This window comes from Amblyomma maculatum, chromosome 10 (genome assembly GCF_055883805.1).
Source record: "Amblyomma maculatum isolate TAMU_Amacu chromosome 10, ASM5588380v1, whole genome shotgun sequence".
NCBI classification, from domain to species: Eukaryota; Metazoa; Arthropoda; class Arachnida; order Ixodida; family Ixodidae; genus Amblyomma; species Amblyomma maculatum.
In genome coordinates, this window is record NC_139353.1 from 108,383,853 (window position 1) to 108,455,941 (window position 72,089).

Below are 72,089 nucleotides of genomic sequence, written 5' to 3' on the forward strand. Positions count from 1 at the left end.
CTCTTAATGTCACCCCTACCATGTTTCGTTCCATCGCCCTCTGGGTTGTCCTCAACTTAAGTAGAACTCTCTTGCTTAGCCTCCACGTTTCAGCCCCATAGGTGAGTACAGGTAAGATGCAACTGTGGTATACTTTCCTCTTGAGCGATAACGTAAGCTGCTTATAGTCATAATCTGCGAGTGCTTGCCAAATGCGCTCCATCCCAATCTTATTCTTCTTGCTATTCTTTTTATGCATGGTGTTAAACCACTGTACTTTACTGATGCCTCTCCAAGCCGTCTTTGTCAACTGTCAACATTTCTGAGTTTACGAAGAAAGGGTAAATTGGCTCTTTTAGTTTCCACAAAGAACGCGAGACTTCTCAGAACGCTGTCATGCGGTTGGAAAACAGGTCTTGCGAACACGCTTCCAAAGGAATATCCAAAGTTTCCCACGTGAGCCTCTTCTTTTGGTGCTTCGCCTAATATTGTGGCTTCCCATGACACAATGCTACTTAGTACATCCGTTTTGCATCAGCGAAAGTGTTTTTGTATTGACAAATAACCGCCAGGCGCAACGAGATTGCCGCGCATGCACAGGAAGCTAGCGGAGCGTCTGCTCCGGCGAAGCCCCATTGTTTCACATTTCGCCACCAAGCCAGGAATGCGGCGCTGCCGTCGCGCGGCGAAACTTGAGCTTGGGGTCCCTATTAGCGTGAGTGCTGCCACGCGAGAAGCAATGCTTTTGAACAGTCATCGACGCTTTGGCCTTATTTGCGCCCCAGTGTGTTTTGTGTTGCCGCGGTGAAGCCCTGACCCATGTTCCGTTTTATTCTACATTGTCGCGCGCTTCGACGGCATGTTTTCGGCGCAGTTTTGTCCAATGCTGTTTCTTTTTTGTTTGATACTTTTCTGTTGATCCGGAATAAACCAGTGTCTTTAAGAAAGACTTGGTTTTTCACTCGTCGGGCGAGACCATCGCTCGCGGACCCGTATTCTAGAAGGCGGAGCCTTCATTTGGCGCCCAACGTCAATTCTGCTCGAGCTTTGGCTTGCCCCGCGAATGTCGCAATTTAAGGTTCATGCAGTTTCGTGCGTAGCGATGTCGGACTTACCGGGTGCAAGCGCCCAGTTGACCGAAGCAGTTCGGCCTCCTACATTGGCGGGTTCCTGGCATGAGCAATCAGAAGGCAGGAACAGCGAACCGTCGGACTTACGTAGCGGAATTCTTGGCCTACTGTTCGAGCTACTTGAATCAAAGGCACATTTCAGAGAAATAGTAGGAAGCGAGGCAGTTTCATTAACGCCCACTTCCTTGCATCGCGATAATCAGCTGCAGCTAAATTTGGCCGTGCCAATGTTTGAAGGATACGCCGAAGCGAAATCTGTTTGCGATTTTCGTTATAAAATCGACGATTATCAGATGGCAATGGCAATTTCGGACAGCGCTCTGGTCACGAATGTGCTTCCTGTAGCTTTGGTAGGTTCCGCAGCAACCTGGAGGCATAGACAGCGGCCGTTCACAACAAAGCATGATTTTATAGACCGTTTTCGAGAAGAGTTTTCGCCGTCTGACTATGACATCCGTATGAAGGACAAGCTTTGCAACCGGGTGCAAGGCGAAAACGAGGGTTTTCTAGAGTTTTTGCGCAGTTTTCAAGAGCTGCATGAGAGGCAGATCCTGCAGTTCCGGAACCAGAGAAGGTGGCTCATGCCATACATCGGTGCAATCCAAGGTACCAGCCATATCTCCGGCGTCGTCAGTTCGCGGACTTCGATGACATGGCTAGAGAAGCATCGCGCATCGAGGCATCATTCCTGGCGGAGCTCCAGTACAAACCACCTCCCCCGGCGGAGACCCGCCGTGAGCCGTCCTGTGCGTGGCCTGGATCATCGTCAGCACGCAGCCTGGAGACGCCAGGATGCCGTACGGGGGCTGGCGACTTGCACAGGGTCACAAGCCCTTATGCGCCTCCTCAGGTAACGAGCCTATTGCATGGGGTGGCAGGTCAGACGGGGCCCCGTGTCTTCTTGCCATACGCAGGCGCTGGGACTTCTTGTGTGGCAGCAGTTGGGCCATCGAAAGTCAGAACGCGCGCAAATCACGGAAACCACATGCAGGAACTGCCGTCTACTATGCATCTTCGGGTGCAACGGTGTCACCTTCGGGTGCAGCGTGGGTCTCGCCACCCGGTGCGACGTGGGATTCCCCTTCGGGTGCTATAATGTCGCCTAGAGGTGCAATGGTGTCGCCTTCGGGTGCAGCGGTGTCGGCTTCGTGTGCAACGGTGTCGCCTTCGGGTGCAGTGGTGTCGCCATCAGGCGAGACGTGGGTGTCGCTCCCGGACACAACTTGTCCTCCGATTCACAGATTCAGGCCAACGCGGGGGAGGGTGTTTTGATCATTGCACCATCCAGCTGCCAGGCCGCACAGGCGTGGCCTAAGGACGGGAGAGCTGACCCAGTCGCCACCTTTCCTGCCTGAATCAACCCAGGTGCCATCGAAGCAGGTATTATCGTCACCACCTGCTGTGCATGAGGCAGACCCCGAGAAACCGTACAAACACTCGGTGAGTGCAGTCCCGTCAACTTCTTTTCAGGAACGCCAACCAGACAAGACCCCGCAAGTGTTAGTCAAAGTGACCGGACTGGAACTTCCAGCCCTTTTAGACACAGGGTCTACAGTGTGAGTCTTCGGTGATGAGGTAAAGAATTCCTGTGAGACAAAACATGTCCGGTTGCGGACTGTAAACACTAACCTTCGCATGGCGTCGACTCACATAGTACACGCAACCACAGCAGCCCGCCTAACAGTTTCTGTAAACGGTCGAAAGATTAGACAGCGTTTCGTACTCCTCCCCAGACTATTCTGGCCAGTGATACTAGGCCATAACTTCATAGTTAAGGCAGGAATCGTGATGGATCTCAGTAAGGGCACCTACCGGTACGGCACTGGTACTGAAGCATTTCAGTTGAAGACCAAGGCCGCTGAGCCACAGGCACAGTTGCTTGCTACGAACGGCCATTCGGCCAATATCACACGAAGTGGTATTCTAAGTGTTTTGAATTCCTTCACGGGGTCAACAGCGGAAAAATGCAGAATCGAGACAGTGCTCAGGTATTTTGCAGCAATGTTCACGGAGGCTCCGGGGAAGGCCAATGTACTAACTCACAGGATCGACACCGGCGGTGCTCGTCCTATCCGATTCAATTCAAGGCCCTTGAGTGTCTACAAGCGAGCGCTGCTGGATGGGGCCCTCGACAAAATTGCGGCTACCGGTGCGGTGATACCCTCAAAAAGCCCCTGGGCATTCCCTGTTGTTCTCGCGCCTAAGAAAGATGGCACAGCACGTTTGTATGTCGATTATCGACGTCTGAACGCTGTGACAGTGCGAGTCTCTTACCCTTTCCCGTCAGTTGACTGTCGTGTACTCACTTGGGTCAGCGAAATTTTTTACAACTCTTGACTGCAGTAGGAGTTTCCTCAAAATCCCGATTGACCGATTTAACATTGAGAAAACGGCGGGTACTGTTCGAATTTGTGCGATTGCCTTTCGGTTTGTTCAATTCACCTGCTACTTTTCAACGTGTAATGAATATTGCGCTCGGAGACGCTAAAATTACCTACGCTATGGCCCACATGGATGACGTAGTAGTGTTCTCAGAAAGCTTACAAGCGCATCTTCTTCATCTAACCAATGTCATTCAACGAAAGCAGAATGCGGGCATCACCATTAAACCCGGCAAGGTTCAGTTGGTGACAAGCACGATCAACCTTCTTGTTTTCATCGTGGAACTAGGCACAGTTCACCCGGATGAAGAGAAGCTTCAGGCCATTCTGCAGCTGCCACCACCAACCAACATAGAGTCTCCAGCGTTTCTTCGGCATGGTGGGATTCTATCGCCACTCCATACCGAACTGCGCTGACCCTGCGCGACCCCTCCATCAGCTCCTCCGGAAGGGTACCCGCTGGTCATGCACAGAAGCAGAGCAGGGATCATTCCGTTTACTGTCTGCAGCCATCGCCGATACTGAACGCCTGCGGCTTCCAGACCTTAACCGGCCATTCACAGTACAAACGAGTGCAAGTGAGTACGGAATTGGCGCGGCATTGCTTCAAAAACATCAAGGAAAGCTTTACCCATTCACGTTTGCTAGTCATACTCTTACGGGACCGGAAAGGAACTATACTGTGACAGAGAAAGAGTGTCTCGCGATTGTGTTTGAACTAAAGAAATTTGACATGTATTTGGATGGCACAGAATTCACTATTCAGACCGACCACCAGGCCCTATTGTGGCTATCAAGGTTGCAAAACCCAGCTGGTCGTCTTTCCCGCTCCGTCACTCTCTCTCAAAAAATATAATTACAGGGTAGAATACAGAAGAGGCACTTTCAACAAAGTGGCAAGTGCCTTGTCCCGAGCTCCACTTCCTGACGAAGGCGAGCGAGCACCCGCGGTCCATGCTGTGACAGCTTCTGCAGGCACCTGGGGCACACTGGTGTCCCGTCAACAGCTGCTCGACGCTCAGCTCTCAGACGACCAGTGCAACCAGATACGTCAAAGCCTGAACAGCGCCAACCCTGCAGGGAGCCGGGCGCCTAACGGAAGCTACCACAGCTACGTGGAAGCAGAAGATGGCATGCTTCTGCGCTATATACCTGCTGTGGACACCGAGAGTGGCGAGTCCGCATTTCGTGTGGTCGTTCCTAAGGGCATCCGTGGGCATTTGATAGAGTACTTCCAGGATACGCGCATCGCAGGCCACAGCGATGGCAAGAAAACATATGACAAATTGTGGCGCGTCGCAACATGGCCCCGCATGAGAAGGGATGTCCTGACATACGTTCACACCTGTCATACCTGCCAAACCGCGAAGCGGAGGGGAGGGAAACCACCGGGACTCATGCAACTTGTAGAGAGCCAATACCCATGAGAAATCGTAGCCTGCGACATAATGGGTCCCTATCCCAGATCAGTTAAAGGGAATGGCTACTTGTTAGTAATCATTGATCGTTTCCCGAAATGAGTAGAATTTTATCCCCTGAGTAGGCTAGGCTCGAAGATAATTTGGGATAAGAATTTTATCCCCTGAGTAGGCTAGGCTCGAAGATAATTTGGGATAAGCTACTAGAAACATTCACCCGCTTTGGTTTCCCAGCTCAGCTTATCACTGATAATGCCACGTATTTCACCGTTAGGGTATTCAGTGACACCTGCTAAGTTCTTCGCGTGCAGCACATAAAGACTACGCCTTACCACCCTCAAGCAAACATTACAGAGCGAGTGAATCGAAATCTCAAGACTATGATGGTGGCATTCACGGAGCGGCATAAGGACTGGGACGCTCGTATCCAGGAGATGGCCTTCGCCACAAGAACCACGGTAAACCGGTCAACAGGTTTTACGCCAGCGGCCATTCTCCTTGGTCGTGAGCTCAGGTTCCCTATTGGGCATGCTCTGAATGGCTCTGATTTACCGGGTCTTAACCATTATAAATTCCCGCTTGATGTTTCCAGCCGCTTGGCCGAGACTCTGAAGGAGGCAAATGAGAACTTGGACCTTGCCCGCCTGGAACACTGTAACTAGTACCACAAGGGAAGGCGACCTTTGGAGTTCACAGTCGGCGATAAAGTCCTTCGCCGCACACAAACACTAAGTGATGCAGCAAAAGCTTTCGCTGCTTCTCTCGCTCCACGATGGACTGGCCCTTACACAATAGCAAAGCGCGTGTCTCGGCTTTCTAACTTTATTCGCCATGTGCAGGGTGGTCGAAAAACTGGACCAGTCAACGTGGCCGATCTCCGAGCTTACCACGGCCGTCTATTAGGCACACAGAACCACTTGACTTACCAGGCACTACGGCTACCCACGCTCGGCGGATATCTCCAAGCATGCGCCCCACCAGCAGCAGTACCAATTCAGTCCTTATGGCACGTTATTTTTGTTTTACGCCTCGGGAGGTGTCCCGTCTTGAGAAGCGGGGGAGGATTGTGGATCCCACAGCCCCTTTTAGTGTTTAAAACCTCGCGCGCTTTTTCCTGTTTGTGTTGGTGCCCGCCCGGGCAGCAAGAGTACGCACGAGCGAGCTGCCTAGAGCGGGGGCGGCATGCTATCGGCGGGAGACCGAGGGTAGATAAGCGCGTCGGAAGCATGGCTCGGGGCTTTTTCGCTGGGCGGCCGGCCAGCGAAGGGCGGTCAGGCAGCGTCCCAGGCCGGCGGGATGTACACGGACAGCGGAGCGAGGTCCTGCCAGACGAAGACGGAAGCGGCGCCTACAAGAATGCTTTAGGAGTATTAGCGTGAGTGCTGCCGCGCGAGAAGCAATGCCTTGGTACCGTCGTCAACGCTTTGGCCCTATTACGCGCCCTATCCGTGCCGAAGTGTGTTTTGTGTTGCGGCGCTGAATGCCTGTCCCATGTTCCGTTTTATACTGCATAGTCCATTGTCGCGCCCTTCGACGTCATGTTTCAGCGCAGTTTTGACCAATGCTGTTTCTTTTTTATTTCATACTTTTCTGTTGATCCGGAATAAATCGGTGTGTTTAAGAAAGACTTCGTTTTTCACTCGTCTGGCGAGACCATCGCTCGCGAACCCTTATTCTAGAAGTCGGAGCCTTCAAGCTTGAAACACTCTTAGTGTGCGAGCATAAGCACCTGGGGCCGCAGACTGCGGCCTTAGAATTTAGAACTCGCCCAAAAATACAGCGCGAACAAACGGGGACGACAGGAAGATACCACAGGAACAAGCGCTGTTAGAACTCGTGTTTTATGCCGCAATAGAGGGTTTACAAAAGTAAGTCTGGCAACCATGAGCGGCCCGCTGATCCGGCGCTGGCAGTAATATTTTGTTCGCTCCATCCGTTCGCTTTGGTTCGCTTCGTGTCTGTCCGTCAGCGCCCGCCGTTCTGTCCGCGCTTTTCATGTTGTAACCCAGTGTGCTGTGCTTGGACCTCTCGTTTGTCCCTGGCGGTGTCTGTTAGCGAAGCCAAGAAGCGTATTTTGACAGTCAGACAAGGCGTAGCGGTTACAAACTGCTCTACGAGTCGTGCATGGGCCCCTCGTCGATCCGCGTAGCGTCATCCGTATCCAGGTACAATATCTAGAGTTTTTTAATGTGCAGATTATTTTTGGTCTGTGTGCGTTTGCTATTTATTTTAACGACTATGAGAGATGATCGCGAGTTTGCTTTGTTTGCGCATCACCGTAGCTCATCCCACTGCTACCAGTGGGATACTTGTTGGTGAAATGAGCGAGGATGCAATTTGTTTTGAGATGAAAGAATCATGCGTAATTTGACGTAAGTCGGAATGGCGCTTAGCACTTTCCTGCCTATGCCGTCGACGCAGTTATTGGCACGGGTCTCGGAAAATGAAAAAAAGAAAAATGAGTCATGGTAATTTCTGCTTTATATTGATTGGTTTGTTATAGTCGATGATGACATAAAAGATATATGTAATTAATTGACCAATTGATGAAATAAACCAACAAAAAATGAAAATTGATGGTTTAAAGGTGACAAAATGCTCAGAAAGAAAAACCAGTACTTGGTGATGCTAATGAAGGAAATTTAGAATGTGTAAGTGATTAATTCAAATAATTGAATGTGTTCAAAGGTGTCAAATTGCTCAGATTGGAAAATTGATGGTTGCTGACCCTGAGTATTGGTGCATAAACATATAAAACATTAAATAAAATAATAAAAAAAAACAAATATTCGAAATATGTAATTAATAAAAGATAAAAATTCAAAAAGGAAAGAAAGAAAACGTGTGTGTGTGTGTGAGAGAGAGACGCTATCTCGAAATACCCTTAACGGCGGAGCTTAAGTGTCCCCCTATGTTAATTTATAACAGTATAATACAATATAAATCTGCATTACGAACACAGCCAGTTGCACCAGGCACTGAAACTTCGCAGTAATGCGAGTTGACTTTTCAAATTTCTTTTCGTTTCAGCCGAGTTTCTTTTCCTTCGAGTTCCTCGAAGCTTCCCATGACAGGAGTTTCATATATGGTTAAGGCTACAAATGTCTGCTATTTGGCAGAGGGAATAAAGAAGAAATCGGCATATTTACAAAATCAACTGAACTTCAGGTGGCTGTCAATTAGCGAACCATCGGCCGACTCGATAAAACAAAATTGAAAAGCAAACTTCGTTATTTTATCGACCGTACTGCCAGGTATGATGGCACAGAATGCAAGCCTGAGCTGCGCGCTCTGGACGCGGACCGGAGTTCGCATAATTTATCACGTGATAACATCTTTCGAAACGGGCTTGACGTGAGCATGTTACAACACACTAGTAGGATGTCATCTCCTGCTTTACTAGACGCCGCGGGTTTCGCAGCCGCTTTTGCAGCGGGAAACACGCACCTCGGGCGCACTAGACAGCCGTATTACTCTCTGCACCAAGCACTAAAATTTTGTACGACTGTGAAAAGTAGTTTTGGTAATCATGCCCTTGTCTTAAATCAAATACACAATGGTAAATGCAACCTACGTACAAAAGGTTTCAGAGAACGTATTTGAACATTAGCGTTCGGTATACATGCATTGCTCCTTCTCCCGTGTCCTCCATCGAAGCATAAGCTTATCCTTCAAGTTAACAAGGCTCCATAGCACCCAGAACAACCTTGCTGTTTTAGGAGATAGCACGTTCTGTGAGCTAGCTCCCAGTCAGAAGGACGTGCAGTAATGCTTTACATGATGCAAGTGACACTTGTAAAGCCAATTAGGATTGCACACAAGCGGTCGCATACACGCGTATACCTTGATTCCGTGCGCCTCTACGACGGTGCGCTTGCTGCAGAAGGGTACGCAGCAACATGCTGACATCATTCCGAATAGAGCTTGGTGCTAGCAGCGACTGCTGTGATGTTTAAAAATGAAAACAAAATTGCTTGTGATCATTCCAATGCACCGTGCGGTGCAATCACGGGTTCCGCGAAGGCGCAAGTTGACAGCGTACTCGATGGGAGGCGTGGGCAGACTGAACAAAACAAGGCCGCCGCGCACAGTTTCTGTCTCTTTCACTAGACGGCGCTAACTTTTTGTAAACCCTCTATTCATGTTCTATACCGTATGGTTCTGCAGTGAAGCCAATAGTGCGCTTTGTTTAGTTTTGTCCGCCGCTGCTCCTAGTGTAGCAGCGCGGTTTAAATGAACGAAACATAAAAACGGAGGAATTTGAAAACAACGAATTTCTAGTGCGTATGTTTTATTTCCAGAAAAAACTTCGAACAATTTTCAGGCTCAACTTTGTCTTAAATATGAGCATGCTCCACGGTAATTTTAAGGTACCAGCTGTTAAAAAGAAGGCTTCTAGCATACCGTCCATTCTGCGAGATCTGTGTGTCTCTTTCAGCTCAAATTTGCTGATTTTACTTTTCTACAAATAAGGAACCAGGGCTATAATCTTTACTGAAAAACTTGACTAGGCCCTGACATTTAACGAATGATAATGCAACAAGAATGAAGGCCACAGCAGCCATTACAAAACGTCACATCATAACACTCTATGCAATCCAGTGAACAAAATGCAACACTTCGGCCCATGAACATAAACGTAACATGATTTTTATGTAAAATCAACTTTGGTTCCAAGAAAAAATTTCGTAACATGAATGCTTAACTGTCAATTATAGTGTGCCCGGTGTGTAGAAGTGTACCATTTTTGTATATCAAACCTGTTGATATTTCACAGACAATAGGGCTAGACGTGCCTAAATGGCAGGACGAAGCTGTACCAGGAGCCAGAGTTCCGCACAAAGCGCGCGGGCGCACTTCAGCGTCTCTTCTTGCAGGCGCCACCTAAAAATCTCTATAACAGCAGGTGACATTACTCCCCCTCCTAAAAAACGAAAGCAGACTCTGAGCGCGAGCGATGGGCGATGCAAGCAAAGCAAAAGGATCAGCAAAGAAACCAAATAGAAAACGGAAGCTGAGTAAGGTGCCCAACACGACAACGAAAGAAGCGCATAGTACACTGCACATTACTGCGTGAAATATGGCTTCATACGGACAACGTGCACCATTTGGGAGCTTGGTTGCCGACGTGAGGGCTGCACAGCACCCGCTGGAAGAACTTCGTATGTCAATTTCCTGACACGGCGGAGAATATCGTAATGTTCAAAGTAACGTTAAATAAATTTTTCAGACAAGCGGGGCCGGCGCACAGGTGTCCACACCCAAACGTGTTCTCTAGATTGGTATGTGGCGTGCCGATGACGGAGATTGTAGCGACGCGTACTCTTGCCCTGCTGTTGCTGAATGTGAATGCGGACAAGTTGACGTGCTTCCTCGACGCACTGAGCAAACTGTTCGCCTCCTGGCGTGACAAGGTGATCATCAGTGCAGCATGGAAGCATGGCATCCAACATCGTATGTACATCAGGTCCGTAGAGCAGGCGAAATGGCGTAAAGCGCGTTGTCCCTTGGATGAAAGTGTTGTAGGCATATGTGACGTATGAGAGAATCTCGTCCCAGGTCTTGTGCTAGGAGTCTATGTACTTTTAAATCATGTCGGCGATCGTTTTATTGAGTCTCTCCGTGAGGCCATTCGACTGTGGATGAAAGACAGTTGTTTTGAGATGGCTCGTGTGACTGAGCTCAAATACGTCGTGCATAAGTTGTGCCGTAAACGCCGTGCTTCGGTCGCTGATGACATGAGACGGTACGCCATGGCACAAACGATTTGCTGCATAAAAAACTGGGCGTTCTCAGATGACGCACCGCGCTTCAGCGGCTTGGTTTTCCGCATACCATGTGAGATAGTCGGTCGCGACAAAATCCATTTGATATCGACCAATGCCAGTGGAAATGGGTCCAGAAGGTCGATGCCGATTTGATCGAACGGCATCCGAGGAGGCGCAATAAATGGGAGCAAACCCGCTGATTTGAGAGGCGGCGCCTTTCGACGTTGGCACTGACGACAGCCTCTGACGTAGCGATGAACGGCGTCAGCAAGTTTTTTCCAATAATAGGCTTGACGAACTAGGGCGAGTGTGCGTGCAAACCCTAAGTGGCCAGAGGTCGGGCTCATCATGGCAAACAAAAAAGATATCGGCACGGAGGTCTGCCGGCACTACGAGGAGGTACGCTCGGTCAAGAGTGCTGGAGTTTGGCTCGAGTAGAATGCAATTCTGGGGACAGAAAGCAGACATGTTCCGAACAATTTGGCGAGGGATATCAGTAGCAGGACCCTGGAGGTAATCAATGACAGGTCGAAGGTCCGGGTGAGCTCGCTGTCGGATCATTACGTCTGAAACACTGACCAGTCCAAGAAACTGCTTTCGTCGTCCTTGCTCTCATCGACCTAACCGACGGGTGTGCGCGACAGTGCGTCAGCATCTTCGTGCTTCTGGCCGAATATATACAGAATGGTGTATTCAAACTCTTAAACTCTTGAAGGTGAAGGCTCCATCGTGCTAGGCGCCCTGATGGGTCGCAGACGTTAGCCAGCTAGCACAAATAATGATGGTCGGTGAGGTAAGGCCTGAATTTCATGGCTGCCCACACAACCGCAAGGCATTTCTTTTTCGTAGTCTAATAGTTTGTCTTTGCGCGGGAGAGCGTGCGGCTGGCATACGAGATGACCTTATCGACGCCTGCTTGGTGTTGAACGAGCAGAGCGCCGAGGCCGATATTGATGGCGTTGGTGTGTCATCAATCTGCGCAGCTCCGCAAAAGCCTCTTCTTGTCGGCGCCCCACACGAGCTGTGTATCATCGCGCGTGAGGCGAGTCAGAGGGCGGCAACGTTGGAAAAATCGGCGATGGAGCGGCGGTAGCACGCGCAGAGACCCAGGAAGGGTTTCAAACTTCTCTTGGTTGCAGGAACGGGAAATTTGGCGACAGCAGAAGACTTTTCGGGATCTGACCTCACGCCAGTGACACTCACGCGATGACCGAGAGACATCAACTCTTTGTAGCTACAGTGACATTTCTCTGGTTTGAGTGTTCTCTGAACGTATCTGGACGCCTTTAAAATTATTCCTCCAGAAGTACCTGCAACCTTACTATCCAGAACATTCAGGAAAATATTGATACCAACAGGTGCTACCCTCGACACCATGCATTAGTAAGCCTTCTCAACAAAGAATTACCCGTTCCATTAGATCACCGTGGATTTTAGGTGAAAACACAAAATTTGTCAACGGACGTGACACAAATGTTTATAAAGCCGACCGGATAGGTGCCGTCTGTTATGCACGCTTTAACACTTTGTTTAGGTTAATTGTGCGGCAACGAGTAGAATAAGTCCTAAATGTCATTGCTGAACATGCTTCACATCCCAGCGTTGCCATGCATCAGCACAGCGACCAATACCACGGAGTTTGAAAGGGGTCTGGCGCTCTTAAGGAACTCAGATGAGACAGCAAATACCCAATGTATTGCCAAGTGTCCTTCTCGATAAGGATGCAACGCAACGGATTATCGTCCTTGTGCGTTTTGGCCGGGAAAAAAAGCCTTGCATTACATGGCTTTTTCTTTTTTGACCGAGGTTTGACCGAAGTTCCAAGTTCTGTGTTAGTGGTTCGACATTTGGCATGGAAGCCATGAATTGGTCATTGCATCAGAAGCGTCATCTATTTGGAGGTACGATATTGATGTGCACTGTTAGCTTTTTTTTTCCTTTTGAATTTTTACCAACTGGCCCAAACTTCTGCTTTGCTTCATAATGGGCTCTGCCAGTTACTGGAAATAGCAGTGTTTGCTTGTTGGGCGGACCCGTTGCAGCTTGTACTTTGTAAAACAAACTGCTGCTCTCGTTCACTTCCGACATTTATAAGCATAATAATCGTATTCAGGGGAAAAAAACATACAACTCAGCGCAGAAATTATTGTTTTAAGTGTTTCCGCCTTTTAACGCTTTCCGATGGTTGCTTTCCTATTATTTACAAGTTAAAATGCCTTGAAATATTAATATTTAAACTAATAATATTACAATAATTCTTAAATAATTCACTCTTACCCGAAGAAACATATGGCTCAGAACTAAATTTCATTTTTGCTCAATGACGGGTTCGTTAGCCTTTGTCAGAAAGAATGCAGTGTCATCTGAGCAATTGTCAGGCAATATCTGGCAAAAGTTCCAATAAGCAATGCTCACAACCTGCTCTGTTACGTGAAGAGAAGGATGATCTACGAGACTACCTGTGCCCGTGAGCAACAGTTGGACATCCCACAAACACATAACAAAAAGCCTTGTGGCGAAGTGCATTCTTGCCTGATTTGACGATCACTAATTTTCTCGGGCGAACACTCTTTGGCGATAAGGCATGACTGCGATAAACGTGGTAACCGAACGAGCTGAGAAGAATACTGACAAAGAAAATTATGCGCGAGACTCACGCCTCTGAGCCCCGAAGCTTCCATACACTTTACGAACAGGTCGGAGTGTTGGCCAAGTATTCCCTGCCGTGCTTCCAGGCAAAGAAGGCCCGGGGCTACTCGAGAGCTGCCAGAAGCGCGGTATACTTGATGCAATGAGGTGGTGTACGGGCTCTAAAGCAACTGCTTAGACCGTAGAGGTAGCGTTACCGACACAGTCATGCACTCTTTCCGCCCTCACGTGTATGGGCTTGTGTGTGTCTGGAACTGAAGTGATATTCATACGCCTGAGGGATAGAGGACTTTGCATAAAGGTAGTGGCAATACCACTGCACACAGTATTTGCGCTTGTGTTCTCATTCTGGCGTCGCCCTTATTGATTTCTTGGTGGACCAATGATGAAAAAGGAAAGACAAGCCAGCCGTTGTAATTTGCGGGATGCATCTGCATTGCAAGTTCTCGATCGCGAGCACGTTCTCAGACGGTTTCCGTCCTTCATTGCAGCAAACTGTTCCTCTTTAGACGATATAGAACGTTGGCAGGAACCACTTAGGTTTATTCGTCTTCTGAGCGCAAACGAAGTGGAGAACTTTTTTTAACTGGCGAAAGATTAGTAGATGTGTGTTCGCAGATATCTCGAAATATAGCACATTAGCCTAAAGTGGGGTACGGTGTGCAGGCTATAATTTGCTTCAACATTACAGCAATTGCTACATGTCATCCTATCTTAAGTTCTAATCATGGCGTCAGATATTTTTCTCATATTTGGCGTAAGTGGTAATATATAATTCCCGCATTAGGCTCACTATTAAAGCGAATGCAAACCAAGAAGGCCGCACAGTGGGTGGTTTATTGAGGTGAATTTTCAATGGGCATATTCCAGTTATGCCTTACTATTTCAGAAACGCGAATTTGTAATAGGTAGGTTTTCATAACAGTAGGAACATTTTTAGTGATAAACAGTTTTTTCCTTCATTTTGGAAGCTTTATTTATTTTTTTTATTTATACTGAGTAACATTCGTGCCCTCAATGGGGCATCAGGAACGAACACCAGTCAAATGGGGTACTTGCTTGGCTCTTAGACATGATGTCAACAGTCGTAAGTGCCTACAAAATCTGGACAAGAGCATTGTCCTTTCTCCGGATGCAAAAAAAGCGTAATCACGTACAACACAAATTTCCCAAACAGTCTCAACGCGCATGAAGCGCATGCCTTCCGCACACACCACTTATCACTTCACACATACCGGCACGTGTGCAGAGAGGAACTCTTCATTTTAGCACTCATGCACAAATTCAAAAACGCGCGCACCACTGGAAAAGAACAAAATTAAACTACACATCACCTGTTTAACAAGAACTCGTATGTGTATGACAACTGGTGTCTATGGATGGACGTTTACAGCATGTTTCTTAATAGCAGCGTCGCCAAGGGCGTGCGAGGTCTCCTGAATAATTTGCACCACCGCAAACAATTTTATTCGTGACGTCATCACTCTCCCTTCGCTTACTAATTCACCTTTACTGCCCTTCCCTAACTTCCCCAGTATGGAGTAACCGAGCGCAGTCTTTAATGGTGGCCTACCTCTTTACCATTCTTTTCATTTTATCACTCTCTCTTCCTCTATACAATTCGGAAACTAATGACGCAAGAACCGCACGGTGGAAGAGCATGGCTAATGTGCTCCTTTCCAGGCGCAGAAAGTTTTAGAAGGCATACGGACGGCGCCACCTAATAACGAGGGAACCGGCAGCGCTGACGTTTCCGCCAAACGTTTACATAGCAGACCTCCAACACGCTAGGCGTAAGTCGGTCTTGATGTGAAAAGAAAATTACGTTACTTATTTCGCTCTCTACCGTAATGTGCGATATGACTGAAACAGGATAATTCCAGGAGTGTCTTTGCATATCATTATCTGTCTAAAGGAAGTATGTGGGCGGTATGCCAGCACGAAGCATGAATTCGAAAAAGCTAACATTCGCATTCCATGAAAAACATGCCGATTCCTTCGTCTGCAACGAACATCTCTGGAAGCTTCTAACTCCTGTGAAGAAAATGCCTAATTTGTCGACTGTGATCATGTCACGCAACGAACAACACACACTGTCGACCAGTCAGCTTTCGAAATGGTCACGTGACATTCTGATGTTACGAAAGGCTAAAATGCGCATTGCGGGCTACACGGAACTGTTTCGCGAAAAAAAATATGCTTTGGCCGGCAGCTTGTTGAAGCGTGCAAGATTTTCGTTACGGAACCTCGGAAGTGGCAGACGTCTGATAATGGCTAAACTGACGAAGGGCGGTGAATGCAACGTTCAACATTGTGCAGCCACCTCAGTAATTCTTCCTAGAGCAGCGAGACGGTTGGCGCGAAGCGAACAATGCACAGCTGCTATGTGAATCAGTCTAGTGCACCAGTCAAGCAGGCACCACAACCGCCGATATGCGCCGACACAGGCGGTTTAGGCGTTTTGTTCGCTATAAATCCTAGCCTCTCGCTTTCACCTCTTCAAGTAATGTCCAGGCGTTGAGAGCATACCGGCGAGACGCGGACGAGCCGCGAAGCAATTATGCTCGTCGCCTTTTGCCGGGTCTCGGTTGCGAGGCCGGCTGTCGAACAGCGATTGCGCAGAGCGTGGCTGAATAATAGGTACCGCATGGTTCCTGGACGACTGCAGGGATAAAAGTATGAGGGTTCACTGTTTCCTTTTCTCATTTTAGGCAGGTGAAACGGTAAACAATATTTTGAACCTTACTTCAAACGGTGGTGCTATTTTATGTCTTTATTTATAGCGGTATTTTGTTGAAAACACTATAATCAGCCAGGAGCTGTGGGATGTGTTATCTTGGACAGCTTAGCGGGAATAAACTCTAAGGCCAATAGTGATCGTCTTGGAGTTATATCCATCATGCAAAGATTCACTGCTGTTTCGTTTGTGAACTTAAAGGGATCATGCCATGAGTTAAGTTGTTGTATGCTACAGGTGAGATTAGATGACCATGGATCATGCCATGGTCATCCAGCTGTTATCTGACTGATAATCCTGAACCTGATTTTATTGCCGAAATTTGAGAGCCCCAGACGCGTTTTTTATCACAACGAAGCTTCTGCAACCGCAGCGACTGCCGTTGTTGAAATGATTGGTTACGTGACATACTGACTTCGCGTCATCTGCTGTTGAGCCAGCGACGATACGCTGCCGATACACTACTGCGTTCGCGATTGCTCAAATACCAGCATGGCTCCCAGTGAGTGTACTCGGCATTTTTGTGAAAACAGAACACAGAGTGTAGTCAAGTGCTATTTAGTTACTTGCCCAGGCATCCACCTTCGGCATGACCGTCGCCATCGTCATTGGCAGCACAGCCCACACCGCCGTAAACACCACGGCGCCGACCGTGCCCTTCGAGCCTTCCACAAGCCATTCGCGTCAGCGATACGGGAGATTCCTTGCTCCTGTGTCGCAAAATCATGCTAAAATTTGCTTTTCTCGCGATAATTTTAGGCCTCGGGAAAGACAATTTAAGAAATAAATGCTTTTTGCGAAATGTTTTTGCCTACAGCATTCCGCCTGTGCGGCGCCCGTGTTCTTGGACGCTAGCTCCACTGCTATGGCGTCGTCGAAGATAATAATTTCGTTCACTACAAAATAATGGCGTTGAGCGGAAGTTTCATGACATAGTTGTCCTTTTACAAAAACGCCTGGCTAGTCACTTGCAAAATGCTGTCTGCTGTGGCTTTGATGCTAAGCAATGTAGGCCTACAGACGAGTGGGAGAAGCAGACGGCCACAGCGCCGTCGTCCGCCGCGCTCACGGGCGGCACCATTGCTGTAAGCTCACGGCATCCTCAACTGTGATCCTCATGAGCTAATCCTCTACTTTTAAAATGCGGCTAGGGCCAGAGGTGCGCCTGTCAACGAGCAGCGTAAGCGATGCTGCTATGACAGGATAGGACATTGGGTACTTGTAGCGCGCCTCACATTACACACTACGCCGCTGCGCTATAGGCAGGTACTCGAAGATTGTACAAAAGCGTCGTCGGATGGCACTCTGTGCGCATTTCATGTGTTGCTTTCGAGACGTGTTGCAGTGTTCAGTGTGTACGTTGCTCGAGCGGGTCAGCTCAGACAGCTTTCGTACTCGGGCGCTGATGGGCTGCTTATTCCTGTCCACAGGCGCCGCTATTGCCTAGGTTAAAAGAGCTAACAGAGGTCGAAAACCAGTTAGCGGCAACAGCGGTTAACGACATAATAATAATAATAATATTAATAATAATGATATAATACTTTATTTTTCCTTTACTACAAGGAAAGGAAAGGAGCAGCCGCTAAAAAGCTGCTTCGAAGAGTAGCTTGACGGGGCGGCTGCCCCTGCATATGACGGCATTTCACAGCAGATAAAGTCACGCCCACACAGTGAATAAACAATCAATGGAGAAATAATTAGACTACAAAAAAGCACTAGGTATATCAGGAAAAATACATGAAAGTAAAACAGAAACGCCGCAAGACAGAACACCTAACTTAAAAATATGCACTTATAGAAACATTTCGCGGATTAATTTGTTGGGAGGAAGAGAGTGCTGTTTGGTCCGCTACATCGACTTCGCATAACCGCGGTTGACGTTACTTGTGCAGAACATGCAGCATACGGCGTGGCCTCGGTTCATGTCGTCACCGGTTACGCTGGTGGCCAGATCAGCAAGTTGTTCACGAAGAAACAAAAATAACATTTTTAAAATATCTGCAGCTCCGAAGGAGCTGAAACTTTGAGGTTTAGTGGCTTGGCACATGAGGATTAAGATTCAATAAACAGTCTAGATTCCAAAACTGATTTCTTTAATAAAAGATTCCAAAATGCTGCCTATAAGGCATTATGTTAAAGGAAATGGTGATAATGTTTGCTTTTATTTGCAAGATCTGTTGATCAGTTAGCTGTGAATAGTGTCTACAAATAATTGGAAGCAGATACTCTTACAAAAAAGTTTAATGAGTTTCTGATTAAACGTTGATTTTATTTCTCATGATGCACATTAACATTTCTATACATTTTCTTGATGCATTCTTGATGACTTTAATAAGAAAGTTGGCAACCGTGTTTCTGATGCACTCTTAGTGCATGAGTGTCTATTGTAATCATAATGAGTATTGTTTGGTCAGTTTCTAATGTTCTTAAAGATTCCAGTGCATACCCTATGGGGTAGTGTGGTAGAATGTTATGGCCACTGAGACTGGAATTACCCCAGAAGGCTTTGAAGTAATTCAAATTTCAGATCGCCACTCGGTGTTGAGGTGAAAACTGCACATTTTATTTAATTTTACATGAAACCATTGATGACAGGCTGTTTATATTTTGCACCACTGTGGTGTCAAATTGCCACAACTGTAACCTGAAAATAGAGAAGTTGCAATTATTTGAATCAGTGTCGAATAGATGGCATTTACTGCTCAATTTGCTACAGTGCCGTGCTTACCGATGATATCATTTATCCGAACAGGGTCCAGAGCTTCCTTGCATGTTGCATCTTTTTTCAGGTCGCTTCCCTTGCCGTAGAGGGACTTACCTCCCAGTTGTTCGGTGAACATTGCCCGCATCATGTCAATAGAAAATCTTGCCGCTGCTCCTTATCAGCCCGTACGTAGCTGATCTATAGTGTGGTCTTTTCCACCAAGACACCATCACCAAGGGGCAAGTAATGAATAGCTCGTTCGTTGCCAATCTTTGGAGGGGCTGAAGCCTCTCCAAACGTGGTCATTCGGCAGTGAAGAAGCAGTAGACGATCAGATGATGGTCAAGATAAAAATTATATTTACAGAAGAAAAATAGTACACATTGGCAAACTGTAAATTACAGCAACAAGAGTCACACAGACAACTGTAACTTAAAAGAAAATAGAATCTCACACAGAGAAGTCACTCTACAAGCCCTTATTTTTCTACCGAGCGTTTCGGTTAAAGCCTAGGGACTGTTAATACGTGCTAAGCACGGAGCCTCAATCTTGACTGCCGAACCAGGTCCGAGGACCGTTTTTTGATGATGAACATGACCCGAGGGCGGTCACCTTAGGTGATCCGCTCCGAAAATAAAGCAGCCAATCAAATTATTGGGTTGGGAAAAATCTTGGACCCAGGTCCCTAATTACGCCAAATAAAAATACCACATTCAAAACACACTCTCTCTCCACTCGCCAATCCCCAAACCCTCTCGAACGGCGCCTGTCTTTTCCTTCCTTCCCCAGCGTGTCCTTGCAGCTGAAGCCTTTGTGAAAAACGCCGCGGCGGATCTGGAGACTAGGCCACCCAACGGCCAACCCTCGAACGGGACGTTCGAGGAAAAGGGGGGAGGGGGGGGCACTGTCCCAGAGCAGTGCACGGTCGCCGTTGCTCGCACCCGATGTCTCGCGACACAACGGGAGGCCGCTGGGCTGATTCGCTATTTGGGAGGGCCAAGGGTCGAGCTTATTGTCGCCTTCTGCTGGACATTTAGTGAGCGCTTGTGACTGTGCAAAAGGCTTCATTAACGGCGTCTCTCTGCCCCCATGCTTGGCGCCATGGCGGGACATCGCTGGCGAGCCGGCCGTAAAGTGGTTCGCTGAAGCATGCCGCTGTTGTTCCCAGCTGATAAGGGTGCGTCTGCCGGTCTCTTCCTGGCTACGCCTCGGCGCGAAGGGACGAAACAAACCAGCCCTCCCGCGCGCCCCGCGGGGCGCAGTCAGCGCCCAAGAAGAGGGCAGAAAAGGAGAAAAAAAAACAACGTTCGCTCCTTGGCCTCGGCGCGTGGCGGGTTCGACCGCCAGCTCGACTCCACGCACGAGTCGCTTTTCACTGCGGCCGTCCAGGGCACCTGCATAGGATTTGCCAGCCAACAAAGAAAACAATGTAACGAACATATACAAGTCTCAATATATTTAGCCGAAGCAGTGTCACATCAGATGACTCAAACCTTGTACAAATATGGCGTTTCATTCATGTAATGAAATTTTTATAACAGTAAGTCGCAAACTTTCCTGCAATATGCGCACCGTAATAAACAAAGCAGGCAAACATATGCAGCTAAGGCTATTATAACCGCTTCATATGTAATTTAGGGAAAAGAAGAAAAGTACACCTCTGGCCAGAGCCAAACTCTCTAATAGCAACATCCCGTACAATGTTTGGCCACAAAATTCAAGCTGTCGACTTCTACTTGAATGCTGAGGCATCAGTAGCAAATACTCATTTATTCTAGTCGTCACTACTAAAGACACTACAAAAATCAAGTAATTCGGTCAAAGAGGTATGTTGAAATATGACCACAAAATAATTAAAACTGGATGGTTTGAGCCACATCAGCTAACAGCACGTGTGCCTGTTGCTTGCTGAAGTTAAAATACGTAGTTAACAATTCTTCGAGAGCAAAAGTAAATGTCATAACAAACACAGCACAATAAAAATGCAACTTCACACTCCATGCAACCGCGAAATACAATCCCCGTAAAATGAAAAATGCTCCCATTGTGATTAAAAACGCAAATCCCGAAGTTGGGAAAGTGACATCGGTTGATGATAGCGGCATATAATTTACGCCGTTTGGAATAAACTATTATGCAACCAGGCCGGCCGACCGGCGTCCTTCAAGGCCGAGATCGCGAGCGCAGAGGCGTGCCGCGCTGACTGGCCGCCTAGAACGAAAAATGTTAACAGAACGGCTGCGGGGGCTCCGAAACAGCAGGACGGGAGGCGGCAGCGCACGCCTAAGATCCAGGTAGAAAAAAAAAAGAGAGGGGGGGTGGGGGGCGCGGCTCGCGTTGAGTGAAAGGAGGCGAGGAAGAGAAAGGAAGAAGGTTGGTTGGCTTGGTGGGTTTGTGGGGCTTAACGTCCCAAAGCAACTCAGGCTATGAGAGACGCCGTAGTGGAGGACTCCGGAAATTTCGACCACCTGGGCTTCTTTAACGTGCGCTGACATCGCACAGCACACGAGCGCTTTGCTTTTCGCCTCCATCGAAAAGCAGCCGCCGAGGCCGGGATTCGATCCCGCGTCCTTGGGAACAGTAGTCGAGCGCCGTAACCACTGCGCCACCCCGGTGGGGTTGAAAGGAAGAAGGAGGTTTCAGTCAAGCGAGCGCGAAGTGTAAGAGTCAAGGTAGGAGTAGGGAGTCGAGGGTGTGAGGAGAAGTCAAGTACGCCAACATGGACCTTGCCGCACAAACGGGAACGGTAGAGCAAAACCTAGACTTTGCAATTTATGCGCAAGTATCAAACTGTCAAGAAACTAAAATCTTTTCGTGAACCTTCTGCGCATACTAAATGCAAGAAAAACGTAGCACACGCTTATATCTGTTAAAGTTGAGACTGATGTTCTTGAGCGAAATCTGCCTAACTCGCCGCGACATCTAACCACATGTGCGATGTCATCTTGGCAGCCAGGTGAAAACAAGCGCGTTTCCCACTTTTTCATTTCAGCACATTCCGGAGCGTTCCGGCACCAAAAAAAAACACAGAATGCAGCAATCCAGTAGGGCACTGTTCCCAGAAAGCGGAATGTGTGTAAGAATATGCTTACCTTTACAGGCGATTGCGTCAGCCGTGCAGTACGCTGTCTGCCTTCGTGTCACCGGCACTGAACCAACGCGTGCGATTTCAGCGCGAGTGCAGTGTAGTCGGCGCATATACCTCTTAGTCAGGCAGAAAAAAAAATCGTTCATGCCTTCTTCTTTCGAACATCTCAAACATGATACGGTGCAGCCGTCCTTCCGCCTGAGCAAAGCACAGAGACACGGACACTTGCCGACACGATTAATGCCCGTTTGCGTTAAACACCACATGTACAAGGCACTTCACAAGCGTGCACACTTCTCTAACAGATATGCACGCGAAACGCAACACATTTCACGACGGTAAACAACCGAAGAAGCACACTCAGCATTCGCCGAAATGTGCTCGAAACGCACCCTGTGCAAACAGCCATATTGTGAAATTTGAAAAGTAAGAACGTGGGTAGCTACCGGCGGCCTCCTAGCGGTGAAATTTTGTTTCAGTTTCATTTTTAGAAAACATCGGTGTGTAAGTCTAATTTTAGCGTAATTTTTAGTGCTTTATTCAGGTGTTGGGTTATATCAGCAGTGCCGCTTTTGTATAAAAGGCTACGAAGTTACGCAGCCCCACCCCCAGCATGTTAAGTGATATCCTTGACCTTAACACCCTAAGGCATAATGTCCAACCCCAACCATAGTACCCCTTTGCTACGCAAGAAGTGATGGCACCAACACCGAAAACTCAGGGTGTAAGCATGTTTTAAATGAAACAAAGGTTCAAAAAGGTGTTTTTTTACAGTGTATGCTAAACAGAAATGAAAACATAGTAAAGAATGTATATTCACTTAGTGATGTATACTTTTTCTCATTTGAAAAAGTCAATATATTTCCACATTAGCTCCCAAACAAAACTACTGTTGTATTTTCCCAGCACACAACTTCTTGTGTAATCTCAAACGAAAGTCTGTTGCGGATTTCATGTTAAAACACATAAAAGGTCTTTCTTAGGCAACACCCTACATATGCTAAAAAGAAATGAAAACATAATGAACTGAAAGTGTGCAGTAACAAGGAAAGTATATATATTCACTTAGTGATGTATACTTTCCCTCATTTGAGAAAGTCAGCGTATTTACACATTAGCTCCTGTACAAAAATACGGTTGTGTTTTCCAAGCACAAAACTTCTTGTGTAATCTCAAATGAAAGTCTGTTGCGGATCTGATGTTAAAACACATCTAATCGTGAGTCTCCGTTGAGTGGTAGATGACTCATCAAAAACAAATTACCTGCGCAACCGATATTCAATACCTATTTTTGTAAGAGAAGGTCTCATGGGCCATAGTAATGTAAGTTTCTCGCTTGAGCTCTTCTGTGACGCAATATTGCTTGTTTATAAATGTAGGCCGCGAACAATTCTGTGAGGCACCACGAGTAAAACCGAGCGCATGTGTGATTATTGCGCTAATAACGATTCACATCCGCTACCGAGCGGGATGAGAAAGCGTGAGCGCTGACGATTTCAGTTGCATATTTCCTTTAGAAAAACCTTTATTTTGGTTTCTTTCTTTGTGTCAGGAATCTACGTACCTCACTGCTTTAACGAGAAGCGGTTTACTCTCAAAATTCAGAATAGCAACTTTGATGAAAAAAAGATACATTGGCCAGTTCCGGCGAGCAGATTTCCAGAAGTATGATATGAGCAAGGGCTATAGGCAGCAACAAAATTACGCTTGTCGCTCAAAGTAAAACCTTGTGGGGTTCTTGAGTAGGCCGCGTACTGCCTTGTCGGAGGTACTGCCTGGGCGCCGATGTGATCGCTAATGCACCACTGAGGACCGGTGAAATCATTGCAGGTCATCCGGGCTTGACGCCAATCCAGTCTGCGATTCTGACGCCCAATCGGGGGGCACCAGTCAGTTGCGACCTCTTCGCGGCGTCTTCTTGAAAGCAGACGAGCTGTTATGGTTGGGATCTCAGCGAAGGTTCACGCGGCTCCAGCAGATGGCGGCGGGAGTTAAGCGGCTACAGGCGAACGGCAGCAATCGAGGACGGTAACGACGGCGGGCATTCCATCCTCAAATGCTGTGGCGGTGAGTTACCCCTCCGGATCTGGGGAAGCAGTTTCAACAATGCCAGTAAGGGGCTCCTTCGTGACAAAGAGCGTCAACCAGCCTCCTTGACGGAGCGAGCGAAGAGCAGAACCAGGCCGATTCCTCCGATGGGAAAATATCTGCTGCTTTTCCTCCCTACCCCCCCCCCCCCCCCTTCTGCAGAATAGCCAGTGAAATGTTTTAACCTTCCCCAGTGCATTAGTGCATGTGCTATGATACCTCAGCAGACGACCTGTTATCTTCGGCTACCAAAATGGTGTCGCTAACCAGGATCAATATTAACATCGCCACCAGAGAAACTGACCATCGCCGCCATCAGAAGAGCTCCTAGAAGGTTCCAGTGACGCCTCTGATAGTGGGCCGGTCCTCTGTTGATCGCGCGCGTGAGCCGCTGTTTGGACTGGGTCAATTTAACTACATTTCTCCAGCCTGGGGATTGTGGATGCTATATTACGGCGAGGAACTGCATCCATGAACAGCTCTCATCTCGTCTGAGATCGTCTTTCTGACTCGACATGTAAAACGAATATAACAGTTACTTTTCTTGCTAACTCTCCCTGCTTCTCCCCGTCCGACGTCTTGTCAGCCTGACCATGCTGCTAGAAAGGCTTGGCACCCTAACCCGATCGCATCAGTACTAAAAGCCAGCAGTTGCAAGTGCCGAGCACCTTCACGTTTTCCCTGTCAGGGATCAGCCGCATGCGGACGCTGGCGATTGTTTGAAACATGTATATGCTGAAGAAGAAAAAAGCTTAGCCCAGGGAAACATTGACTGGCGTCAGGAAGTGTAGTTCTCACTGCGAATTTGAAAACGAATAAACTACGTTTTCTCTCCGGCGAGGCATCTCTTTAAATATCTTTACTCTTTTTCTATCGACACCCCTCCTGAAATATGCACTTTCAAATAATTTTAGAAAAAAAAAAATCTCGTTCCTTCTTTAAAAGCATTCAGCACGCAGCTTCTCAACACGTACCGTGCAATAAATAGGAACTTCGTCTGTGGTTTGTCACATAGCAATGTTTACTAACATACTCACTGATCGCAGACGGTTTTTACGACTTCACCTCAGAAACATTAAACAAATTAGCACTCACCTTGCATTTGGTACCGCGCCTCTCATAGCCTGCGTCGCTTTGGGACGTTAAACCCCACAAACCAAACCAACCTACATTTCATGCCAGTAGATTGTACGACCGATCCTCCCTCCTTGGAACTCCGCAGCCGCACATTACCACCTGCTTCTGCGATGCCCGAAGAGGCGAACCACCACGCCGAGCAATGTGGCTAGCTGTCATTTCTGCCGGTTTTCTTGCTTTATTTATTTTTTTCATTCATTTTATTTTTCTTTTATTTTTTCTGCAGTGTTGACTGAAGCAAGCCAGGAGCATGCACTAGCCGCAATGGCCATGCGGCTCGAGCGCAAGCCCGTCTCCTTCTCTACATTTTATCGAAAAGAATTATTATTCTTGCACATCTTTTGCGAATATTGTGGCTCCAGAAAATACTTCGGCATATGATTGTTCATATTCGTTATATATTCAATATTCATTTGGGCAGGCACTAATTTTTGAAATTAATCTTTTCAACTGTTCAGGTTGATAAGTTATAAACAAAGATTTCATTTATAAAATGTGTCACTGGGCTCATTGATGTAATTCTTTACCCGTTTTGATCTGAACAGTCGAATAAAGGTATTGTTTGTGATTCCAACAAAAAGATACCAAGAAGCACAGAAGCACGATCCCCAGCTGAACCCTTATAGGGTTAGAAGGAAACGACATCGAAGCTCGGGGAATAGCGAAGAGTACAATTATAACACATCTTCATTTTTAATATACCGTGGTTTCACGCTCACCTTGAGGAAATAGCAAACTTTTCGATGCAGTTAAAAGCAGTAAAATACTATCACGAATAACCATGCTGAAAAAGCCTGCTTAAACGATATTTTGGCCCTTTTGTTATTTCTGTCTCGACATAACCAGCGCTCTTGTTTTTATATCTCTGACGAAGGGGCAAAGGAACACGTTTGTTGCAGCCTATTAATATAAAAACCTGAAAAAGCGTCCGCCTTGTATTGAAAGACTGAAACATGAATAGCAAACAAAAATAGGGCAAATTAGATCAATTGTTAGCAATTAGAATTCTAAATTTTAGTCATTCATCGGATATCTTAGCATATTGGCATTCCCTGAAAACTGCAGCAGGTGAAGTGCCGGGTCGCGTCACTAAAAATAAAACACAACTAAAGGAATTCAATAAAGGTTTGTTTTTTTTTTTTCAGTATATATTGCACTGCGTAAACAAAAATCCATACACAATAAAATATATTCCTGGATTAAAATTGCTTGCTGTAATCCTTTGAACATTCCAGTTGCGTCCGTGACGCTATGTGTTTGGTTTGAAGGTACAATTTTTTAATTTTTTTAAAATTCACAAACTTCAAAAAATTGACAACCATATTTTCTGGGATATGTTTTCCTTTAGGTTGCATAATACTATATCTTTGTTCTTAAAACCAGCAAAACCATCCGAAAACGCAGCCAGGATATGACGGTATGACAACGATTACACTATACAATTACCTTCACCGTAATTAATTTCTTTCTTTAGTGAGTGTATGTTACCTTTAGGTTGCGTTCAGAGACAGCTATCAGCAACAATCGCATTTTAACATGCTTTAAACTCTTTTTCACGCATTTATGCCGAGGCGAGTCGATCATACCTCGAGTGAAAACGCAACAATCTCCCGCTCTGTGCCCTAAACATCGTGTCGTCATCAAGTTCCAAACGCAGCACATTCTCTGGCTATGCATTCAGAATAGTCGTGGCATCTGCGCCGCTGTTTCATTTACCCTAGACAAATAAGTTAAACACATAATCCATTTGGGCGAGTGCGGAATATGTCCGCGAGCGCAAAGTCGGGAGTTTCCACAAGGTGGCACGAAAAAAGAGATGACATGGCGGCGAAGAAACCACTGTCGAGAATCTAACAAGGCCGGTGCATGACCTTCTCTCAGGAGCGAACGTCAGGAGACTGGATGGGCCACAAAGGATTCAGCAAAGTGAATCTCCAAGCACGGGAGTTTTGTAGAGTCGCGAAGGGACACCAAGTGACTTGATTCAGATCTGCGCTCGCATCTTCATTTCGCGGCACTTAATCACCCATCTGCTGTCGTGACATAGGCTGCTGGAGTACGTTGACCTTGTCAGTATCTCGGTGCTGACATCCTGACAGGCTGCCGAGGCCATCGAACAACGAGAAACCATACTAGCCAGTTGCCGAGTAGCTTACCAAGTGTGGAAGTGTGCCAAGGTCGCTGCGACTGATGTGACTATGGTGTTGGATGTGACTGCGTCAGCAGCCGACGGCTTACGCTGCTGAAACTTGTTTCATGATTACTTCAATCTCTGCCCTGCCGGGATGACTCAGTGGTTTCGACTTTCGTCTATTGTTACTAAGAGTGCGGGATCAAATCCCGGCTTCGGCGACCGCTTTTCGGTCCATGCGAAAAGCAAAGCACCTGTGTGTTGTGCGATGTCAGTGCACGTTAAAGAATCCCAGGTGGTCGATATTTCTGAAGACCTCGACAACATCGTCTCTTATACCCTCAGTCGCTTTGGAACGTTAATCCTTAAAAAGCAAGCCAAAACCGTTACGTCAAACTTTTATATTTGATGCATTACCATCAGTCGAAAAAGCACAAAAATGCTCGACAATGATTACATGCGCTTCCTGGAGTTAGGAATCTTGCTCACATGCAATCACATGTACTGGGCTTTCGAACTGAGGGGCAACAATCCTATTCTTCAATAAAACAAAGTTAATAACAAGTCCAGTTGATACTTAATAATGCCTCTAATGCTTATTGTGAGTACTATCTGCAGGAAAGCTTTATTACCTAGTGTGCAGGCTCTATAATTGGGATATCCTCAGCTTCACATTTCCGTTAACAAAATAAAATGCTGAAAAGCACCAAGCTCGAAACACGCGACCCATCATATGAAAGCTGAAGCTGCAAACAAAACGAAAAGGTCCGACCATATATGCATGAAGTTTCACACACTGTTCAGAAAAAGAGCAGGTGTACAGGTTTCTTGCTGTGCCCCTCAGTGCCCTCCGCAGCTCTGCAGAATGGAAAGTAAAAAGAAATATTGTTTGCACACTACGCCACAGAAATCTTTTAGTGGTATTAGCGGAAAGCGTTGTCTCCTCAATCTACCTGCAAGGTATGCATAGGCCAACCAAGCCGATGCATCATTGAAGGAGTTAAGAAACATATTAATTTATCAGGAACCTGCTATTTCATTACCGAAAACGTGACCCTAAAATGTCCTCGCGACAATATTCTTGAAGAGACTATGATTAAAAAAATATATACCTGAATAAGCTAAGGCAACAAGGAAAATAGTGGAGGCGGTGTAGGTTCTCAAGCTCAGGAGAAAATATTTTTAAGCCGACCCTCGATTTCACTCTCGGATAAGAGATTGCCTATCTCTCCGGTTCTGCCTGACTTGCCCTCACTTAAATACCGAGGGAACGAGTTTCACAGGCATTTCCTTTGTTATGTGTTACACGTGCGGCCAATCAGCCACAGCGTCGGTAGCGAATTTTATCCGCTTTCTTCGACTTGATCCGAGCATGTGTCATAAGTGACGATTACCAACCTTTATTTTCTAACGAGGCCCATAGCTTCTTTCCCCAACTTTGATTTTGTAAAGCGAGATCGACAAATGCTGTCACTTGCATCATCCGGACAGTGATCTGTAATTGCATGAGCGCCCTGAGAACCCCTGTATGCTTTTTGCATTAATGCACGTAAGGGCACCTTTTGAATTTAAGGTCGCTCCTTCAATTATGACCATGGAGGGCTCCCGCTTTCCATGCGTGTTCTGGTCGTTTATTTTACAAATTATTATTTTCTGCCCATGTTATATTTTTAATATGTAAGAATCACCTTGTACAGTTATTTTTATGTTATATTGTAGAACACACCCGGATTGAAGAAACTTGGTTTAGAAATTTATCTGCTTTCTTCAAGTAGATGCGTGCAGGCGTCGTATATGAGAATTAACAACATTTTTATTCTCCCGGCGGCCATAGCTTCTTCCCAAACTTGATTTGTATGGAGGTATCGATAAATGCCGTCACTTGAATCGTTCACTTGCATGAGCGACTTGTCAAGCAAGAGCCCTTAATAGCCCCTGTATATTTTTTTATCACTGCACGTAATTGCAGCCCTTTAATTTTAAGGTCGTTTTTCAATTATAACCATGGTTCAGGCCGTTCATTTCACAAATCATTATGTTCGGCCTATATAATATTAATATAGTACAAATCCTTGTGATATTGTTAATATAGTACCAATTCCATTCTGCATTAGGTTTTATGTTATTATCTAGAATATACAAGAATGAAAAGAAATTTGTTGATAATGTCATCCACTCTCTTCAATTGACCCGGGGAGTGTCATATAAAATGATTAAGGACATTCTTTTCTCAGGCGCCCTTAGCTGCAGCTTTAACAAAATTTACTTTTGTAAAGAGGAATCGATAAATACCGTAAGTCACTTGCATCATTCAGGTAGAGATCTGTGATTACATGAGCGCCCTGTCAAGCAGAAGCCTTGAATAAGCCCTGTATGTTTTTATATTAGCACACTTAATTGCAGGCTTTCAATTTAAGGGTCGCCTCTTCGATTATGACCTTAGAGTATTCACGGTTTCCAAAAATGTTCTGGTCGTTCATTTTACTAATTGTTTGTTACAGCTTTTTCGTATTGTTATATGCCAAGGATTACCTTGTGCGGGAAGTTTTAATTTATATTCTGGAACACGCCGGAAAGAAACAAAATGAGAATTTTATCCGCTTAATTCAAGTTGGTCTTTACAGGCATCCATATAATAATTAACATTTCTTTCTCACGGCGGCCATAGCTACTTTCCCTAACATTGCTACTGTAAAGAGGAATCGATAAATGCCGTAAGTCATTTGCATCATTTCGGCAAAGACCTGTGATTGCATGAGCGCTCTGCCATGATAGAGCCTTTATTAACCAGTTTGCTTTTTGCATTTTGCACGAAGTAATTGAACCTATTGAATGTGAAGACCGCTTCTTCGATTATGACCAAGGAGTGTTCCCCTTTCCACGTGTTCAGGTCGCTCATTTCACGAATAATTATGTTCGGCCTTTGTCATAATATTGTCGCAATGTTATCTTACTGGCGCCGCCATGTGGCGAGCTAGGGAGACTCACACGTGCTCGTCTTCTTTTGCTCTCGGTGCTCTCCCGCCAGTCGGTTCCGTGCCTTATCTTGGCGGTGCTTTTACTCAGCTGTGAGTAAACCTGCTTAACCAGTTTCACTGGCTTCTGTGACATTTTTGGTGGAGCTTCTGGGTAGATCCCATGTACGAAGAGCCTCTGGCTACCCCCTACGCCTATCTATACACCGTGCACACGACACCTGTGCACAAGGCGAGCCGTCTCTTGAGAGGCTTAGCTCCCGCGTGTGGTCCTCTTGTTTCCCCATCGCGAACCACGATGACTACAGCGGCAATCCAGACCATTCAGCTTCCCGTGAGTGCCCAGCAGCTGATCTGCCGTACTTCACGTATGCCCACGTCGTTCCATGGCGACAAGCTCGAAGACATTGAGGACTGGCTGACCAGCTACGACCGGGTCGCTGTATTTAATGCGTGGGACGAGGAGCGGAATTTGCAGAATGTTTATTTCGCACTAGAGGACGCCGCAAAGATGTGGTTCGAAAACCATTAGGCTACCATTTCAACCTGGCAGGATTTCCGGCGGCAGCTGCTCGTGACATTCGGCAACGATGCAAGAAAAGAGAGGCCGAACTCGCTCTACAGTCCCGAGCACAGCGGCTTAGTGAAAGCGTCGCCATGTTTGTAGAAGAAATGAATCGCCTTTTCAACCGGACGGATCCGTCCATGTCGGAGGTAAAGAAGGTGTGCCACCTTATGCAAGGCGTCAAGCAGCAGCTGTTCGTTATCCTTGTACGTGAACCTCCACGTACTGTGGCTGATTTTACGAAAGAAGCAACAAGCATCGAGCGTGCCTTGAATCAGCGATTTGTACATTTTGATCTCTCTGCGAACATCGCTGCCGTAGACTTCCACTTGCCAATGGCCGGAAACGACAGGGAAGCCCTTCGCGAATTTATTCGAAGCATCGTGCGCGAAGAGCTGCAAAAGCTGCCCTCTCTCGAACAACATCCACGTGTTGGGGGCATCTCGGATATTGTGCGCGAAGAGCTCCGCCAAACAGTGCCATCAGTACCGTCACCCTAGCCACTTGCGCCACATATCATGACGTACAGCGACGTGTTGCGTACCCCTGCGCCTGAACCATCGGCACCCTGCAGCCCTGATCCTCCCGCTCGTCCTCCACCCCAATATCCCATTTCGACTGGTGTGCCTGAAGCTCGACAACCCGTTCGCAAAGCACACGCGTGGCGCACGCCGTGCAATCTCCCTTTGTGCTTTCACTGCGGCGAAGCCGGTCACGTTCTGCGCCACTGCACATACCGTCGGATGGGCTTGCGCAGATTTTCCCCGGATGCCCCTCGGCCGCGCTTTGGCGAACGACCTCAGGACATCAACAAATACCTCAGCGACCACGTCCCACATGCGTCCCTCCAGCGACGCCAGTCCAGGTCCCCACCGCCGAGACAGTTTTCCACCAGCCGCCGTTCTTCCTTCAGGCAGTCCCCAAGTCCGTGCCGGGAAAACAAGACGGCGACCCTCGGGGGTAGGGCCACCGTCGACGAAAACTACGACTAACATCCTCTGCTCACCGATTCGAACACACAGACCGACCTCCGACCCTTCGCTCCGATCAACAGTCCGACCACATTTCGACGATCGCCGAAGCTTTCCTCCCACGCCCCCAGTCGACGCACCGCACGACCAACGAGTCCGACGACTTCCCGACGATCACAGAAGCTTACCTTAGACGCCGCAATACGACGCAACGAACGACCCGTCAGCCCGACGATCCCTTACACGCCGCACTTTGTCGACGGTGAGCTACATTCCGCCGAGATACTGATCATCATTGATAACCGCAACACAACTGCACTTGTAGATACCGGCGCTGATTTTTGCGTTATGAGTCATGGCCTTGCTACCATTCTGCGAAACTTCCTGACTCCTTGGCACCGAGCCCCGATAAGGACAGCCGGAGGGCACGTGGTAACGCCGCTCGGAGTGTGCGCCGCTCACGTCGAGATTCACCACGTAACTTTCTCGTGTTGCTTCGTTGTGTTAGCAGAGTGCTCCAAGGGCCTGATCCTCGGCCTTGATTTTCATAGAGAAAACGACGCAATCATCGACCTCCTTGATTTCATGGTGACTTTTTCCACTCACCACGCAATTTACGACTAGTACATACAGCACAGCGACGACTACACAGGCAGGCCAATTTTCCAAGTGTGCGACGACCATTTCACTCTTCCTCCAAGCACCAGCTTGTTTGTTACAGTGCAGTGCGACAACCCCCCTGCCTTTCAAGGCCTCGCGGAAACGTGCGTGAATTTGTTGCTAAGCCTACAAGTTTGCGTCGCTCGGGGGGTCTTTGCCTTCAGAAATAAACGAACTGAACTGCTTTTAACGAACTTTAGTGCACCAAATACCACCATTTACCGCTAGGTACAGCTATCGCTTATTTTACCGAAGTCATTACGAAATCCGCCCATTGCTCCTTTCCGCTGCCCAACGAGAACCCTCTCGAGAGCACTGGACATACCGTTCAAATTGATGTGAATCCTACTTTGTCTCTTACCCAGAAACGCCGGCTTCAAGCAAATCTGGAAACTTACCGTGACTGTTTTGCCGTCACTTCCAAAGTGAAACAGACGTCAGTAGCCAAACACCGAATTATAGTTGATCCCACCGAGTGCCCTATCCGCCAACATCCCTACCGAGTATCGGCGAAAGAACGAGAGGCTGTTCGGGCGCAGGTTGATGAAATACTCCGCGATGATGTGATCCAGCCGTCTACAAGCCCATGGGCCTCACTTGTCGTGCTGGTCGCTAAAAAGGACGAAACACTCAGATTTTGCGTCGACTATAGGAGGCTCAACAAAATTTCGAAAAAGGACTTTTACCCATTACCTCGAATCGATGACTCGTTCGACCGACTCCGCCACGCCCGATACTTTTCATCGCTCGATCTACGCAGTGGGTACTGGCAGATCGAAGTTGACGAACGTAATCTAGAGAAGACCGCATTCATTACTCCTGACGGACTGTGCGAATTTAGGGTACTTCCATTCGGTTTGTGTTCCGCTCCCGCAATCTTTCAAAGAATGATGGACACTGTCCTAGCCGGACTGAAATGGCAGACGTGCCTCGTCTACCTTGACGACGTTGTCATTTTCTCCGCGACCTACGAGCAGCACCTCAAACGATTGATGGCCGTCCTAAATGACATCCGCGGGGTCGGCCTCTCACTAAAACCAGAAATATGCCACTTTGCATTCTAACAGCTCACGTTTTTGGGACACATCGTGAGTGCTGAGATTTGTGCACGACTTCTCCCGAATAGCGGAACCATTGACTCGTCTAACAAAGAACGACCAGCATTTTATCTGGGCTGACGAACAGCAAAGGGACTTTGAGGAGCTTCGCAAGCGCCTTCAAACAACGCCCGTACTTGGCCACTTCGACGAGGAGGCCGACACAGAATTTCATACCGACGCCAGTAACGTTGGCCTCTGTGCAGTTCTCGTTCAGTGGCAAGAAGGCGTTGAGTGGTAATTGCTTACGCCAGCCGCACCCTGTCTCGTTCCGAAGCGAATTATTCTACTACCGAAAAGGAGTGCCTTGCAGTTGTGTGGGCGGTAACAAAATTTTGGCCATATTTGTATGGTCGGCCGTTTAGAGTGATCAACGACCACCACTCACTCTGTTGGTTAGCGAACCTTGAAGATCCTTCAGGCCGGTTAGCCCGCTGGAGTCTCCGCTTACAGGAGTTCAACATCACTATTGTGTACACGTCCGGCAAGAAGCACAGCGACGCTGACTGCCTATCCCGAGACCCATCCCGTGTTCTTCAATTGATGCAGATGACTCAGTTTTTCTCGGCGCTCTCACGACGCCAGATCTCGCTCAACAGCAGCGAGACGACACCGAACTGCGGCCCGTCATCGCTTACCTCAAAGGAACCGCCTCATCTCCGCTTTGCCTTTTCACGCATGGCCTATCGTCCTTCTGCTTTCGTGACGGCGTCCTCTACAAGGAAAACTACTCTTCCAGAGACGTTCAGTATCTGCTGGTTGTCCCAACGCCGCACCGTACCGAAGTTTTGCTGACATGCCACGACGAGCTTTCTGCCGGACATCTAGGCTTTTCTCGCACCTTGGCACGAGTACGACAAACATACTACTGGCCCCAGCTTGCCTCTATGGTTCAGCGCTATGTTAGGACTTGCCGTGATTACCAACGTCGGAAGATACCACCTGTCAAGTCGGCCGGCCTGCTGCAGCCTATTGTTCCTCCGCGAGTACCTTTTCACCAAGTCGGTATGGACGTACTCGGCCCATTTCCTACGTCATCATTGGACAACCGGTACGTTATAGTCGCCACAGATTATCTAATCCACTATTGTGAGACGAAAGCTCTTCCCAGCTGCACATCTACTAATATTGCGAACTTTTTCATCTTTAACCTAGTCCTTCGTCATGGTGCCCCTGCGATCGTTTTAACTGACAGAGGCACGGCACTTACTTCTGCTCTAACCCAGGAAGTAATTCGGCTCAGTGGCATTTGTCATCGCTGAACAACAGCTTACCACCCTCAGACGAATGTTCTTACTGAGCGACTCAATAAGACTATCGCCGATATGCTTTCTATGTACGTCGACGAAGACCTTAAGAACTGGGACCAGATACTACCGTATGCAATATTTGCGTATAACACCACAGTCCAGGAAACGACGCGCTTTCAAAGTTTCGCTTGGTGTACGGTCGCGAGGCTGTCACCATGCTGGACGCAATCCTACTGCCAGGTGTTGCCCACCCATCGATTGCCGGTGCCGACCAATTCGTGCTGCATGCCGAGGCCGCTCGCCAGCTGGCTAGAGTGACAGGCCGGACACAGCAAATTAAAGATGCTCGACGTTGTAACCTTCGTCACAGGGAGGTAATTTACAACCCTGGCGATCAGGTTTGGGTGTGGACACCTGTTCTCCAGCGGGGTCGCTCCGAGAAGCTCCTGCGCCGCTACTTTGGCCCGTACGAAGTACAACGTATTCTCAGCAATGTCACCTACGAAGTGATCGCGCAAGGAACTGTTCGCTCATCCCGACGGCAAGCACAATCTGAAGTCGTACATGTCGCCAGTATGAAGCCCTTCTACACCCGCTAGGTCAAGCTGCATGTGTTTTTTTTTTGCTTCCCTTAACTGCTTTATGTGAACGCGGCATCCTCGCCGACTACCGTTATCCTCGACCTTGCCACTCGGCATCGGGACGATGCCTTTTCCACCGGAAAGGGCAATGCCGCAATTTTATGTAACTGGCGCCGCCTTGTGGCGAGCTCGGGAGACTGGCACGCGCTCGTCTTCTTTTGCTCTCGGTGCTCGCCCGACAGTCGGTTCCGTACCTTATCTTGCCGGTGCTTTTACTTAGCTGTGAGTAAACCTGCTGAACCAGTTTCACTGGCTTCTGTGGCATATTATAATACAAATCATTGTCCTATTGTTAATATAGTACAAATCGCATTCAGCAGTAAGTTTTATGTTATATTCTAGAACGTAACTAAATAAAAAAAAACTTGTTGAGAATTTTATCCGCTCTCCTGAAGTTGGCTCCAGCAGGCGTCATATATACAACTACCGACATATTCTTTCTCACGGGGAACATAGCTGCTTTCCCAAACTTTGATTTTTTAAAGTGGGATCGATAAATGCTGTCAGTTGAATTATCTGGACAGAGATCGGTGATTGCATGAGCGCCTTCTCTAGCAAGGGCCTTTATTACCCCTGTATGCTTTTTGCATATACTGCACATAAGTGCAGTTTCGAATTTTGGGTCGCTTCTTCGATTATAATCATGCAGTGTTTCCGCTTTCCAAAAGTATTCTGGTCGTTTATGTTACGAATTACTATCAGCCCGTGTTATATGCTGTCACTTGCATCATTCGGTCAGAGATATTTGATTGCATGACCGCCCTGTCAAGCAAGAGCCTATAACCACTGTATGCTTATTTGCATTACTGACCATAAGAAGTGCACCATTTGAATTTTAAGGTCACTTCTTGGATTAAGATCATGTAGTGTTCCCGCTTTCCAAAAGTGGTTCATTTTACAAGTCATTATTTTAGGTCTTTGTCATATTGTTAATATACTACAAATCACATTGTGCAGTAACATTTATGTTATATTGTAGAATAAATACAAATTAAGAAAAAATGAGGACACTGGCGACTAAAATGATGAAAGGTGAACGTTTGAGTGCTGCATTCTGCTACGCGACTGTTGCGCATGTAACTATGAATGCTGCTACGAGTAAAGCGAGCGACTACACTTTCACATTCTGTGAGCGCATTTATTCAGTGAATTTCGCTTAGAAGCGACGAGATTGCGCTCTTTGTATCTTCGCACTTCTACGTTTACTCTTGTGTGGTTGATTTTATCTGGTACAAAACAATAATTTGTTAAGAATTATTACTCAACTGATACTTATCAGTAATTGTTAGGTAAGTAGTCGTTATATATGCTTATTATTTGGTGATCGGGAAATATGTTTTTAATTACCCGGTAAATATAATAACAAATTAGTTATTAGCAAGTATAAATTAGCTATTAATGTGTAATGAATCATTGATTAGCATATTGCCATATAAGGCACAAATTTGCGCATATTGTGCTGATGCTCTGTGATTCGTCGAGACCTCCATGACGTCATCCCGTCTCGACTAATCAGAGCGGTTGCAGATTCATGAGGAAAACTGCAAACAGAACGAAGAGGATGAAGGCAGGGTTTGTTAGCATGCGTGGGAGAGAGACTGAGCGCCATGTTGGCAGACTGACAAACGTAAGGACAGCCGGGAATAAACGCAGTGTAGAGGCGTCCTGGTGCCCGCCTTTCTTCTATATATTTTGGCGCCGAAACCCGGGACGGTAATGTGAGCTCCTCCAACGATACTTCCTGGAGTTTGCGAAAGGAACGCAAGCGATCCTCCAGGAAGATACTAGGCACTCCGCCAGAGAACACCACCGGAGTGGGAAGAAAAGGACCTCAACGAGACATTATGGAACGCATAAAAAGGACGCGCGTCATTCAACGAGAATTTCAGAACCGGCTAGGCCATGAAGCAAGTAAGCTACTCAAATCAAAAGAATAGACCATTCTTGACCTAGAGCATATTCACGCCAGGCAAAAATCTGCAACGACTGTTTGCGGGTACTGAATGAGAAAATGCATGCCTTTAAAGTCGAAGTTTGTGCAGAAGACATCGTAGGTGCACAGGGGTACGAGGAGACTGACACACGGACAATGCGGCTTCTCAGCAGCCACATCGAGGGTCTTGAGGCGCATATTCCCGTTGCCGACAGCCGCCATTTTACGAAGCCAGCAGATGCGCTCCCGGCAGCAACTACGTCGTCTACGAACGCCGTTTCACAGGAAAGTTTCACTGCGCCACCTTTCGATTTAACCACCGATTCAGCCATTGATCTTAAAGAGAAGCAAGTCGGAAGTGCCACACTTTTCACGTCGATGCCAGATTTTCATGTAATAAAGTCAACCTCAAAGGCATCTACGGAGGAAGACAGTACTACGAGGCCCCGCCGGGGTGGCGCAGTGGTTACGGCCCTCGACTACTGTTCCCAAGGACGCGGGATCGAATCCCGGCCTCGGCGGCAGCTTTTCGATGGAGGTGAAAAGCAAGGCGTCCGTGTGCTGTGCGATGTCAGTGCACGTTAAAGAACCCCAGGTGGTCGAAATTTCCGGAGTCCTCCACTACGGCATCTCTCATAGCCTGAGTTGCTTTGGGACGTTAAACCCCACAAACCAACCAACCAGTACTACGAGGAATCGCAGAAATACATTGATGAGAGTGATTTTAAGTGGTCCCAGTGCGATGTCACCCTTCACAGAGGAGCGGCTACCCTGCGGTGGGAAATACGTTTGGGCCAGACGTATTGAAAACGCGAACCTACCCATTCGGGGCTCTCCGACAGCGAAGAAAGCATTGAGCCAGTTGCACGCATTGAACGGCAGGTAGACGCTTCTGCGCAGTGTACAAACGAGACTGTTTTCAGACCGCCACTGGAAGAAGACTGAAAGTGCGCAACATCTTGATCCTGTACCTGACGATTTTGTGCAAGAGAATGAACGCCAACAGCAGACAGTCGCCTTCGAAGAACTCAGAAGTGTAACTTTTTAAAATAATGCGCGGAAGACACTTTTACAGTGATTCTAGCAGACACGCCGACGTTTGTAGAGCTTGCGAAAGAGGCCGAGATGGCAAACAAAATCCTGTCTCCAGTGTTATTGCACAAACGAAAGAACGAGGCCGCGCAATGCCACAAGCTCTTATGCAGTGCACAAGAAAGAGGAAGGAATGCACGAAATCACTGACCAACTTGGTGCCCTCACTGTGACACTCCACCTGACGTCTGCGATGTGCGTCACTTGTTGTGGACGTGTTCATCAACGACTCTCATTAGGCAACGGATAATCATAAAGGTGGGCCTGCGGCGGAATCGCGATAGTGATTATGAGAAATGGACAATGGACAATCGCTATACTACCAACCTTCTCGAATACATAAGCGCAACTGGACTTCACTCCTTTTTTTAACTTTCTATCTCCGGCATCCCATTCCCCCTTTCTCAACTTATGCCTTGTGGCAAACTCTTCGAAAAAAGAAAACTTGGTTAAGTGGTGGCAGTGGTTTCACAAGCACAGAAAGAAAGCAAGGCCAGTGCGTAGAAAAAGAACCCGGTGTAAACCCTGAGCATTGTGTCAAAGTATTGTGCTGTGTTGTACTAGAGTGTATGAGGTTTGTCAGGGTTGACAACATAGATGTGAGTCTACACCTTCGACCGACGCTGTAATGCCCTACGGATCCATATTTTCTGTACAGTTGGTGTCCTGCTGTGGAATCTGGCCATCGTGGAGTATATCGTGTCATCACAGACTACATCATGGTGGTCATAAAAGACCATTAAAATGACACATTTCCAGCTTCAAGCCGTCTTACCTCAGTGCGCGGACCGTGTTGCAGATTCGTGAGGGAATCTGCAAACATCACGAAGATTATGAAGGCAGGGTTTCGGACCGCGCACGCGGGAGTGACTGAGCGCCATTAATGCAGATTGACAAACGTAAAGACAGCCGGGAATAAGCAGTGTAGAGTCCTCCTGGTGTCCGCCCTGCTTCTCCTAACAGCCGCTGCTAAAGCATGGCACTTGCTGACGACAACGGTGAGGCAAGTAATGCCTTCACCTTAAATTTTGGTTGAGAATTATTCTGCTTTCAGCAATTGTATCCCAGCGGGCTTCATATATGACGATTAACATCTTCCCATAGCTGCTTTCTGTAACTGATTTTGTAAAGCGGGGTCGATAATTGCCTTCACTTTCATCGTGCGGACAGAGATCTGTGATTATATGAGCACCCTGTCAATCAAGAGACTTTAATAACCTCTGTAATCTTTTTGCATTAATGCACGAAGTGCACACCTTGAATTTTAAGGTTGCTTCTTCGATTATGAACAAGGAGTGTTTCCGCTTTTCAAAAGTATTCTGGTCGTTTATTTTGCAATTCCTTATTGTGTGCATATGTTATATTGTTAATATGTGCCTATTTGTCTGCGCAGTTACTCCTTTGTTATATTGTAGAACACACCCCAAAGGAAAAACTTGGTTGCGAATTTTACACGCTTTTTTTTCAAGTTGGTCCGAGCAGGTGTAATATGTGATAATTATCAACATTTTGTTTCTCACGTCGGACATAGCTGCTTTCCCAAACTTTGATTTTGTTAAGCGCCATTGATAAATACTGAAATTTGCATCAAACGGATAGTGATCTATGATTGCATGAGCGCCCTGAGAACCTCTGTACGCTCTTTGCATTAATGCACGTAAGTGTACCTTTTGAAATTTAAACTCGCTTCTTCGATTAGGACCATGCAGTGTTCCCGCTTTCCAAACTTGTTCTGGTCGTTTATTTAACAAAAATTATTTTCTGCCAAAGTTATATTTTTAATATGTAAGAATCCCCTTGTGCAGTCCTTTTTATGTTATATCGTAGACAAAGCCGATGGAAGAAATTTGGTTTAGAAATTTATCTGCTTTCTTCAAATAGATGCGTGCAGGCGTCGTATATGATGATTATAACATTTTTATTCTCACGGCGGCCATAACTCTTTTCCCAAACTTTGATTTGTATAGAGGGATCGATAAAAGCCGTCACTTGCATCGTTTACTTGCTTGAGCGACTTCTCAAGCAAGGACTTTTAATAGCCCCTGTAATGCTTTTTATCACATCACGTAATTGCAGCCCTTGAATTTTAAGGTCGCTTTTTGATTATAACCATGGAGTGTTCCCGCTTTCCAAGTGTTCAGGTCGTTCAGGTCGTTATCCGCTACGCAGAAACATCTTTACCTTCTGCGTCGGCGCCAGACGTTGCGTCTTTTGTCCTGCTCCATCGCTTTCTGCGCCACGGTTCACCTACATAATTGCTCAGTGACCGTGGCCGTGTTTTTCTTTCCGAGACCATCAAAGCCCTTCTTCAGCAGTGCCGCATTGTCCATCGTTCTACCTCGGCCTACCAAGACGGAACAATTGACATGACGGAACGTTTTAACCGTACCTTGAGTGACATGCTGGCCATGTATGTAGCGTCAGACCATTCATACTGGGACCGGCTTCTCCCATTCGTCACGTACGCCTATAATACTGCCATACAAAACACGACCGGCATCTTCCCTTTTTTCCTTCTATACGGCCGTGAATCCACCCCAACTATGGACACGATACTACCATATCGCCCTGACACCTCTGAAGCGACTACCGTCTCTCATGCGGCAGCATATGCAGAAGAATGTCGCCAGTTGGCCCGATCATTTACAACCCAGAACCAAGGTCATCAGCAGTACCTTGACGCACCGTCTTGTCCAGCCCCTTCATACAGCACAGACTCCCTCGTGCGGCTTTGGGTTCCTGCAACCCCCTCCGGCCTCTCTACCAAACTTGCTTCCAAATACCACGGCACATATCGGGTTATTTGCCAGACCTCTCCGGTGAACTACGTTATAGAACCACTTGTACCGACACCGGATATGCGTCGCTTGGACGTGAAACAGTGCACGTTGACTGCCTCAGCTCTGTTATGACCCGCCTGTTGTGTCGACGCCATGAGTCGGCAGGATGCCTCCTTTTTCTTCCGGGGATAATTGCAGTGCCACACTAACGCCCTGTGACTGTCGACGGTGACAAAGACGACGAGCGTATGTCAAAAGGCACGTGCGACAAAGAAGACGGCATACAAAGAAGAAGACGCAAGAAACTGACGCGCTAGTTAAGCGGTCGACCGGAACACCGACCTGAGCTTGGACATACCCTTACAGCCTTTAAAAAGCCCTGTATGTTTTTATATTAGCGCACGTAATTGCAGCCCTTGAACTTTAAGGTCGCTTCTTCGATTACGACCAGTGTTCACGCTTTCCAAAAATGTTCAGATAGGTCAATTTACCAATCGTTTGTTACAACTGTTTTATATTGGTAATATAGTAACGGTTACCTTGTGCGGGGAGTTTTATGTTATATTCTGGAACACACCGGAAGGAAGCAAAATAAGTTGATAATTTTATCCGCTTAATTCAAGTTGGTCCAAACAGGCATCCTATATAATGATTAACATTTTTTTTCTCACTGCGGGCATAGCTGCTTTCCCAAACATTGCTACTGTAAAGAGGGATAGATAAATGCCGTAAGTCAATTGCATCCTTCCGGCAGAGAGCTGTGATTGCATGAGCGCCCTGTCATGCTAGAGCCTTTATTAACCAGTTCACGTTTTTGCATTTTTGCACGTAGTAATTGAACCCATTGAAGTTTAATGTCGCTTCTTCGAGTCTGACTATGGATGTTCTCGCTTTCGAAGTGTTCTGGTCGTTCATTTCACGAATAATTATATTCGGCCTTTGTCGTAATATTATAATACAAGTCATCTTCGTTTGCTGTCGGTGCGCGCCCCCCAGTCGGTTCCGTGCCTTATCTTGCCGATGCTTTTACTTAGCTGTGAGTAAACCTGCTGAACCAGTTTTACTGGCTTCTGTGGCAATATTATATTACAAATCATTGTCATATATTTAATATAGTACAAATCACATTCAGCAGTAATTTTTATGTTATATTCTAGAACGTAACGAAATAAAAACAATTGTTGAGAATTTTATCCGCTTTTCTCAAGTTGTCTCGAGCAGGCGTCATATATGACATTTACCGACATATTGTTTCTCACGGGGAACATAGCTGCTTTTCCAGGCTTTGGTTTTCTAAAGTGGGATTGATAAATGCTGTCAGTTGAATCATCTGGGCAGAGATCGGTGATGGCATGAGCGCCTTGTCTAGCAAGAGCCTTTAATAACCCCTGTATGCTTTTTGCATAATCATCACATAAGTGCAGTTTTCAATTTTAGGTCGCTTTTCGATTATAATCATGCAGTGTTCCCCCTTTCCGAAAGTGTTCTAGTCCTTTATGTGACAACTAACTTTCTGCCCGTGTTATATGCTGTCACTAGCATCATTCGGGCAGAGATCTTTGACTGCATGAGCGCCCCATCAAGCAAGAGCCTATAACCACTGTATGCTTATTTGCATTACTGCACGTAAGAAGTGCACCCATTGAATTTTAAGGTCGCTTCTTGGATTAAGATCATGTATTGTTCCCGCTTTCCCGAAGTGGTTCATTTTACAAGTCATTATTTTCGGTCTTTGTCATATTGTTATTATACTACGAATCACGTTGTGCAGTAGAATTTATGTTATATTGTAGAACACATACGAATGAAGAAAAATCGAGGACACTTTGCCGACTAATGTGGTGGAAGGCGAATGCCTGAGTGCTGCATTCTGCTACGCGACTGTTGCGCTTGTAGCTATGCATGCGGCTACGAGCAAAGCAAGCGACTACACTTTCAGATTCTGTGAGCGCATTTATTCAGTGAATTTTGCTTAGAATCGACGAGATTGCGCTCTTTCTATCTTCGCAGTTCAAAGTTTACTGTTGTGGGCTTGTTTTTGCCTGGTGCAAGGCATTAATTTGTAAGCAATTATTACGCAACAGATGCTTATTAGTAATTGTTAGATAAGTAGTCAGTATATACGCTTAGTAATTGGTGATTAGAAATATTTTCTTATTACCCGTTAAAAATTAATAACAATTTAGATATTAGCAAGTATAAATTACCAATTAATTTGTATATAATCATTGATTAGCATATGGCCATATAAGGCACGCATTCGAGCATACAGTGTTGCTGCTCTGTGATTGGTCGAGACCTCCATGACGTCATGCCGTCTCGCCCAATAAGAGCTGTAGCAGATTCATGATGGAGTCTGCAAACAGAACGAAGATGATGAAAACGTGGTTTGGGAGCACGCGCGCGAGTGAGACTGAGCGCCATGTTGGAAGACTGACAAACTTAAGGACAGCTGGGATTAAAAGCAGTGTAGAGGCGTCCTGGTGTCCGCCTTTCTTCTTCTATATATTTTGGTGCCGAAACCGGGGAGGGTAAAGTGAGCTCCTCCAACGATCCTTCCAGGAGTTTGCGAAAGGAACGCCAACGATCCTTCAGAAAGATACCAGGCGCTCCGCCAGCAAACACCACAGGAGAGGGAAGTAAATGGCATCAACGAAACATTATGGAACGCATAAAAAGGAAGCGGGTCATTCGGCGAGAATTTGAGACACGGCTGGGCTATGAAGCAAGTAATCTTCTCAATTTGAACGAACGGACTATGCTTGACTTAAAGCTCATTCATGCCAGGATAAAAACCTCCAACAACGGTCTGCGCGTGCTGAAAACGAAAATGCATGCTTTTGAAGTTGAAGTTTGTGTAGAAGACATCATAGATGCACATTAGTACCAGGAGACTGCCACACGGACAATGAGGTTTCTCAGCAGCCACACCGAGGGCCTTGAGGCGCATACTCCCGTTGCTGACAGCCGCCGTTTTCATCATTGCATTGTTGCTTGCATCTTTCAGGCAGATATGTGTGCCTGCATGAGCGACCTGTCAAGCAATAGCATTTAATAACACCTGTATGCTTTTTGTATTACTGCAAGTGAAAAGTGCACCCTTTTCATTTCAAGGGCACTTCTATATGGCCATGTGGTGTTTGCACTTCTGAAGTGTGTTCTGGTAGTTCATTCCTCTGAAGAGACGTTTATTGCAGCTAGAAATACCGAATACATGATCATATACACACTGTATACTATACACTCTGTCCAACGCTATATCAAACAATGATATTCAAGCAGCCGGTCCGTCCTGCACACCGACCATTGCTCTAACGCCAAGCTAGAAAGCACACAACATGGGCGTGTTAGGGCTTCAACATCCCTGCCCAAAAAAATGTGCAAAAGGGGAGTGGCGTTCAGAATAAACATCACACGAGACTTTATAATACTCAATAAAGCAGTGCCGGTATGGCGAGACCATCCGGACGAACAATAAGAAACGTGTACGCCAACGCTGCAGGAAGCGCGCCTCCTCATCTGTTTCTAAACACTCGGACAGGTATTTCAAGAGGAGGAGACCGAGATTTCGAAGCGCTGGGTACATTGCGCGTGCCGGTTGCATGCGTGCTTCCGCCAGGCAGCGGCGCCGCCGCCAAATAAAAATGACACAACACACAACCAGGCGCGCAAACAGTCGCACAGGCGACGAACGCCTGGCCGATACTGTACAGAAAACGTATGTCTCAGGAGGCTCCACATTACTCGCGCCACTGAGCAGTCAAACACCACGGTGTTTGTTTCCGTCGCGCCACTGTTGGGATAGCTGTCGTTAGGCACGACGCCCCAGCAGGCTGGGCGCTGACGAGCGGGCAGAACTCCCGAGCGCCGTCGCCAAACCAAGAGGGCACGCGGCTGACTGCCCAAGGCCTCCATCTATTATTTGAGGTGCGCCGATGATCATCCGGGCTAAGTCCCAAGCTGGCGACCACCTCACTAACTACCGTCGACGGAACCACATCTATGTCTACCTCGGGTAGGTCGGCGTTTAGAGCCTACCTGAAACCTGCGGCGACGCGATAGAATGGGTGTGCTCTTTCGGCCTGTGGGCCACTATGTCTATCCGCGGTGAAAACTCGACTAGCTCTGCTCATCCAGCAGAGTAAAAGCGATCGTCCCTGGTACCAATCACTATCTAGCAGTGTCGTAACTTAGCCATGAGGACTTGAGCCACTGTGTTGATGCAAGGCAGACGAGGCCCTCCTCTGCTAGTCTGCCGGTGCAGGAGGTGGCGCGCGACGAGAACCGTCCCACCATCCCACACGAAAGCACTAATCAAATACGCGAGACGGCCAGCCGTGCGGCGCGGCAAGACGGTCACTAGCGCCACATAAAATGCTAATGCGCACGCCCGAGAATATACTTACGCGACCTTGGAGTTGAGCAAAAGCTCAAAGCGCACGGCGTAGGAGAGCCTTCGGGTCATGCGTGAAACTGGTTCGTGCCATGTGCGAGCCGATATTCCGCTTGGTTCAAATATTACTCCAAGTACGCGGACCGCGTCAACAAAGGGGACCTCAGCTGGCAATTAACCCAGAAATGATCCACACCGGAGCGCGTGACTATTCCTTGTGTTGAGCTTAGCCCCGTACATGGCCGTGTACTCGGAAAACATTGCCAAGAAAATCCGGAAGCTATGAGCATCCCTTAAAAGAAGGGAAATGTCATCCGCGTACGAAGAGATGGCTACTGTTTCTTGTCCAACAAGTGGAAAACCGCGAATGCGCCTGTCAGCTGCAACTCTATGTAGAAGCGGATCGAGTGCAAGAATGAAGAGGGCCGCAGATAGGGGACACTCCTGCCGAACACCGCGGGAAACAGAAAATTTGGTTTGTTTGTTTGTTTGTGGGGTTTAACGTCCCAAAGCGACTCAGGCTATGAGAGACGCTGTAGTGGAGGACTCCAGAAATTTCGACCACCTGGGGTTCTTTAACGTGCACTGACATCGCACAGCACACGGGCGTCTTGCTTTTCGCCCCCACCGAAAAGCGGCCGCCGAGGCCGGGAAACAGGAAGAGTAGCTACAATGCCACCATTTAGAAGGAGCTCACTAGTAAAATCCGCTTAGAGTGAACGCAAAAGGCGGATAAATGCTTCGCACAGGTCAAAAGAGCGCAGCACAGCAAACAGATAGCTGCGCTTAATGCTATCGAAGGCTTTCGCCTGATCTAGAGAGACGAAGACTCCCGCTAGGTCATTAGCGCAAGCGTAAGAGAATACTACTTTCCTTAGAGTTATGCAGCAAACACGGACCGTCCAGTAACCGAGCAGGACTGGTAGGGTTTTAACACGTCCTGCAAGCGGACACGTAGCGTCAGAACAAGAATCATGGCCATCAGCTTGTAATCAGTGTTAAGGAGGGTTATTGGTCGCCACGATTGGTCGCCACTCGCTGCGGTCATAACCTCCTTCGGGATTAACGCAATGCGTCCCGAGCTAAATGAGGGTGGGTTAGTCCCGCTTTCCAGAGCGGTATTTACCACCAATCACTATTTTCAGCCTTTGTGATATTGTTAATATAGTACGAATCAGCTGTGCAAAAACATTAATGTTTTATTTTATAACACACCCAAATAAGGAAAATTTGGTTGTGAATTTTGTCCGCTTTCTTCATGTTTAACCACGCACACGTCGCATATTATATTTCACAACATAGTGTTTTTCACGGGGCCCATAGCTGCTTTGCCAAACCTTGATTTTATAAAGCGTGATCGATAAGTGCCGTCACTTTCATCATTCGGCTGGAGATCTATGATTGCATGCGAGCCCTGTCAAGTAAGAGCCTTAATAACCACTGTATACTTTTGCATTACTACACGTAAGTTGTGCACCCTTTGAATTTCAGGGTCGCTTCGTCGATTATGACCATGCAGTGTTCCCGCTTTCCAATCTTGTTATGGTGGTTCATTTTAGAAATCAATCTTTTCGGTCTTTCTCATATTGTTAATGCAGTACGAATCACATTGTGCAGTAGCATTTATGTTATATTGTAGAAGACATTCGAAATAAAAAAAAAATTCAGGACACTGTGGCGCTTAAAGTGACGAAATGAGAAAGACTGAAGGCTCCATTCTGCTACGCGACTGTTGCGAATGTAGCGATGAATGCTGCTGCGAGTAAAGCGAGCGATTACTCTTTCAAATTCTCTGAGTGCATTTATTCAGTGAATTCAGCTTGGCAGCGACGAGATCGCGCTCCTTGTATTTTCGCAGTTCTATGTTTACTGTTGTGTTGTTGATATTACATGGTGCGTGACATTCATTAGTAAGGAAATAATTACTCTAGAGCTGCTAATTAGTAAATATTAGGTTTATAGTCACTAACTATGCAATATATATTTAATTACCCGTTATAGCAATTCATAATCAGTTAGTGATTGGTAATTTGTTATTTAGACAATAATTAGTAAATAATTATTGATTGCCATATGGCCATCCAAGGCAAGCATTCGCGCAGAGTGTGGTGGTGCCCTGTGGTTGGTCGAGATCTCCATGAGTTCATCCACTCTGGACCAATCAGTGGCCACAAAAGCTTGACACTTTTGCAGATAACGATCAGGCAATAAAGACTTTCGCCTTAAAACTTGGTTGATAGTTTTATCCACTTTCTTCAATTTCATCTCCGAAGGCGTCATACATGTAGATTAACAACGTTTTGATTCTCACGGGGCCCCTAGCTGCTTTTCCGAACTTTGACTCCATAAAGCGGGATCGATAAATGTAGTTACTTGCATCATTCGGGCAGAGATCTGTGATTGCATGAGCGCTTTGTCAAGCTAGAGCCTGTAATAACCACTGTATGATTTTTGCATTACTTCACGTAAGAAGTGCGCCCTTCGAATGTTAGGGTCGCTTCTACGATTATGAGCATGGATTATTGCAGTTTACCAAACGTGTTCTTGTCGTTCATTTTACAAATCATTATTTTTGGCCTCTGACATATTAATATGACCAAGCTGTACCATGCTATATACTGTACCATGCTGGCATTCAGCAAGTGAAGAAACAAGTGTCTGGGTGTGTGGACGAAGACGACGCTCAGCGTGGAGTTGTGCGGCTAAGCGGTGCCCATCGATTTCAGAGTGGCGTTACCCATCGGTGCGTTATTTTCACTCGTAACATCTTTGGTAAAGGTGAAATCATTGATCCCGTACAACAGGCTAGATCTTCGCAGTCGACGCCCCGTCGGTACCGTCACCATGTCCACAGACCCCACCCCCTGTACGACCGCCACCCCAACAGACGCTATGGCTCAACCCCTGGACCCGGGCACCTTCTGCGGGACCTACGACGTTGATATGGACGACTGGTTGGCCCTCTACGAACGAGAAAGCAAACACAACCGCTGGGATGCAACGCTCATGCTGGCAAATATATTTTATTTGACCTGGACCGCGCACATCTGGTTCTAAAGGTACAAAGACGAACTGACATCTTGGGACGTATGCAAACAGAAGCTTCACGACCACTTTGACAAACCCATTGGACGCCGCCTCGCTGCCAAGAAAGACCTGGCATCTCGCACCCAAACATCGTCCGAATCATACATTTCATACATATAAGACGTCCTATCCCTGTGTCGAAAAGTCTACTCGGCATTGAGTGAGGAAGATACAGTGGGCATATACTTAAGGGTATAGCCGGCGACGCTTTTTACCTCCTCTTATGCAAGGACTGTTCTACTGTGGACTCTGCTCTTCAGGTGTGCCGGTGCATCGAGCAGGCGAAACAAAACGCATGTCACCGTTTTGACCGCCTGCCAAACACAGCTGCTACCTCTAACTGTACTGACCTGCCTACTCTCCGTCAGCCTTCCAACTCGACTAACATGATATGAATCGTCTGTCGAGAACTCGAGGCCATGGCTCCCGCTGTTTCGTCATCTCAACTGACATAAAACACCCTTTCTACGGTATCCTTCATCCAGGCTGTTGTTCGCCAGGAGGTTGCTAACATGGGCATCTCTACTGGTCACGTCCCAGACACCATCAACTCCCACTCAGCCCATCCTCTGATCGCTGCTGCCTCTAACCCCAGTTTTATGCCTCGATACCGACACCGCATTCCTAATCACTGGCGTATCGCTGACGATCGCCCCATCTGCTTCAACTGTATCCGTGTGGGTCATATCTGCCGCCACTGCGGCAACCGCTGGTCCATGCCGTCCCGCCCATTCTAGTATGTCCATCGCAGTATAGTCTCTGCACCACGTCGTTCCTTATCCCAACCTGATCCATTCCATGCAGATCATGTTGAACCTATTCGTGTTTCCAACCGGTCGCCTTCCCCGCAAACCCGATGTTCCCGCTCTCCCCTTCCCCGTCGTAATTCTTCCCCGTCCTATGCCGGCCGCTTCTCGGAAAGCTAGACGATGCAGCTCCGGTAGTGATGCAGCATTCGCGACCCGGACTGAAAAACCTCTGTTGACCTTTGTTTCACAAACTAACCTTATCGAAGTCTTTGTGGATGGTATTCCTGTGTCCGCCCTTATTGACACTGGTGCCCAAATCTCTGCCCTTATTTCCTCGTTTCGTCGTCGCCTGAAGAAAGTCCTGACGCCCGCAGTTTCGCGGACCGTTCGTGTCGCCAATGGCAACCCTGCTGCCGTGATTGGTATGTGCGCCGCCCGTTTAACCAGTGCTGACTGTCGCACACCAGTCTTATTCACCATGAGCCAGGAATGCCCCCATGACCTGATCTTGGCCTTCACCTCTTGACCGCTCACTCAGCCCTTATTGATTGCTCAACTGGCATTCTACACCATGACCTTCCCCTCTGCTCTAAAGACCTCTCACACCACCTCGCTTCCGTTCAGCAAAATATTCCCGCCTCCTTCTGGAAGCTGTTGTTTATACTGCTGTGTCCTTTCCCTCCCGTGCCCGATGAAGACTACCTGGCGTGCCCAATTGCAGACGTCGTCCTGCAGCGTCACGTCATCCTCCCACATCTCATCGTACATGTATCTCAGAATCGCACCACCCTCCCAAACTTCAGTTTGTCGACCCAAGCCCTCCCCGACGGAATTTAATTAGCTGAACTTTCTCCGCTGAACGATTGTGAAGTTTCAGCCCTAACTACCGACCCTCCTTCTGCACCTTGCACAGCCCCTACCGCTTCTATGTCGTCTCCATCACACCGTGATCCTGTTTCCAGCATCATTACGGCAGGCCTGCAACCCGATTCTGTCGACATGCTCTACAAGCTGTTACTTTAATATAGCGACAATTTTTTATTTCGGGGCCCGACCTCTTGTCCAAACGTCTGTTGTAGCCCACCGCATCGACATCGGCGATGCTGGTCCTGTTCACAAAGACAGTACCGTGTCTCACTTTCCGAGCGCCAGGTGATTCAATGTCAAGTCGACAAGATGCTGGCCAACGACATCACTGAGCCGTCAAACAGTCCGGGGGCGTCACTTGGGCTAGTTCAGAAGAAAGATGGGAGCTGGAGATTCTGAGTCACCTGTTGCCACCTCAAGAAGTTGATCAGAAAAGACATCTACCCTCTTTCGCGCATCGACGATGCACTTTATTGCATACGTGGAGCCAGCCACTTTTCCTCCAACGACCTTCGCTCTGGCTACTAGCACCTCTCCGCCGATGAACGAGACTGCGAAAAAACGGCATTTATCACTCTTGACGGCCTCTACCAACCTAAAGTCATGCCTTTTGGCCTATGTAACGCCCCTGCAACTTTCAAACGAATGATGGACTCGTTGCTGCGCGGCTTCAAGTGGACGACTTGTCTCTGTTGCTTAGACGACGTCATTGTTTTCTCGTCCACTTTTGACAGCCACATTCCTCGCCTTTCTACCATTCTCGAGTTATTCCGCCGCGCCGGCCTTCAACTCAACTCCAAGAAATGCAGTTTCGGCCATCGGGAAATCAAAATTCTTGGCCACTTATTGAATGCTGCTGGTATTCAGCCTGACGCCGATAAGATTCGCGCCATTCGTACTTTTCACACACCGCGGTTATTTAGTGATGTTTGATGTTTTCTTGGCTGGTGTTCGTATTTTTGTTGTTTCGTCCAGAACTTCGCAGCCCTTGCTCGCCCTCTCGCCGCCTTACTGAGAAAAGATGCACCTTTTTATTGGGGTCTTGACCAAGCTGCAGTTTTTTCCGGACTTATCGCTGCTCACACCATTCCACCCATTTTGGCCCATTTCAACCCTTCGGCCCCTACCGAACTCTGCACTGACGACAGTGGTCACGGCCTTAGAGCTGTCCTCGCTCAGCCACGCCGCGACTGTAACAGAGTGATTGCGTATGCTAGCCGCCCACTATCTGGGGCAGAACAAAATTACTCTATCACAAAGAGGGCGTGCGTAGCTTGTGTCCGGGTTATTGCGAAATTCCGCCCTTATTTGTTTGGACGACCCTTTATTGTTATTACGGACCACCATGCCTTGTGCTGGGTATCTTCACTCAAAGACCCTACTGGACATTTGGGACGCTTGGCGTTAAGGTTTCAGGAGTACATCTTTTCCGTGGTTTAAAGTCTGGTCGGCTTCACCAAGATGCAGACTGTTTGTTCCGCCACCCTGTCGATTCTCCCAGCTCTACGGCCTGTAACATTGACGCAAGTGTCCTGTAATCATCGGCATTTCCCCATATAGCCGACGAACAACGCTGGGACTCCGCACTCCGGTCTATCATCGACCGTATCATTACCAGCCAATCCCATTCCGCCATGGCCATGTTTCGTACTCCAAGGGGACTCACTATACCACCGCAATTTGCGACCTGATGGCGCTGAGCTCTTTCTCGTCGTTCCGAAACATCTGCGCTCTACCATCTTGGAAAAATTTCCTGATGCTCCCACCGCTGGACATCTTGGCGCGTCCCGCACGTATGACAGCGTGCGCCGACGTTTTTACTGGGCGGGTCTCTATCGCTCAGTTCAGCATCATGTGGCCGCATTGAGCTGAGCCAGCATCGGAAAAAAACTATCCGTATTGCCACCAGGACAACTGCAGCCGATATCCATCCCAACTGGTCTGTTTTTACGTGTTAGTGTTAATTTGCTTGCACCCTTCCTGGTCTCGGCTTTGGGAAACAAATGGTCGCCGTAGCGACAGACTATGCTACGCGTTACGCCCTTAACCGCGCGATCCCGCTAGCTGCGCTACAGACGTCGCTGATTTCATCCTCCAAGACGTGATACTACAACACGGTGTCCCTCGTGAATTATTCACGGATCGTGGTCGTTGCTTCCTCTCATGAGTGGCTGCGGTGGAGGCTGAATTAAAGGTACCCGCGCAATTTTACAGTTCAATTTTAATGCGCAAAAGAGCTTCGACTGGTCCAAATTGTCTGGAGGTGTCCAACAGCACCGAAAAATGTGCTACGCGGGCGCGTCAGTGGCTTCACAGCACAGCATTCGCCGCGAAATGACTGTCGTGGGCACTTATTATAGCATGCGGCAGTACACGGTGCAAGGTGATCGTGGTGGTTGGAAAAGCAACTGCTGGTACACAGTAGCCCACGGAAAAGCAGCCGTTTTACAATGGCGAGTGTATGTCATCAGCGCAGACAAAAACCGACGATTTACTATTGAAAAATTTAGGAAATAGACATAACGCGCCTATGATGACACGCTATAAAGGACCGCAGGGATACCGACAAGACCATATGGGGCAGTTGTGTTTCTATCACGTGCAATCGGCCACGTGCTGTTCGGTTGTGGATAACTGTTGCCGCAACTAAATTTGTTGTTCGGGGCGGCGGAGCACGTGAGTCAATCAGAGATGACCGGACCGCTTGTTGATTGCTTTGTGTATCTTTAAGGAAATCTTAATGTGAGGTGTGCAATTTTTTCGAAGTACGGTCTATGCAGGCATGCATGGAATTTGCTTATTTTCATTGGTTGTGGAGCAACCGAAACAATCTTGAGCCCGTCATTAAGTCGAACCGAAATATATTTTTATTGGGATAGCATAGCAATGGTGGGGGATTGTAGAAAAACAGGGCACCTGTCGGCATAGCAAAGAAAACATGAAATTTGCTTTCGCCGACGCGTTTAAAGTTGATGCGCCATTCGTCAACACTCTCTCCGGCTTGAACAGTAAAGGATATAAGATTGCGAAAGAACCGAGTGGTTAGTATTGTTGTTTAAGGAGGTGCATCAACAGGCTGGAATGAAGGACCCTGTGGACATGATCTTAGTTACTACATTGACACTTGAACGGGATGCAGAAAGAAACGGCAACGCCTCCGGTGAAGCAACAATGTTTCAGAATGCTTCATGTCTGTAGTCTTGAACTGTTCCGAGTGAAGGCCTTCATCACGGCTGGGGTCGAATGAGAGAACTCAGTAACCTACGAGTCGCTTCGGAACTAAGCACGAGAAAGAGGCGCATTCGTGTTTTTATTGCGAAAGCAATGCTACGACAGACAAAGCGAGACCTGAGGCGCCCGCAACTACGTCATGATGAAGCAGCTACGTCGCAAAGAGGCGTAGCTACGGTCTGCTCAGCAAAAATGCAGCCTGCCAAGGCATTTGAATTCAGGTTAAACCTATGCTACGGGCAGGAGCTGCTAACGTGGGTAGCTCTTTTCATATGGGAGGGTGATATCAGAATCAGCCTGCCAGAACCGTTTGCATTCTCGTTACCCGTACGAAACGCTATCGCGTCCATACGGCTTATTTGAAGCGCGACTTTATATGTGGGTAGTAGCTTACGCTAAAGCATCATACACTTAAAGAATGAGCATAAGTGTCCTCAATAATATAACACCTTACAGTAATAGGGCTTGATAGGAGAATAATATATTAGGCAAAAGAAGCTTCCGCCGTTGCTTTGGCAATGCAACTAGGGTTCACCAGTGTTAAACCACAACAAATGTTTTTGTTTTATGTATATGTAGCCTACAATTTCTAGTTTACCAATACCCTATAGAAAACTTGGTACAAAAGCTTATGGGGTTTGTAAATATACACCGTAATTAAACGAGTCTACCAATAAGAGTATAAAGCTAAAGACAAACTATTTTAATCAAACTGCATTCATGCTGAATTTTTTAGTTTTGCTATTATCTGGTCCTGTTTTCACAATACGAAGCTGCTGCAGTGTCATTCCTACAACGCTAAGTCGCAGCGAGACAACAGAGTAGTGACAACACCATAGAGATCTTCCAGTTACCTCACCATCACAATTTCTTGTTATAAAAAGAATATTTAGAATGACTATTTAGATATTTAGAAATAAACCTAGAAAATAATCGAGAATGCTTCAAAAAGTGCATTCAGAACAGGGTACTCAAGGGCCGCAATCGTGTGATCCTAGACGCGTTGAGAGATAACTACTGTACTTAATTGTATTGTAATAACCACCTGCATATAATTCCTAGCTTATTTTGCCATGCTGCTTCGCTTCCACGCCAAATGTTTCTGTAATAATTTTTGGGCCCATGTTTGCCAACTAAGATGTTTCGTCCACGGCAGCTGAATAATTTGTTCGTTGCAGTAATTAGCGCAGATGAAGGCCAAGCATTTCACCGGCGGTTTATAGCTTACTGCTTCGTGAGGAATAGGAAGAAATATTTACGCACAGGTATATCTTTCAGATTTGAAAACGCAGGCATGATTTGGGCGCAAATTGTAATTTGTTTATTATGCATCGGTTTCAGTTAGCGCCACCTTGGTTTGCGGAAACAAAAAGGAAAGCTCAAGTGTCGATAATAAATTAGGAAGTGTGAAGAATGTGGTTTGCATTTATTATGCCGATGAGATATACAGGAAAAGAAAAAAAGTGGGTGTAATATTTCTGATGAGTAGGGAATCGCATCAAAGAGATTGGCAACCTTTATTGTAACTAGATTATTAAAAACGTACAATCAATCGTATTGACGTCTACATTGAGTTAGAAGCAGCGAAGCGAAGAAAGAAATCAATCATTTTTTCCATTCAGGGAAAATATTGGCTTCTAGTGAATGATGATATCTACAATTTGAATGACAATATAAATGAAGATATTAACAGTGGGCAATAATTTGACGAATAAAAATAGACACAAAAATATACAGATGTCGCATGCACAGTGTGTATTACACATGTGTTTTAGGTTTTATACAGCTGTGAATTGGCTTAGATATTTGCATTGCATTACAGGTACCAAGGTGGGTTGAAAAGCAACCGGACACGACCATCCGACAAGGCAACAAAAGGGCAAGTCCAATGGCGACTAAATTCTCACTCCTTAAAGGTAGAAAACCTCAGCCAGAATCTTACTATTTCCTTTCTTAGAAACGCCAGGACAGGGAAAAGCACACTTCGGCGCCGGCTTGAGGCGATAACCTCAAAACGATTGCGCCATAACGCGAAGGCACCAGCTACAATAAGCAATCATGCAAAGCGACAGAGAGGACATCTACCATTTATCTGAAATCTGTTGATAACAATACTTCTGAAATTTGTATGTTTTCCCATCCGAAAGACACAAGCAACAACACATTGCTGGGCCTTGTGAAGATTAGATTCTTGGATGGGTAGTTGGGGCATTTCGCTATCCGCACAACGCCCCATCATTGCATCCGGTCTCCTGTAAGCGAAATCCCCCAATCCGAGAGTCGCATAAAGTCACGTAAATGTCCTGGCAGAAACAGGACTGTCAGCGATAACCAAGAAGTGGAGTCCATCCTTCGCCTACGTTCTGCAGGCACTAGTGGAAGAAATAAAGTTCCCTCTGGCTCTGGTATTCTGTTCGCCGATATGTCTAAGTCCGGGTTTACATCGAGCTCGTGGCACTGAAATGTCAATAAATACGAATAAAAGCCGGCATTCGGAAAGCTTGTAGACCCCTGTTGAGTGGTATATCTGGGACAAGCTACCTAGCACTTGGGCCTAAAAAATAGAAGCGGAGCACCAGCGCTGTGCGCTCATCCCATTGCAGCGAATGAAGAAGGTAGTGCAGAGGGAGCAGCTGGCATCAGACAGATAAAAAAATTAAGGCTAACCCATTCTGCTAACGCGGCTGACCTAGTGCCGCACGACCGTGCGCCCCGCCCCAAAAGAGTGCTCACAAGAAGTGAAGGGAATCCTGAGAGGAGGCTATGTTAATTATGCAATATATTATATACGGCCGTAGAAAACAGTATGGAAAAGGTAGCGTTACTCCATCTTAGGAAGAGCAAAGGCACTGGCCGTAGGCACTTTGGTGCGCACCTCATTTAAGACGGTAATGCTTACCAAAGACGGTATCCCACGTCCCTCATAATCTGTTCCGAGGATGCGGATGGCGTCGCTGTGTGTGACTGTAGGCCACAATTGAGGTGTGCCTCTGGCCTTGCATATTAAATTATTTACTTTTTCCAAAACTGAGAGCAGCCCCGGTTCCTTTGCCGTATGTGTGATAAAGATGAAGGGAGCGCTGCAGGCTTGCTTTATCACATAGTTACCACGTAATGTAATCCGCGTAAGCAGTTACTCGCAGCGTCTGATACCCTGGGAGAGGGAGGTAACGGATAACATCATCTGTTATAATGCTGTGAGGTCAGAGTGCGCAAATGAGGCCCCAGGGGACCACCTTGTCTGGCACTGCTGGTCACAAGGAAAGGGGCTCCCTCGGAGTTCCTCTCAATCTTCCGGTTCTACCGCTGCACACATACCAATCTCGCTCAGAACTTATGCGGAGATTACAAATCATTTACGCCTCTGTAGGAGGTCACACCCGTCACCCGCCAAAGTTATCGACAGATCTGCGGAGTTCCACCTTAGACGGCTCCCAACCGGTGTCTTCTAAATCCTGCCATACTAAAACAGGTGGACTCGACATTCACAGATAGGTAGAAATTCTGCGGGCAGTATACGGACCTGCACCACATGGTATAGGCCGGCCAGCAAAATAAAAATAAGAAAGTTATAAAACGGACAACTATAGAGGGCTGGGAGGCGGCCCTGTCAGCTATGAGCCTGATCCTAGCGTGCCCTGATTCAGAGAGCACGGGCAGCGACGGCGGCCAATGGCGTCCCGGAATAGGGTCTGCCACCCAGCGTCATAACTATACGCACCTCGCCATAACCATACGGGATGACCCAGAATGACCTAAATTATTTTGCCTTCTCCGTAAACAGGCCGGGAAATCTAACCACTGGCAAAGAACATTTGTCAGTACTCGAAGGACTATGTCCCAGAAAAACTCAATAAAATTCCGCAGGGACCCCATCAGGCCAAGGCGCTGACCTGCTTTTCATTGACTCTAAGGCTCCAAGACTGTAAGGCAAGAACGTTCCGCATGATTCCTGACCGACAGAATGGTGTTTACGGCAATTTACCTTACAATAATAGTCATAGAGAGTTTGCGGCAGTATTTATTGAAATAGCCACCTGGTCTAGATCTCTTCTTGATCTTCAAATCCCATCAATGAATAAAGCATTGCCATTTATTTGCTAGCTGATAAGAGAGCCAGCAATGCAGTCTTTACTATGAGAATCCATCGTTGTTTGTCAGTCCGAACGCTCTTCTTGACCTTCAAGTAAAATGAATGAATGTACAAAGCGTTTATTTCGAACGAGAGTCATTGCTTTCGTACGTTGTGTTCTGCAATTAGGAAATTAGAAGGTTCGAGCTTGTGTTCTGCAAGGGCAACTCATCTGCTCTAGGACACTGCTATAAGCCACTATGCTACGATAGAAATTTTAAATAGGGCCAGAAATGCAAATCTAAAGCTTATCCGAATGTCAGCCTACAGAACCACATCCGAACATCACGCGGAATGTTCTTGCGCATTGCGCTAAGCGTGCCGTCGTCTTTGTCAAATTCGGTCTTGGCGCAGAGGATACAGAACACAACTGTATTGCTCTACACCCTTAAATATTGATCATGCGCCCGACACTTCACATTGCGCTACAATAATGCCCGCGAACACAAATTTAGCCAATATTTGAAACGTGCTTGACATTGAAAAATCGCACTTTAATTTCCAATTGCGCAACCGCGATACACTTTCTGTAATTTCTCAACAATTTGTTTTTTACGAGTTTTTTGCCCAACCTAGATTTTTTTGCCCAAACTAGCTTTTCAGACTAGGAAAATAAATATATGTTGACCCAGTCGCTTATTTAACTGCGCAGAAACTAAACACCAACTTCCCAGAATTTATATTCTAACCATTCGCTTGTTCTTATCGCCATGTCCCATGAATTGAGTTCCTGTATTTCTAAAGCGAAACTTCACGTAAAGTCTCTGGAGACGGAGTTATATTTTCCAGCAAGGCATCAGGTAGCGGTGAAACAGAAAAGATACTAATAACTGCTCTTTCGACTTTACGCCAACCTTGAATAATTGTTGAGTAATATTTTAACGTGTCAGCGTAGCAAGTCGTTCAGATCTTCATTCAGCTCCAGGTCGTCCTTTTTGCATTCTCTGCTCCCGCATCTTATTTCTGCCAGCGCCTCTCAAAAAGATTTCATTTCTGGCCAGAATTCATAAATGCTTTCTTTGAATTAAATTATTGAGGGGAACACCTGTCTAATTTCAGTTCCGATGACATAGTAGACGCATGAATGTATTGAAATTTCTTTCCAAGTTCAGACGTTACTTCAACAAATCTTTATGTAACTTCTGCAAGACCCACCGGGATTTTAATGATGTTACCAGTGTATTCTCACTACAGCAAAGCCGAATATGGCTCACTGCCTTCATAAACCATCACGACAACCAAATTGTGCTGAAATGGATTGTTGCATGTGCATGTTCAAATTGAGAAAAGAGTTGTAGTTTCACAACGGTTCAACATCCGCAATGTAAGCAATGTATTTCCTAGTGGTAAATTGCTTGACGCACTTGCACACATATAACAGCGCCTAAAACTACTAATTGCGCTAGTTTGTAAAGGTTTATACCAACGGTGCAGCGTGCACAGTCAACGGACAAGAATTAAACAGACATCAAGCGCCTTGGTGTCTGTCTATTTCTTGTCCGTTGTCTGGGCACGCTGCAACGTTGCTATAAACCTTTACAAACTAGCCCAATTATTAGTTTTAGGCGCTGTTACTTGTGTCCAAGTGGGTTAATCAATTTACCACTTCGATTTACATTATTTACATTGCGGATGTTGAACCGTTGTGCCTTTCCTCGTCCGTCGCCTGTGCGCGCTCCTCTGTTTATATGAAGTAACAGCGCTTAGAATACGTTGCGTGGCTGTCAGAATGGTTTTGAAGTGCCGATCGCTTTTTTGTTAAGATAGTTGAGCAAATTCATTCCGCGATAGAATGGGTACAATGCAGTGAGATTATTCACCCTCCTTGGCCTGCCATAGGTATGCGCATTTGTTAGGAGATGACCTTTCTAAGCTCATGATATGTCGGCTGGATGTCACCGATGGAAGTCACCATCGGAAGTTTCGTCAGCAAGTGTATTCCATTGGAAAAGAGAATAAGTATGTAAAAATTATTGATAGTGATATTAATGGTTAATATAGATTACAATAAGATTGCTAGGTTAGTTGGTTTGTGGGGTTTAACGTCCCAAAGTGACTCAGGCTATGAGAGATGCCGTAGTGGAGGACTCCGGAAATTTCGACCACCTAGGGTTCTTTAACGTGCACTGACATCGCGCAGAACAGGTTAAATGACTGAAAATGACTACTAGTAACTTGTAATGACGCATATGTTTAACGACGACTAGTAACATATAAAATTCTTTAGAAATTACTAAAAATGCTCTGTAATGAGTAGTAATCACTAAAATGGCTTTTTATGACTTGTAAACTCTAGGAATTACTATAAAAAACTATGTCTAACGAAAACCTGCAACGACTACAAGTGTTTAGAAATGACTCAAAATGACGAAAATGACTTCTAATGATCGTTATGACTCGTTTATGACTTGAGATTACCATTTCATAAGATGTTGAAGAGAATGGGTCAATATAACAAGGAAAGAAAAAAAGGCAAATGAATGGAGTTAAGAGAAAGAGACAAACATTTGAGGAAACAGGAATAGCTAAAGTGAAGAAGCAAAGAGAAAGAAGCGAATGATAAGAGAAGGAAGTGTAGGCTTTCGCCTCTCCTTTTACGAAATGCTCTTGACACCGTGCAGATACCGCTCCTTCTATATATTTTTACCTTTCGGAGCCTGCAAGAGTCTTAAGAAATTTCAAAATTCTCTTGTCTACCCAGAATGAACGTGTCGCCTCCATGGTAGTCACGTCCGCTCGCCGTTACACTAACCATGTGCTGGGTATATATTATGGAAGAAACTTGAGCGTTTGGCAACAACTTCTTCGAAAATAAAAAAGCACGAGTTTCACTTTATTTAGGCGCGTCTCTTTTTAACTAGCCGATCGGACAATACGGTCAGCTTTCTGAAAGTGCAATCAAGTAGCAGGTGCGCTGATATGGCATGTCGCGCACGTTGAGTTCAGTTCTGTTCAGTCGTTCAGTCGTGTCCGACTCTTCGTGATCCTATGGACCATACCACGCCACGCTTTCCGGTCTCTCACTGTCTTCCTAACATCACATAACTTCATCTGCAGCGTCGCGCACTTTAAGGCCCATTTACCGACACATGAGCGGTGACCGGACCTGGCATCGGGAACTATTATCTTCGTTCTCGCATTCGCTTGTGAATAAAAGTCCTCTGTTATTGCCTTGTCTGCTTCATTAGCTGTCCCAAGTCATTACTGAGCTCCATTATAGCAAGTAAATGACGAAGGTATAAACCGTCACGTTCCCCTCGATCATCCTTCTATGTTTACCCACGGGCGCATGAAGACTGTCCCTCAAAAAATGTTACAGAAAGTAATAAGTTGGATATTTCGTTTGAATAGTTTTACCAAAAAGCTGTCGGGCTGCTGTCTAAGCCAATGAAAACGCTAAATATTGATTTGCAGGCGCCCGTCGGCAATCGGCCATTTGTGAACGTGTGACTAAGTAAGGCAGGTATGAAACTAATGGTACCATTTTGCCATCGCACATATTAGCAGGGAATTACCCATGGCGTATGATTTCTTCTAAGCATAAATGGTTGGTCGGTTTATGGGCTTTAACGTCCCAAAGCGACTCAGGCTATGAGAGACGCCGTAGTGGAGGACTCCGGAAATTTCGACCACCTGGGGTTCTTTAACGCGCACTGACATCGCACAGCATACGGGCGCCTTTCTTTCGCCTCTATTGAAAAGCGGCCGCCGAGGCCGGGATTCGATTCCGCGTCCTTGGGCACAGTAGTCGAGCGTCGTAACCAATGCACCACCCCGGCGGGGCTTCTAATCATAAATAAACCAAGTTTCTTACTTCCAGATTATCGCGTTCATATGGTTCACATTTGAAATGCGGCTTGTTCACACTATGCGTACTCTGCTCGCTATGTCATACTTTGGCTCCGCCGCGGTGGTGCAGGGTCTAAGGTGCCTGACTACTGTGCCGAGGTTCCTGGGTTCGATACTTGCCACTGCGTTTCGATGGAGGCGAAACGGAGAGGCGACCGTACATCTGAAGAAGATCTCCATTTGGTCGAAATTACTCAGAGCCCTCCACTAGGGATGCGAGCCATTTCGACCGCCTGGAGGTCTTTAACGTGCGATGTATGGAAGCCTCTCCGTCGCGTTTCAAACGTGAACCATATGGACGGGGTAATCTGGTAGTAAGACGCGAATTTGTTATGTTTAGAGGAAGCTATAAGGCATTGCTAATTCACCGCGTATAATTCCCTTACGAACCTCCAAGCGGTTGCGTGGAGATACCGCCAAAATGACACTTTCCCGAACCCTGTTATATATGCTGGCATATATCATGGGGTCTACTCCTCATCCTGGATGCTATGTTGTCCAAACGCCATTCTCTCACACATACTTTGGGCTTTCCCTTGGGACCCCCCTCCCGGAGGTTTGCAGCTTTAAAATTAAGACCAGAGAGAGGCGCATTTCTCAGCTCCGGGTAGTGCTTCCTAGAAGTCGCCGAGCGCCATGAGCTCATGGCCGCTTGATGGGGCTAAAACCCCACGTTTTACTACTTAGTTTTGACGAAAATAAATTTTATTTTCCTCCTCCTCCTACACTGTGGCATCTCTTTTTGTCTCTCCACTTTCACTCCCACCTTTCTTCCCTTAGGGCGCGGGTCAGGTGTCGGACCCTCGAACACATCCTCTGGGACTGCCCCTTTTCTCCCGAGAGGGGTCTGAATCTGACGCCGCAACTCTGGGAGACCATGCTGCGTTGCTCGGACCCTGGGCTCCAGCTAGCCGCCATTCAGCTGGCCTCCATCCCGCCATCCATCCCAAGCGACGGAGGGCCCGAGCCTCTTCATCCGCTGGAATAAATAAAAAGTTCTGCTCTCTCGCTCTCTCTACAGAAAAGCCCCGCCGGGGTGGTGCAGTGGTAAGACGCCCGACTACTGTGCCGGAGCACCCGGGTTCGAACCCGACCTCGGTGGCTTCGTTTCGATGGAGGAGAAACGAAGAGGCGTCCGTGTGCTGTGCGATGTCAGCACACGTTAAAGATCCCCAGGTGGTCGAAATTACTCCGTAGCCCTCCACTACGGCTCCTCTTTCTCTCTTTCCACTTTCACACCCATCTTCCTCCCTTCCCTTTCGGCGCGGTTGTGGTGTCCACAGAAAACAAGTGAGACAGTTACCGTGCCTTTCCCTTCCTATAAATAAATCAGCGTACGGAATAAAAATGACAGATATACTGCGCCTTTCCTTTCTTGTGGACCAATTATCTATGTCGTATTAAGCATATGCCCTCGAATTTCTGAAGGATGCCGAAGTTATCCTACTATGAAACATTTTGCATTTCAGATTTTGATGTTTCTCTTTTAAGTATTCCGTTTGTAGAAGAATGTGTCCACGATTTGGAAAGCATTTCATTCGAATAGTTTTCTTAATACCTACGAGCTTCTACTGCTGTATTCTAAGCCATAAACTCCTACTTACTCGTCAGCTACCTGCTTGTTTTCTACTTTGTCATCTAAGCGAGCCGTCAGCGCTGTCGACTGCATTTTCTCGCACTCAATCTCGAAATATTCTTGGTCCTTCAAAGAAGACCGCCGCTCTCTTCGGGGTACACCGCGGCGGCTTAGACGAGACCACAATGGCGCACAGGCCTTGCGTGATCTGGTGGAGGAGTTAGACTTAACCGATGCTTGGCGCGCACTACAACCTGGTCGCGCCGGCATGACCTGGTCTGGCCGTGGTCTCGAAAGCCGTATTGACCGCGTCTATGTCTCTGCTAGCGTAGCTGATTCCCTGCACTCTGTGTGGGTATTCCCCAATGCCCTAAGTGATCACAAGCTGCTTATCACGCGCTTGTGTGCGGCTGATATTTCTCCACGAGAAAAGGGTTGCTGGAAATTAAACACGCGACTTCTGGATGACGAGCGTGTCCAGCAGGAAGTCGTCAAAGTTATAAAGCGTTACGTCTCCCCTAACATGGATGCACAAAGCTGGGATAATATGAAAACCTCCATCAAGATTTGCCTCCAAGAGTGGGGGAAGAAGATGGCGCGGGAAGAGAGAGAAGAAATCCGAATAGTCTCGGATGCCATCATCGCGCTATCGGCCCCATTTTCTCAGGGACCAAGCATCCCCGCGGCGTTGGCCACCCTGCGTAAGGAGTTCCATCGTCTTCTAAATCGGCGCTGGGACAGACTTCGCGCAACAGCACGCGCTGAACGATGGGAAACCGAGGCATGGTGTTCGCGTCATCTGCTACGCCGTCGCCTTGCCAGAAAGAACGAAACCCTCTCTGCAGTCGAAGATCCACTCACCGGCCATATTGTTACGAACCCTGAGCAGGTATTGAGTTTAGCACGCGATTTCTACATCGAACTTTATGCTGCTGAGCCCTGCACCCCCACATCGTTCCAGCTGGAGGTAGCAACTGACGCACCTAACCTAGACGACACATGGCTGTCGTCTGAAGAACTACACACAGCCCTAAAACAGATGAAGCCAAACAGAAGCCCGGGTATGGATGGACTCCCGCCAGCTTTTTACATAAAGTTTTGGCCGTCACTAAAGACCGCTTTCACCAACTTAGCAAACGACGCCCTAGAGCGAGGGGAACTAACTCCAAGTATGAACGAAGGCCTCATCACACTCCTGTGCAAGGACACTTCCAGGAGCAGTGACCTTAAAGCTTGGAGGCCAATAACCCTTCTAAATACGGACTACAAGGCAATTGCCAAATGTCTCTCCCTACGCCTGACGCCTGCTCTATCGTCAATAGTAGGCCCGCAACAGGCTTGCTGTGTCCCAGGCCGTTCGGTAGAACTCCACGGCATGGCTCTGAGAGACCTTTTGACATGGATGGAATCACGCAGCATCAATGGCTTTCTTTGCTCCCTGGACCAAGAGAAGGCATTCGACCGCCTGAGTCACGAGTACCTGTTTAGGACACTTGAGCTCGCGCGCATTCCCGTACAGTACATAAATATGTGCAAGGCGCTTTATGCCGCACCACAAGCAGCAGTCATTGTACAAGGGCGCATCTCAATGCCATTCCCCGTGGAAAGGGGTGTCCGTCAAGGTTGCCCCCTCTCCCCGTTGCTCTATGTCATAGCGATTGAACCCCTCCTGCAAAAGATTGTTAGAGATGGCGGCATCCACAAAACACCTTTGCCAGCTGGCCCTCCCTGCACTCCAGTGTTCGCCTACGCGGATGACGTTTCTGTGGTGGTGCCAGACACAACATCACTGGAGAGACTACTTGAATTAACTACGGAGTACTGCCAAGCGAGTGGGGCTCGCCTCAATCACAAAAAATCCACTGTTATGGCCTTGAACGCGACCCCCTCCCCTACCACTATCCAATCGATCTCTGTTACTCGCGAGACACGAATCCTCGGATATTTCTTCGATTCGGCTGGGCCAGCGCCTAGAAATTGGAATAGGGCTGAAGAGCAACTGAGCATCAAAACCCACAACCTTGGTGCTCTAAAATGTCCCCTGACTGCGCAGGCCACCATCATCAAGACAATGCTGATTTCTACCCTCAGCTTTGTGGCCAGCATTCTTGACATCCCCCCAGACAAGAAAAAACAGCTCCAGAAACACATATACCGCTTTTTGTGGCAGGGAGCCCCCGATAAGGTAAAACGAGCCATTGTCTGCCTGCCCAGATTCAAAGGTGGCCTGGGGCTGCCCGATCTGGATATTCTCGCAAGGGCTCTGCACATCAAATGGACATTCAGAGCCGTCGAATGCGACATGCCGCTAACAAAAACTATGGCTTCGTACTATCTGTCGACACGGCTGCGAACATTCACTGAGAAGGCCCTACAACACAACACCCCGCATGCAGGGTCGCCCCTATCATTTTACCGAACCGCAGCCACAGACTTAGAGTACCTGAAAGAAAACTCGTCTGACGTTGACCCACGAACCATGCACCTGAAAGATATTATCAATATGATCACCCCTCCGCTCCCTGCCCGCCTATCAAGATACATGCTATGTGCAGAAAGACCCAGTTGGCAGTACATAACCGCCCATTTCCTCGACGCACGCCGAGCCTCCCTGATGTGGAGGTTCGCAAGAGGCATCTTACCTATCAGAAGGCGTGCCTTCGTCCCTGCGACGTCAGGAATGATTGACCTGTGTCCCTTCTGCTTGGCCCGAGAGACAGCGGAGCACATCTTTCTTGACTGCCTAATTCCCGCAGCACTCCTAGAGCGTCTGAGAGATATGTTCGGCCTCCCCGGGATCCCATACCCCACCGTGCGCTATTTCAACCCGCTTCCAAAGGAAGGGCGCAAACAGTTTGTCTTGACACTGGCAGAGGTCAACTATCAGGTGTGGTTGGCCCGCTGCAAAGCGGCCTACTCGAACAAGACTCCGAGCCTCCATGAAGTGAAGGCCAAAATCAGAAAAGAACTATGGTTCCACCTAGAGAGAGAGAGACGCCACTTAGGGAGAAAGAAGTTTTTTGAAGAATGGGGACACCCCATGGTGATCTTCAAAGAAGAAAACGGAAAACTCGAAGTGAGATATTAGAAGACTTGCTCGCGTCAGGCTTCGACCCACCGGGGTGGTGCGGACGTGGTGCATATGCACTGCGACCCCGCCCCGGTGGGAACAGGCCGGATTGCATGAGCCCCTTGGCTGGGAAAAGCCCGCTCCCCGAAACAAAAAAACCCCCAAACCTTATGGTGCGGGAGGCCTTGCCTGGGGTAGCCGTAGGATGATGATGGTCGCAGGTTGAGGTCTGTACCCTCACAGGAGGATCGCACCTAGTGCATCCTTCCTTCCATCTGACAAGGCAAGGCGTGGTTGTTTTGCGCGGCTAGTAGTCGCCTGTGTATATTTTGTGCTGTGGAAGAGGCATTGCCTTTCTGAAGTCTGTAGAGAACCAGCCAATGCCATGTACCCAGCACTGCAGCGACTGACTCTGATGATGATGGACTGATTTTTTATGGCGCAAGGGCATCTTTGGCCAAAGAGCGCCAAAACACAAGGTGAAGTCACAACTGAATTTAATAAAATGTCCGAGGTGAGGTGTTTAATGAAGTACTTAAATACGATGGTGTATAGGGCCTAAAAGTTTTTCCGGAGTGTGTAGTCTAAAAGCAGTGGTGTATAGGGCCTAAAAACATTGAGTTGAGGTGTTTAGTGGTCTGAGTAAAACTGCAAAGGGTGAAAAGTACGTGTTAAAAGAATAAGTTGCCTCAGCAACAATTTCTTTAAAAGAAAGCCATTTAATTAAAAGAAATGGGCTGCCGCCCATGTTGATAAATGACTCCGTATAAAAAGCCTACTTTTAATAAATATTTAAAAAGTCTTTCTAAAGGAAACATTGGATGGTCGCCAAGAAAGATGGATGGATGTGGCGGTATTTGTTTCGTGTGTAATTCAGGGAAGTGACGTCTCCTTTGCTGTTCCAGTCTTTGACATTCAATTAAAATATGGAGTACTGTGAGCCGGCAACCGCATCTCGAACAACGTGGTGCAGGAGAGTTCGTTAAAATGTATGAATGTGTCGTGTATGTGTGACCTATTCTCATCCTGCACGGAGCTACTTCTTTGAATCTGTTTTGTTTTTCTGTGGTGTATCTGCCTATCCTTGGTTTTATTGTGTGTAGTTTATTCTCAGTTGCCATGTCCCACTCCTCTTGCCATTGTTGTCTGATCGTGTTTTTGATGTGAGGCTTGAGATCCTGATATGATATGTTGTCAGTGTCTGTAGTGTTTCGAAGGGCAGCTGATGCAGCAAGCCTATCTGCTGCCTCGTTTCCTGGTATACAGCGGTGGCCTGGCACCCAACACAGTGTAATATTAAGTTCTAGTTTATGGGCAGACATAAGGGAGTTATAAAGGGAATTCAGGACTGGGTTCTTATTGTGCCACTTTAGAAAGGATAGGGACATTAAAACACTGAGGGAGTCTGTGTAGATGATCGATGTCTGTATTTTCTTTTCTATAATGTGTCTCACAGCTAGCAGGATTCCATGGCATTCAGCGGTAAATATACTTGTATGTCTGTTCAGTGTTTTTTGAAAGTGAAAAGTGTGGTCCATGTGCTGCACAGGACACTTGAACAGACTTCGAAGCATCGGTGTAATATTCATCACAAGTGTACTTCGCCTGAAACGCCACTCCAGGGATGCTGAGGGCCTCGTCCTGTCTGTAGACCTTGATTCTGGCATTCGCATAGTTAACATTTATGCTCCGAACAGGGGTCGTGATCAGGGTGCCTTCTACAAGCACCTTGACTCCCAGCTAATAGGTCCATCCAGGATAGTTCTAGTGGGTGATTTCAACTGTGTCCTCGACAGGGCGGATCGCCTTTCTTGTCGAGGCACTTCGCCCAAGGAGCGGGATAGGCAGGGGGCGCGTGCACTTAGGGAGCTGGTCGAGGAACTAAATTATGCCTGGAAGGTGTTCCGCTCAGGACAGTCAGGAATGACTTGGACTGGGAGGCGCCTTCAGAGTAGGCTAGACCGCTTCTACGTCTCTCCAACACTAGCCCCCGGCATGCACTCCATGTGGGCGGTCCCCTCCGCGTTGAGCGATCACAAGTGTGTCATCCTTCGCTTCAGTGATAGGATCCTGCTCCCTCACGGGAAGGTGACTTGGGCCTCAACTCGCGGCTTTTAGAGGACCAGGAGGTTGTTAAGGAGGTCTCTGGTATTCTTAGGAACTCTCTGCAGTCCAACTCAGGATTAGACGGTGCCGGATGGGATGGCATTAAGGCAGATGTGCGTGACTGTTTCAAGGCAGCGGGAATGAGGCGGGCACGTGAGGAACGACAGGAGATCACCATTGTCTCTGATGTCATCCTCCTGCTTTCGAAGCTCTTTCTGCTGGCCAAGGGGTCACTGAAGCACTAGCCTCGCAGCGCATCCGGCTCCGAAAATTGCTCCAGCAACGCTGGGATGGTCTTAGGGCTATGGCGCGAGCTGAGCGGTGGGAGAGGGAACATTGGTGCAGCAGACACCTCCTCCGACGCCGCTTAGCGCGCACAGAGACTTCCCTCACTGAATTGGTAGACCCGGTTACGGGGTCCATCTCCAACACTCCGGACGCTGTTCTTAAAGCAGCACGGCAGTTTTATTCCGTCCTATATCAGGCTCCAGCTCCAACCACAGCTACTTTTCCACTTGAATCCCCCTCCAACTCAGTTCACATATCAGGAGCTCCCTTGGATGAAACAGAATTAGAGGGAGCGCTCAAGTCGTTCCACAGAAATAGTAGCCCAGGCTCCGACGGCCTGACTGTTGAGTTTTATGTCAAGTTCTGGAAGCAGCTCGGGGAGCCTTTCACCGCTCTTGTTAACAGGCTCCTGGGTGAGGGGACGCTCTCAGGCACTCAGAGGGAAGGGCGGATCACTCTCCTTTGTAAGGATGAGTCGAGATGCACTGACCTACGAGCCTGGCGTCCCATCACGCTCCTGAACGTCGACTACAACCTCATAGCCAAGTGCCTGTCCTCTCGATTAACTTCCTTTCTTCCAGACATCATAGGTCCATACCAGGCTTGTAGTGTTCCTGGTCTTTCCATTCAGCTTCACGGTTTGCCCTTAGGGACCTTTTCCTCTGGGCTCAACATAGAAATCTTCAGGGTATTCTTTGTTCGTTTGATCAGGAGAAGGCTTTTGATGTTGTTAGTCATTCCTACTTATTCCAAGTCCTGGAGGAAGCTGGTATAGACTCTGATTTCCAGCGCATGATCAGAGCTCTATATACCAGGCCAGTTTCAGCCGTTACTGTGCTAGGAAGCACCTCCGAAGTTTTTGACGTGGGCCGTGGAGTCGGGCAGGGATGCCCCCTATCTCCTGCCCTCTACGTGCTCGCATTCGAACCCCTGTTACAAAGGCTTTCTCGAGATAGTCGCATAGCTCGCTTTCCGCTCCCGCCAGGTTCTCCACCAGTTCCCATCTTTGCCTGTGCAGATGACCTAACCATTGTCGTCCCGGATGAGGCTTCTGTCTCCTCCGTTCTAGATGTCATGGAGGTGTACTGTAAGGCGAGTGGGGCTAAGGTTAATAGGTCGAAGAGTGCCACCCTCTATTTTGGGTGTGCACCATCCAGTCCTCAGCCCGCTCATGGTCTTCCCGTGAAGGCTGAAGTCCGTCTCGTTGGTTTTTATTTCAATTCACAAGGCCTTTCAGATAGGAATTGGTCCTCTGCTCAAGAGAAAATTGAATCGAGGGCAAGAGAGTATGAGAAGCTCTTGTGTCCGCTTACGGCTCGAGCTACTATCACGCTGTCCCTCCTGTTCTCGGTGCTGACCTATGTCGCTGGCATAACACCTTTGTCGGCACGGACGAAGCTTCACCTGGAGCGGATCCTTTTCCGTTTCTTGTGGAGTGGAACTCCTGACAAGGTCAAAAGACTTGTGGTGAAGCTGCCTAGGGAGAGGGGAGGCCTCGGCATCTCCGACCTGGGCATCGTAGCCTCAGCCTTGCCCGTCAGGTGAACCCAAGTGGCATTGAACTCGGACATGCCTCTGACTCGAAGCCTGACTTCGTTTTTTCTGAGCACTCGACTCCGCCTTTTCGCCCAGAGCACATATTCTCATTGCGTGCCACGATCGGGCTCTCCTTCCCCTTTTTATGCTCAGGCAGCTACCTGCCTTGAGCGTCTGCGTAAGGAGGAGGCGGACATTGATGTGGTTTCGGTTCCCCCAAAAGGAACTAGTTAGGCTTCTGACTCCCAGTCTCCCCCCTCACCTCCGTCTTTACGACCTTGCTAATGTTAAGCCCAGCTGACGGTATATCACAGCGGATTTTTTGGAAGCAAGCAGAGCGTCCTTTATGTACCGCTTCGCCAGGGGAGTCCTCCCCATTAAGGCACCGGCATTCACACGGACCAGCCTGCGACCAACTTGTCCGACTTGTGGTGGTAGAGAGGACACTGTGCACATATTCTCGCAGTGTCTCCTTCCTGAAGCGCTTCTCCGTCGTGTAGCCAACCTCTTCCAGCTTCCGGGTATGCCGTACCAGACCGTGCAATACCTGAACCCGTTGCCAGGCATGGCCGTTAACCAGTTCGTCCTCTTGCTCGTAGAGTGCGCGTACCAAGTATGGCTGGCACGCTGCGCGGCCGCATACAACAGCAGAGTTCCGGGCCTCCATGAAGTAATCGCAAAGATACGGAAAGAGGCCTGGTTCTGCCTGCAGCGGGAAAGTCGCATCCTTGGCGAGCAGAGGTTCTCGAAGGTTTGGTGCGGGCCGTCTGTGATTTTCTCGGTTAAGGGTGGAACACTCTCTGTGTCATTATGATTCTCTCACAGGGATCGGTTGTCCTTAGTGACACTCGTGCTGTCATGAAGGTTCGCCTCGTTGGCTCAATGTCACGATGGCGCTGCAGGCCGTCTTTGCGTTTGATGACACTCACTCCTATGAGGGCATCACGCGGCGGCCCCCTTGTCCGGGTAGGACCCTCACCTCGAACTAAAAAACTCTCTCAGACCCCACTTTGCCCTGGGGGGGAACTTGCCAGAGGTGTTGAATGGATGATGATGGGCTGATGAGTTATGTGTGACTCTGGGGCACGGCACCTTCTGGTGCCAATCCCCCTCCCCATCTGACAACGGCAAGAAGTGACGTTAAAATTCAAAGGTTGCACTTATGTGCATTAATGCAAAAAGCATACAGGGGTTATTAAAGGCTCTTGATTGACAGGATGCTCATGCAATCACTGATCTTTGTCAAGCAAAGCATAAAGGCTTACAGTAATGCAAGTAGCATAAAGGCTCTTGCTTGACAGCTCGCTCATGCAATCACACATATTTGCCTGAATGATGCAAGTGAAGGCATTTGACGATCGCCCTACACAAATCAAAGTTGAGGAAAGCAACTTTGGCCGACGTGAGAAACAAATTGTTGTTAATCATCATATATGACACCTGCACGGATCAACTTGAAAAAGAGGATTAAATTTTCAACCAAGGTTTTTGTTTGGGTGTGTTCTACAATATAACGTAGCAGTAACTGCACAAACCGATTCCTACATATTAAATATACAGCACGGGCAAAAATAATGATCTGTAAAATAAACGACCAGAAGACCTCTGGAAAGCAGGAACACTCCATGGTCATAATCGAAGAATGACCTTGGAATTGTAAGGTACACTTATTAAGTGCAATAATGCAAAACGCATACAGGAGTTATTAAAGGCTATTGATTGACAGGGTGCTCATGCGATCACAGATCTCCGTCAGGATGATGCAAGTGACGACAATTATCGATCCCGCTTTACAAAATCAAAGTTAGGAAAAGCAGCTATGGGCCCCGTGAGGAACAAATTTTTGGTATTAGTCATATATGACGCCTGCTCGGATAAACTTCCAGATAGCAGATCCATTCTCAACCAAGTTTTAAGGTGAAAGCATTTATTGCCTCATCGTTGTCATAAGCAAAAGTGTCAAGCTTTAGCAGTGGCTGTTATAGAAGAAGCAGGGGGCACACCAGGACGCGTCTACACTGTGTTTAATCC